Genomic DNA, 72,089 nt, shown 5'->3' on the forward strand with positions numbered 1-72,089 from the left:
GTAACAATCTTTTTTTTCCATTTCTTATTTTAACAATAAAATAAAAAATGTTTATATTTAAGAAATATCTGAAATGTGTTTGAAGGTAATAGATTAAAAGGATACTTCCAGAACTGTGTCATGTATCAAGGAGGGAATTCTGGACTTCATTTCCCAGCAGCCACTGCACCATACTACATCACTGTCACATGACCACCTGCACCTGTATCACATTTTTGTCTATACTCCTATATATAGCCACTGTTTGCACTGCTTCCTCGTCCTACGTGTCATCTAACGATCGTCTTTCTATGCTTTTGTCCACGCGGCTGTGTTTAGTTTTTGCCACAGTATTTTGCCTCGTGTTATTGTGTCTTTGTTTTTTGTTTGTTTGTTTATTAAATGTTTGAAGATCTGCGTTTGCTTCCGTATCCATCTTTGTAACGTGACAAACTGTTGCCTGTTACCAGTTACTTCATCTCCATATAAATATAGCAATGGTATAACTAGTCAGTCCCTTCAGGATTTTGCAATTGCAGAAATTAACACAACCTCAACTCAAAGCAAATGGCACAATATTTAGAGGGACTTTCAATTCAAAATTACTACAGATTTGGGCCAAGATGCATCAGGTGACATCATTACAACACACATTCAGTCAAAGCCCTCTTCGATTCACATGTAGTGAACCTGAGTATAGCTAAAAGATCTCATTTAGGAGCAGACATCACTGTGAAAGACCATACAAAACTAGTTAGTGCAACTCCATGGTCACCTGTTTGATCCTGTTTTACATATTCTCCCTCTGATAGGCTGGGTTTCCTAAGGGGCTCTGGTTTTGTTCCACCTCCTAAAGCATGCCAGTAGGTGGACTGGCTAATCTAAAATGTCCTTCTGTGTGAATGAGTGTTTGAATATGTGCATGCATGGTGCCCTGCGATGAATAGGCATCCCATCAAGGATGCATTCCTGCCTAACGCCCAGTAGTCCTGTGATAGGCTCCGGATCCATTGTGACCCTGTCCAGGATAAAGAGGTCACTATGTATGTTGCTAGTAGCACTGATGTGAGCCATACTTAGATAAAGCACATTCTGTTCCTACAAGTAAACAATACCCATTATAGTCCTCATTTTGTCTGTCAATTTACAGAGAAATGCATCCAAATAAATTTTTGATAAACGTTATAATGCAAGGGCGCATGGTGGCTTAGTGGTTAGCACGTTTGCCTCACACCTCCTGGGTTGGGGGTTCGATTCTCACCGTGGCCCTGTGTGTGCGGAGTTTGCATGTTCTCCCCGTGTCGCAGGGGTACTCCGGTTTCCTCCCTCAATCCAAAGACATGCATGGTAGGCTGATTGGCATGTCCAAAGTGTCCGTAGTGTATGAATGGGTGTGTGAATGTGTGTGTGATTGTGCCCTGCGATGGATTGGCACCCTGTCCAGGGTGTACCCCGCCTTGTGCCCGATGTTCCCTGCGATAGGCTCCAGGTTTCCCCGTGACCCTGAAAAGGATGAAGCAGTATAGAAGATGGATGGATGGGTTATAATGCAGCAAGACAATGATCCAAAACACACTGCCAACTCAACAAAGGACTTTATCAAGTGGGGCAAAGTGGAAGGTTTTAGACTGGCCAAATCAACCACCAGACCTTAACCCAACTGAGAGCATTTAACCTCCTGAAGAGGAAACTGAAAGGAGAAACCCCCAGAAACAACTGAAAGAGGCTGTGGTATATGGTGATACAAAAGGTTTTATGTTTTATGTTGTTTAACACATCTAGATGTAAATATCAGGAAATAAAAGCTGAATTCCTAAACTCTCATCTCATATCCATTTTTTGATCGCAAATCCAATGTATTTGGTGTATAGCATAAAGAAATGAATTGGCCTTGCCATTTTAATAATTTCAGAGGGGACTGTAGGTAACTTACTGACTTAGGTAATTACTGACTGTAGACAACTCCTTTATCCTATCCACCAGTGGTAAGAGATGACCAAAGGATGTGTTATGTTATAAAAATGTTATATGGGCAACTGACCAATCTAACTACAGTTTTGACACTGACATGTTTGTATGTTGTGCTGCACTGGATGTTTTAAACAGTAAAACACTGTGTACACAGTTGTAAGACATGCCTACCATGTCAGTTGACCTTGTATATGTAGAGACTAGAGCTTTCCATGCACAAATTGTATTAATAGTCATATAGACCTTCATATATGATTAGTTTGTGTGATTATAGCAACAACACTGATCAAAAACTGCCAGAAACAACTATGTAGCAGTTGCTAATAACAGGTTAGTTAGCACAGCCTATTCACAAAGGTAACAAGATACAGTTAAGGTGAGATACAGTTTTGGTTATTTGTTACCTGAAACAAGTAAAAACATATCATACTACAACTATAGTGTTATAGCCTTTTACAAGTATAGACCCAACTTTTCCGCTGGTGTGCATCTTTTGAATTTAGAATATGTGCTCTAAATTATAATCTTATGGAGTGTAATTGAATTGAAAGATTTTGGGGGAAAAGAGCTAGTCTCTGGTGCAGAATTGAGCAATAAACCCAGGAACATAAACTCAGCTATTGATCAAATGTGCTAATGAAATGAAATCTTCATCAGCAACCTAAGAATTTCATAATGTAACAATGTCTCTTACAAAAAATATAATTTAGGGGTTTCACAGCAACTGATATTTATGCAATTACAACTTTGATGTTTTTCTTTGTAAATAATTTTGCTAACTACATTGAGGTTACCTTCACTTCAATATTATTGTGCATATTTCTAGCACTGTGTATATATATATATATATATATATATATATATATATATATTATATATATATATATATATATATATATATATATATATATATATATATATATATATATATACAGTGCTGGAAATATGCACATTTTTTTTCAGTAAATATATTTCCAATGAGGCTATTCACATGAAATTTTCACCAGACATCAGTATTAACTCAAATAATCCACAAATAGCATTAAAGTCCCTGAATAAAGTTATGTGTAATAAAGTGGAATAACACAGGAAAAAGTGAACACACAAACTGAAATTTATTTAATACTTACTGGAGAAGCCTTTGTTTGTAATGACAGCTTCAAGATGCTTCCTGAATGAAGAAATTAATCAGCCGCAGTATTCAGGTGTGATTTTTGTCCCATTCTTCTAAACATATTGTCCTTAAATCTTGTTCAATTTGATTGAAGTCAGGTGACTGACTGGGCCATTCTAACGCCTTGATTTTTTTTCTGTGAAACCAATTGAGAGTTTCCTTTGCTGTATGCTTTGGATTGTTGTCATGCTGGAAGGTCCACCCACATCTCTTCATCCTGGTGGATGGCAGCAGATTATTCTCAAGAATCTTCCTGTCTCCCAGTACCATGCGATGAAAAACATCCCCACACCATGATGCTTCCACATCCAAGCTTCACTGTTGGTACACAGCAAAATCGCCAGTGTTGATTTAACACCCAGAGTGTAGAATTTACACCCTACAGTGTTTATATAAGTCCATTGGACTTAAATGAACACTCTGGGTGTTAATTCAACACTAGGGATTTTACTGTGTATAGTGTTTTTAAGGTGATGTGCATAGCCATTTCTTCTCCAAACATGGTTTCTAGTATGACAGCCAAAAAGTTCAATTTTGCTCTCATCTGACAAGGCTACACTTTCCCAGTATTTCATAGGCTTGTCCAAATTACTTGTAGCAAACTTTAAATGAGCTTTGACATGCCTTCTCTTCAGTAATGGAGTCTTGTGGGGTGAGCAGTGTAGTATATTGCATATTGTTTTCTCTGTGACGATGGCACTTGCTGCCTCCAAGTGTTTCTGGAGCGCTTTTGGCTACTTTCTTAGCTCTTGGGCTACTCTTCTGACTATTCTTCTGATTCCCTTGTCAGAAAACTTGCGAGGAGCTCCCGTGCATGGCCGGTTGATGACAGAGTGTTGTTGCTTCCACTTGCGGATAATGGCCACAATGGTGCTTACTGGAGGATTCAGAAGCTTTGAAATACATCTGTATCCGATTCCATCAATATGTTTTGCAACAATAAGGTTCCAAAGGTCTTGGGAGAGCTCTTTGCTTTTACCCATCATGGGATGTTTCTTGTGTGACACCTTGGTAACGAAAAGCCTTTTTATAGACCATCAATTTACTAAACCAGCTGATATTAATATGCACAGACAGGGGGTATAATTACTTACGGATTTCAGCTGGTTCCTTGTCTTACCTTGCAATGAAGAACTGCGTTTCCTTAGCGTGTTCAATACGATTTTCCTGTGTCATTCCACTTTATTACACATAATTTTATTTATGGACTTTAATGTTGTGAATGCTTTATATTTCCAGATTTCTTGAGTTAATACTGATGTCTGGTGAAAATTTCATGTGAATAGTATGTGAATAGAATTGTTGTCATTCCTCCATATAGCTTGTGTAAACTGGAACAAAATGATGTTTCTTCAGGACCATGGTGCAACACAGAACAGTACACAAGACTAAATATAGTGCAAATACACAACAGTGTGAGACGAGTGAAATACAATAAATATACAGGACAGAACAATAAATAAACAGGACATGGGCTGTTATCTGTAAACTGTAACTATTGTGCAATGTAGCAGCACAGGTATAGCAGCAATTTTGGCAACAAATGCGAGCTCCATAATATAAAAATGACTAATGCATCTATGTTTATAATGCAGCTATACATGTTTATAAACAGTCTATAAGCCAACAAGTTTATTTAAGGTGACGATTCAGCGCCATCTACTGTTCAATATAATAGAAACGTGTATATGTTCATTTGATCACAGGGGGCGCTGCCCAAAAACACCAACACAGTTGAACAAGCCAAAAGTAGTGAGGTAATGTCAAAAAGAAATAAAGCACTTGGAAGAAGCTTTAATTATTGCTGACTTAATAAGCTATAAGAGCAATATACAAGCAATAGTAATGCGTGTAATAAGAGTAGTAAAGAAAACATATCGGAGTGAATTCTGTGAAAATATTGAACACATTGAAATCAGTGACATATGGGGGATGATTAGGAAGATGAGTGGGATTCAGAGATATAGCAGCATACCAGTACTAATTAAATAAGGATAAATTCGCAGTTATAGATAGCAAAAAAGCAGAAGTATTTTTGCAGACACATGTATGAAGGTGCATTGTAATGACAATATTTTAGAAGAAATGAGAAAATATAGGGAACAATGCATATATTCCCTATAACAAGAGAAAATCCTAAAATTTTGGGAAAAAGAGATATGAAGGTAGTACAATAGAGGCAGAGTTTACAGTATATGAAATGAAGACAGCACTAGTGGGGGTAAACAGAAACTCTCCAGGAAAACACCAAATCTGTGTTGAGATAATTAAAAATGTATCATTTTTAAATGATAAAACATTATTAAAGACAATACTGGGTTTGTTTAATAAAATATAGGAAACAGGGAAATTACCGTCTGTGTGGAAACATGGGATTATAGTGCTGATAGTTAAGCCAGGGAAAGATCAGTCTCAACCAAGCACTTATAGGCCTATAGCACTGTCCTCAATCCTGTGCAAACTTATGGAATGAATGGTAGTATCAAGACTGATGTATTATATTGAGGAAAAAGGGTTATTCTCCCAATACAAGAGTGGTTTCAAGAAGGATTCAAGAAGGATTCAAGAAGAATACAATGGATTCTGCAATTAGTTTGGAGGTGGCAATAAGAAGGCTCAAGTGAATAAAGAGATAATACTTGGAGTATTTTTCTATAGGGTTAGGGTTAGGGTTAGGCATATGATATGTTGTGGAAGGACGGCTTGTTAATGAAACTTGATAAAATGGTAATTTCAGGAAAGATATTTATTCACAAATAGACATGGGAGTAGGTAGATCACTGTACACAGATGATGGTGCCTTATGGAAGAGGGGAAGAAATGAGAATTATGTCGAAGAGTTTGCTGGGGGCAATAAACAAGGTTGAGAATTGGGCAAATACATGGGGTTTTCGGTTCTCAGTAGCGAAAACGCAGGTAATTTGTTTCACAAAAAAATGGAAAAAACCCTAGAGTGAGTATTAAAATGCATGGACAAGAGCTGGAACAAGTAGCAGTAATAAGATTTTTAGGTATGTGGATGGATGCAAAATTGACGTTTGGTGTACACATTCAAAAGTTAGTAGACAAATGCAAAAAGGAGAATCTATAATGCATTGATTAGATCTGCAATAGACTATGGGAGTCTGATATACAGTTCAGCATCCACAACATGGTTTAAAAAGATTGAAGTAGTTCAAACTCAAGCTCTAAGGATAAGTTGCAGAGCATTTAGAACATCTCCAGTGTTATCAATCCAAGTGGAGATAGGGGAAATGCCTCCAGAAGTTCATAGGAGAAAATTGAGAATGAGATATTGGATCAATATAAAAGGGCATGAAGAAAGTCATCCAGTTAAAAAGGTACCAGAAAACTGTTAGGAAAATGAATATGGAAGATTAATATTAGTTTTGGTTGAATAGTCAATAAGGAGGCACAGGAAATTGGGCTGAATGAGATAGAAGTAGCTCCTTCTTTGATAATTCCTACTATACCGCCATGGCTATACCCAATGCCAGAAACAGACCTATATTTACATAAAGAGATACACAGAAAGGAACAAAATATGCCATTGAAAATAATTGTTCATCAATACATTAATCAAGCATATAACAACATTGCTCAAATATATACATATATATCAAAAGACCCAAAATCAGGTAGAACAGTAGCAGCAGTATATATTCCTCAGCACAAAGTTAAAATAGCAGAAAGAGTAACTAAATATACCTGTATTTATGGCAGAATTGATAGCATCAACCCTGGCATTACAGTGGGTGGAAGATAAGCAGCCTGTAAGTTATGTAATGTATATAGATTCACAATCAGCACTAGTAAGTTTAGCGAGTGGAGTATCTTCAGCAAGTCAAGACAGTTTCTGTGAAATTCTACAGAGTCTATATAATATTGGGAATTGGGGCTAGTTTTTTGTGGGTCCCAGTGCATGTTGTAGTAAAAGGAAATGAGGAAACAGATAAATTGGCCAAGGAGGCATTGAAAGAGCCTGATATTAATATCAGGGTAAAAATGAGTAAGGCAGAAATTAAGGGACTGATTTTTAACAAAAGTAAAGAAGAATTGGCAGAGAATATGGGAAAATGAAGTAAGAGGAAGGCATATGTACAGTATTCAAGGAAATGTAGGGGTGGAAAGAAGAACAATTAATAACAGGAGAAAGGACGTGACAACAACTAGATTGCAAATTGGGCAACCAACACTAAATCAAAGTTTACTATATACAATAGGGAATCATGAAATGGGTGAATGTGAAAAGTGTGGACACCCAGAAAGAGTAAAACATGTACTGCTAGAATGTACAGTATATAACAGGGAAAGATTGTAATTGAAGACCACAATGAAAAAATGATCAGAGTCACAAAACTGTATTTTTGAAGTTGTGCATCCATGGCTGTTGATTGAGCACTGAAGAATGATCTCATAAATGTACTTGGATGATAGAAAGATCAGGGTCACAGAATTTTCCATTTAAAATAAAGCCATGCTATGGAAAAATGATCACAGTCCAGTCACATGACCGAAATCAGCCAATAGGCTTTGAGTAATGGTGGACGCCCAGCTGAGTGAATTTCTTTGTTAACTTACTGTCAAATTTCTTCAACATACTTCATTAGTAATTGGTCTAATATTAATATAATAATATAATAATAATATTAATAATTAATTAATATTAATATTAATATATATATATATATATATATATATATATATATATATATATTCAAGTTGAGATTGATGTATAATGTATATACTGTGGGTTTTCAGTATTTAAGTGATGTTGATGATGCTCATTTGAATAAATTAGTATAAGTTCATCACTGTATTACTGTGAATACCCACGAAAGAAAGATCAGAGTCCGCGCAAGCATTTTTTCATGCTTCAATTAACACAATGTAAACAATAATGGCTGATAACTTTTGGTGTCTTCATAAAGACTGTGAATGGGTCTAGTGAACATATCATCAAGATTTTCTCTGTTCTCAACTATTATGACATAAGAAGGTTCTGAACTTCTAAATTCTAATTCTAGAATTCATGCACAATACAGTCCAGTAGGTGGCGGAAATGCACCTTCTAGTTGGTTTGACATGCGCCATATAAACAACAGAAGACGCAAAAGAGGCAGAACAAGACAGAACAGTTGTCTATTTTGGGGTTTCCTTGGTTGTTTATGTGCAAACACCAGTTAGGTTGAGATTTGTTAGCTCGGGGAACTCTCTGAATTTGTGTATAAAATAGTAAGATCTGTGAGTGAAGATGGGATGTGACGGAGGAACTATTCCTAAAAGACACGAACTGGTCAAAGGACCAAAGAAAGTGGAAAAGGTAAGCGCTAGTTAGCTAACATAAACGCGTGTGCTTTAAAGCTAGCTAGCTAGCTGGCTAACGTTCGAGGGATTTATTATTTAGCCAGTTGGGACTACTTTTTATTAATATTAATAATGATGATAATGTTTTTTTATTCGTGTTCCTCCAAGTTTAACAGTGTGTCATTTGTCATATTTTAATGAGTTAGATTTTCTCCCAGGTGTTTCACATTCAGGCTAAAGCAGCAAGCAGCTCGGTTTTCAGAACAAGCTAAAATGTTCCGTTTGAAACATTGCAGTGTGTTTATAAATTAGTTTTTTATCATTTGGTGTTCTCTGTGCGGCTCTTTGATGGAAATTCACTACTGTTATTTGTCTAAATAGCCATGTTCCCTCACTGACTAGCGAGTTGACAGAGATGTAAAATAATAATAATAATAATAATAATAATAATCGCTTCTTAAAGGCGCAATAGTTATTATTATTATTATTTTTTTCCTTACTTGTACAAATGACCTGGAATATATGTAGAACATGATACAGAGAAACAGTTCATTAAGTTCTGTCCTTAGCAAAAGTGTATTAAATCGTTGAGATTTTGGGAAACTGACTTCTGGTACGATATGCTTGTTTGTAATTGGATGCAGCTCCTGTCAATCGTTTTATAGACTCTATCCTTAATGGGCCACCGTAGCTCTTGGGGGCGGAGCTTCATGAACGTGGGCGGCAATTATTTGAATGTTAGACCTAACTGTTAGAGACCTAATCTTGGAGAAAAAAAATGGCTACTCTTACATAATGCACCTTTTAAGTCCATTTTAAGACATTAACTACATTTACATGTACATCAATATTCCGATATTATTCGGAATTTGGCAGTATTATAATTAGTATTGAGTCGTGTAAACCCTGCAATCGGATTGCCCGATTCAGATTAAGACAATATTGTGAATTGGATTAAGACAATATTCTGATTCCCACCCCTGGAGCGTGTTGCACATCATAAAAGACAATGTTAGCATCCGTTAATTTTAATTGTAGGGTTTCCGGGTTTAAAAGCGACATCGTGCCACGTCAATGTACTATAGTACTTCGATGACGTGTCGGTGTCTCATAATTATTCATGAGACTGCGTGTTCTTATCGTATGAGAAGACACTGTCTCTTAATTATTCATGACAGCTCGTGGTGCTATTCCTGTCTAATGTCTAATTTTAACCATAACAGTTTTACTCGGGCAAATCAGCCAAAGTGACAGGAAGTAGTAGGCGTCGACGCCGAGGATGTAAACAAAGACGGGGCAAACACGGAGACCAGTGGACTAAGCTAAAGGCTAACCCTCATCAACCTGCACTACCTAGCTTATTTCTAGCTAATGTAAGTTCTCTGGCAAACAAAATTGATGAACTACAGCTTTGGATAAATCAGGAAATACTTATGGACTGCAATGTTATGATTCTCACGGAAACTTGGCTCAATGGCTGCACTCCAAAAAGCACGATGGAGCTAGAGGGTCGCAACTTTTTCAGAGCCGACGGAACAGCAGTGGACACTGGTAAAGGCAGAGGAGTAGGTGTTGGCATCTATGTAAACAATTGTTGGTGTACAGACACTGTTGTTACTGAGACACATACCTCACTATTAAGTCTAGACCCTTATATCTACCACGTGAGTTTAAATGTGCCATAATCACTGCTATGTATGTCCCCCTGGAGGCTAATGCTAACCTAGCCATGAAAGAACTTGGGGCTAACATTAGCAAGCTACAAACGGAACATCCAGACGGTGCCTTTTATTATTGCCGGCGATTTCAATCATGCCAACCTAAGGATTGCACTTCCTTAAGGATTTTTTCCCCCCAATATGTCTCCTGTCCCACAAGAGATGACAATATTTTGGATCATGTCTACATTACTGTGACTGAAGCTTATAAAGCCATCACCCTCCCCCACCTTGATCAATCTGATCACCTGTAGCAGAAAGTATGCTTCAATTTTTAAGCGTACACTAGGAACGCTCGGTTTTTCTAACTGAACGTAGGTCGCACATGTGCATTTAATTCTTTTGCACTATTTAGTTGTTCCACAAGGTGGCAACAGTGACCCAGGGCTGTTGATTGTCAAGGTAGTCAAAGAAAAAACTGAATAAATGGAAGAGATGGAAACACACGCAGGTTAGAAAGTACCCACATTTGTCTAATTCTAGCCTTAAAGCGTATAAGGATTTGTATATGGGTGCTAATTGTGGCGAAAGATTGCCAAAGCATTGTTCTTCATGGTGGTGTGATTCTTTTTCGTTGTCGTCCTTCACACCAGAAGATTTGCTTTACTGTTCTGTACTGACTCTAGGCCAGGAGGGGAAGTTCAAGTTGACGTAATGCGCATGCGTCGAACGCCTGTGTACACTTACATGTCAAATGGAGTATACTTTGAAAGCTACACGTATGACTGATTGCACACGCTAGTTTACATGTAAAAAACAAAGTATACCAGAGGCTTATCTCTGCTGCTACTCCTGAAGTATACCCCCATCGTGAAACGTGTTAAAACATCATTTATAGCGTGTATATAAACATGTATATTTTTTATAAATGTATAATAATAATTGTATATGTACATTTATATGTCTAAAATTATACAAAATGATGATTAATCTAATATATGTAATATACGTAACAGGGCATTCAGTTACTTTTAAAGGGAAAAAACAGATGGTAGTCAATGTATATCATTGGATTCTAACTTTGCCAGCTGTAGAAATCTTACAATTCCTCACACTTTACCCCTGATTTTAGTGAGGGTCTGCATGGGACACTTACAGATGACAGTTGCCCGCCCCCTCTTCCTCACCTGCCTTGCCTTGCCAGTCCCACTCCCCACTACCCTTCACACAGCCATCCACACCCATTTAAGTTGCTTTTTTCAAAAGGTGGAGTTGAACTGGAAGAGGGGGGTTTCATGACCCTTTAAAGGTGCATTAGGTAAGATTAGTGAGTTCAAGATTAGGCCTCAACATTCAAATGATTCCTGCCCATGTTCATGAAGCTCTGCCCCCAGGATCTACGATGGCCCATAGAGTAAGGAGGTGCATCTAAATACAGCAAGCATTCCAGACCGGAATTTTCACTTTCCCAAACGGGTTTTCTCAGCTTTTCTCAAAAACTGTTTTTTTTTCAGGTGGACAAAAATGCAGCGCTTGCTGCCAAGTGGAAATACTGTTGCCTGAGCCAAGAGAAGCTGCGCCGTCCTATTGTGGCCTGTGAACTCGGGAGGTAAAAGAATGCAGTTTGCAGTATTTACAGAAGAGACCTACAAATGGATAATTTCTATCCGTTTGACATTGATATGGTTCGAACTTAACTGAATTCTTTTAACAGGCTGTTCAATAAAGATGCCATCATTGAGTATCTGTTGGATAAATCAGCAGAAAGACCAAACACTGAAGTTGTTACACACATACGTGGCATCAAGGTAAGCCCAAGGATGAACACTGATATGAATTTAAGTATGAAAGGTCATGCATCAAGTCCTATTTTAACTATGCATACATTGTTACATGCATACATGTTTGCACAGTCACCGTTATTGTTCTTATTCGTGTTTCAGGGTGAGCAGATTGTGTCCAGGCTATTATTGTTTCGTTTACAGTTGATGGGTAGAAAAGTAGATTCAGTACACTGTTGATATAAGTGCCACTAATTCTATTGTACTTCGCGCATCCACCAACCAGAAATAAGGAAAACTGTACTTCTTAATGACTTTGCCAGAAAAAACCCTTTGAAGTGTTTGTTTGAATGTAACAAGCTCTTGTTAGTTCATGTAGTTCTTGGTGGAACAAAGAACCTCAAAACTGCTTTTTTCTGAATCCTGCCACTTGTTGCACAAAGCAAGGGCGGAGTCTGGCTGTTGGAAGAAACTATTTTGCTTAGGCATATTAATTAGCTGGAGTAGATGGCTCACAGTCTTTCCAAAATGTAGGCTGTGGAAACCAATTAAACTGAGCAAAATGCACTACAATGCAGCACTAAAACTGCATTTAAACATTTAAACATCCTTGCATTTAAACATTTCATTGAGTGTAATGAAGATGCTGGCTAGACTCAAATAACATCTTTATGTGCAGTGAGAGAACCAGCATTAGCCAAAGACTTTGCATTTTTTGCCGAGGGTGCAAACAGGATATGCTTCATCAGCAGCGATGTTATTAGGGGATAATAAAGACTATGATTGCATGAAGTTGCTTCTCCTAAGGATAAAATATTCACATATTTTCTATAGTCTGTGTTAATGCAAGTAATAAGCTTGTAATACCTTTGGTTGTTTTTCTAGTTAATTGGGTCTCTATCAGTCTAAGGAGTTTGGTGAAATATGGGGGAATTTGATGTATTGGTTACACATGCTTAATCTTTGTCTATTGTTTTTCTGTGTTTTTGTACTTATGTTTTGTGTTTTTATATGAAGGATGTGAAAGAGTTGAATCTGACTGATAACCCAGCATGGGAAGGGGAGAGGAGAAATGCTAAGGGTGACTGCTATGAAGACATGCATTGCGCCATGTTTATCTGCCCTGTAGTGGGATTGGAAATGAATGGCAAACACAAGTAAGAGCAACTCCATTTTACTGGCATATCCTCTTAATACTAGATTCAGGAATTCCATACTGTTACAGATCTGGTAACTGGGAAGGCCACTGAAGAACACTGAACCCATTGTCATGTTCATGAAACAAGTTTGAGATGACTTGTGCTTTGTGGCATGGTGCATTATCATGTTGGAACTAGCCATTAGAAGATGGGTAAATTGTGGCTATGAAGGGATGCACATGGTCAACAACAATACTCAAATAGGCTGTGACATTCAAGCAATAATTGATTGCTTGATAATTACTAGGCCCAAGGTGTGCCAAGAAAACATTCCATTACAACACCTCCACCAGCCTGGACTATTGACATAAGGCAGGTTTGGTCTATGGATTCATGCTGTTGGAGCCAAATTCTGACTCAGCTATCTGCCTCAGCAGAAATCAAGATTCATCAGACCAGGCTAAATTTTCTAGTTTTCAGCTGTCCAGTTTTGGTGAGCCTGTGCCCACTGCAGCCTCAGCTTTCTGTTCTTGGCTGACAGGAGTAGAACCTGACTGAATCTGGCTCAAGGTTTGACTTGTGCATTCCGAGATAGTTTTCTGCTCACCACAATTGTACAAAGTGGTTATCTGAGCTGCCGTTGCCCGTCTGTCAGCTTGAACCAGTCTAGCGAATCTCCGTTGACCTCTCCCCTTAACAAGGTGTTTCCGTCTGCAGAAATACAGCTCACTGGAAGTTCTTTATTGCATCATTCTGAGTAAAGAGACGGTTGTGTATGAAAATCCCCGGAGATCATAAATACTCAAACAAGCCCATCTGGCACCGGCAATCATGCCATGATCAAAATCCTAGAGATCTCACTTTTCCCCCATTCTGATGGTTGATGTGAACATTACCCGAAGCTGCTGGCCTGTAACTGCATGATTTTATGCATTGCACTACTGACGCACATTGGCTGATTTAGATAATTGCTGCATGAATGAAAAGGTGTACAGATGTTCCTAATAAAGTGCTAAGTGAGCTTACATCTAATGCAATTGCACTGTTTGAACACCAGATGTCCCAATCTGTGCAAGCCGTACAATTAAAATATAGAAAGAGTGCGTTTCGTTTTTACCTGGCCAATTAATCTGTATTTGCATGCAGCTGGGATTGCACAGGAAAGAAACACATTGTTCAATCTTGCCTGCCAGTTTTCCTTGGATTTTCCTTTGACAAATAATTTTTTAATTCAAATTTAATTCCAGCTTACTGTACTTCGGTAAGTCAGAACCTCCACATGGTGTCCTGGGTATAAGATTTATTTATTTATGTATTGATTTATTTATTTATCCAGAGACCAACTTGAGTGGAGGAAAAATTACAGATTTAAACAGGTTGTCTAAATTTGAAATTTTGAAAGGTGCTTTATGTGAAAGGGAGGTGTTGCTGTCTTCAAAGAGTACAGTATTGGAAGGCACTTCTCAAGTAAGCATGCTGTGTTAGAAATAAGGTATGCTCATAAAGAGCTGGGGTAGTGAAACAGTAATTACAGCAAATTACCTAGAATTAAAAGTTAAATATAGTATGCGGTCCCTATGAAAAACAGTAAGAATCATTTTAGGGGAAGACTGAAAGATATAAAATGTACAATGACCTGGTTGCATAAGTGTGCACATGCCTAAACTAATAACTTGTTTCATCAAATTTGCTGGGCATCTCCTGTGCAGGTCCCTCTTCAGGTCACCCCACAGATTTTCGAGTGGATTTAGATCTGGACTCTGGCTGGGCCATTCCAAAACCTCAGTCTTTTTTTGTTTAAGTCATTCCTTTGTTGATTTTGGAGGTTTGATTTGGGTAATTGTCATGCAGAAGCCTTAAGGTTTTGTTCCAATATTGACTGGTATTTGGAGCTATTCATGGTTCACTCCACCCTGATTAAAGCCCCAGTTCCGACTGAAGAAATGCAGCCACAAAGCATGATGCCTTCACCTTCACTCTTCACTGTGTACATGGTGTTCTTTTGGTGGTGTGGTGTTGTCACATGTAGGGAGCAACCTGTACTTGCCAGAATTTTCTGCAGTTATTTTAATGTTGTGTAGGCCTCTTGACAGCTTCCTATTATGAAATTTATGAATGGATGGAGACATCCTGTTCTTAGGAATGTTCTCCTGGCCCATATCTGCATATTTTGTACCTTGAACTGCTGCCACACATTAGATGTGTAGATTAGCATGAAAGGGTAAGTGTACAGGTGTTCTGGGGGAACAAAATTACTGACGCAGTGGCATTTCAAATCGTGAATTAAACAATGATAATTTACTCTATTGAGAGAGAGAGAGAGAAGGATTCATTAAGTTGTGCAAAAATAGTAACAGCACCATCCATAGAGATTGCTGCACACCTACATTAAAAAAAAATAAATAATAATAATTTTATAAACCTTTGTGTTTGCAATTGTTTGATATCCATGAGAGCAGACTTTTTGTGTGATTTTTTTGAAGAAAATATCAAAAGGTTAAACAGTAGACAAATTTTCACAGCCTTCTTTGCTTATATTTACCAAGGGTGCCAATATTAGTGGAGGGCACTGTACAATAGGGTTCCCGAGGACCTTTGAAGAATGGTTGTTTGTGTGTGTTTGTTATAAATGTTCTTTTAGGGGTGCTTAATTTTGCCACGTACATTTAAAAAAAAACAAAAAAACAACCCTATTACACTTTAAAAAAAAAGATATTAATCTATATACTTTTGAAAATATAAGTGAAAATTTTTAATTATTGTGTGTAATGTTTAATTTATATTCATTGTGTGTGCACATGCCAGGTTTTGCTACTTGCTCTCCTGTGGCTGCGTGTTTTCAGAACGAGCTCTCAGGGAAGTGAAGACCGAGATCTGTCATAAGGTAAGAAGCCATAACATAAAACTTAGAGTATTAAATAAATTAAGTTGTAAGGATATGACTCATGTCATATGAAGTGAGAGAATGTGTCAGAGGTGATAATTATCTGCTGCTACTATTGTTCAACACTATAATTAAAAAAAACCTGTACAGGTTGTTACAGTTAACAAAATGACCAGGTGGAGGGGGTTAGGGTTTGTGTGTGTGTCTTAATAGTGTTCAAGTGTTACTATGAATGCAGACTTTAATACACAAATTATTGAAAAAGACAAATTATTTGCACTATTAGCATTTTCTCTCTCTCTCTCTCTCTCTCTATATATATATATATGCATACATACATACATGCATACATTCTCACATTCTTTTAAAAGTCCGTAGAATAAAATATTAGATGCCATGACTGTAGCTTCTGCCATCATTTACACATTTGAATATGTAATACGAAGCAGTGTGATAAGTTGAAATGAAAAATGACCTTATATGGGCATTGTTTAAACTCAGGACAGCTGTCATTAGCTGCTATTGTCAGGCAGCTGTTTGATGCTGTAAACAACAGTGCTTCACCTTTGAGCATTTGCTGAGAGTAGGCTAATGGTTGAGAGGCAGGAATTTGGTCAATAGTTGCTGCAAGCCTTTTATAATCGACCAATTGCTGTGCAAGAGGGTGGGATTACAGAGAGGGGTTAAAGCAATGCAAATATGCACACACATGATGCAGTATTAGACCATAAGCGTGTCATAATGAGACTAAAGCTGTATCCCAGACATTTTCTCAAATGTAGACATCCTGGCCAGACGCTTTTTAAAGGTCCAAAAAAAATTACATGTCCGGGATAAAATAGGACGTATGATCACCCTAACAAAGGCATTTCAGAGAACAATTTGTGTTAATTTCTACCAAATTAACGCTGTGCTAAATTTATTTGCACATGCACCAGGAAGTTGCTCAAGTGCGTCACGACCGGCAAGAGAGAGCCAGAACTATAAGCATGCAGCTGTCTGTTATGTCAAAATTTTTTATTTCTTTGGGTTTAAATGGAAAAAAATGAATCCTGATAATACTCCCATTGTTTATTTTTTTTTAAATTTTTTTACAAAATGTACCTGTAATCTGGTTGCTTTGTTTTTTGACTGAACTGTGACTGATTACACCAGTTTTTCTGTATCCTGATTACATAACGCCGTTACATGTATTCGGTTCCTTCACATGCTGACACATCTAGTGTGTATTTTATTAGCATCTCTTTTTGTGTTCTTCAGCCTAATGTTGGCTGACTTGCCCACTATCAGTGGCTCTATGTGAAGCTGGGCTTCTTTTTATGGTCGCTCCAGGTTGATAAAGATGATCACTTTTTATGCATAAGCTAGGAACAGCATACAGTATGCGCGATGCAAATTTCGTCATCAGTCACTGACTACGTTTACATGGACAGCAATACGTTCCCATGCCACGCCGTCTGATGTTCCCTCCAGAATTTCTCATATCAACCATACAGTTTGTCTTCGTTATGGTACCATATACAGTTTTGGGTGTTTAATTAAAAATTTTACGAAAGCTTCAAGTGCAGTTAATTATTCGTCATGCTGTACATGCAAATAGACAACTGCTTGAAGCCGTGGGCTGCATCCGAAACCACATACTTACATGTTTTTCAGATACTATATAGTAGGTAAGTACGCAGTTTGGGACCCAGCCGTGCTCTCTTGTTTGCTGTCAAATGTTTGAGCACTGCCGTGTGTGTGCGTGTCCTGTCGCAAAATGTGGTGAAAACTCCCACACGACGTTAATAGCGTGATTAAGGTGTGTACATGTCTATAATGCGCATCGATAATGCGACTAAGATAGGATTACTCCACGTCTTAATTTGATTTGTGTTTACTTCAAGTATGACTTTAGCTGGATTAAGTTAATCAATAATCGTTGTTTACATGCTAGTTTTTTAATCAGAGTATCGTCTTAATCGGGTTAATATCAGATATTGTTGTCCATGTAAATATACTGATTGTGGAATTGGAAGGAAATCTGTAAATGCTATTTTCTCTTTTTAACTTTTGGGGAAACTTTAAAATACTACAGCTTATTTTTGGTTGAGATGCACACAAAAGAGAAACATGTTTCAGATCCAGAAAACCTGTAGTTTTCAGACCTTATATAGTAGAAAATATATAGTTGAACATAACCATCAGCTTAACTGGTAATTTGAATTATGTTCATTGTAAACAAAAGGCCAATGCCAAGTCTGGTCAAGAAACAGGAATAATGCTTTTTACAATATCCAAAGCAAAGCATTTATGAAAGGCAAAATATTAACTCCACCTCTGCTTCTGCTTATCTCTATAGTTTCTGTTGTGATATATGGCAAATTCACAGTTTATAAGTAACACTTGCATAACCATGAGCAGTAAATATTCAGTTGTCAGAATTCTTAATACTCCTTTTGAAGTTCCATAACAATTTAATGATGCCACAATAGAATAAACATAAAACAATTCTAAATAACATTTCTACGAATTGTATCCATAGATTAAATATTTTATGCTGAACTGTATAGATAATAATTTAGTGTAAGAATTTATTGGCAGTCTTTACTGTGACATTATCTCTTGGTTGTTGTTTTTTTATTCCACCTTCTACTGTGGCACTACTAATATTGACTTCTGTTGCAAGTTTCCATGATAACTGAATGGGCACCGTTGCCTGCTGTAGGACTTTGTGCCTTTGCCACTGTTCCAGGCAGTCCAGAGCTTCAGGATAGCTAGTGCTGTCAAGCTTGTTAGCAAACATGCTGTTCCTCTCAATTATCCAGGGTAAATCCTCAACGCTGTAGATGCAGATATCCCTGATGTAACTTCCTGTTGGAACAAATATAGTGTTTTTGAGAAGATATAAATTTTTGGTAGAAATGACACATATACAATAGTTACACAGAGTTCCTTTGGATTAGACCGTTTCAGCCAAGTTTTGTAGCTGTCATACCATTACAGCCTTGATGTACTATTCCTTCTTGGTCTCTCCATTTAATGGCCCGAATGTTACCCTCCCAGCCAGCATTTACATTACTGCCAGGGGCATCTGTGGAAATGTGGAACAGTGTGAATATACTTCATATATTTATATATTTTAATTGATTGTAAAATCAATTAAACTGAGATTTTATACATGCATTCATCCCATTTTCATTGGTTAAGATGCTAGATGTTTGGCTTTTCACACTTTCACCAGCAGTGATTTTTTTATTTATTTATTTGTTTGTTTTTTGATGGGCCCTCACCTGATTATTTGAATGTCTGTGAATCATATTTCATAAGTAGTTTGTGCTTACCTTCCACATGGTTAAGGGTTACCCAGTAATGCTCATCTGGGCTGTAGGTATCCTTGGACCATTCCAACAGGTCTTTGGCCACTGGGCTGGTAAGCACATATTCCACGAATGCTCTTTGTAGACTGTAGTAGGCTGTTCCAAAGTAGATTGTCAGGTTGTGTGGAGGGGAAATCTTCTTGTGCTCTTTACCCAGGGAGGCCACATAGCGACCTGTGACTTCCTTGTGTTGTATTTCAGTCCTGTGTCGTATGTATTTTGGCTGTTTGATTCCTGGAGCCATATTATAATCTCTCCAGTTTGCATCTTGCATATATCGGACCAGCTCCAGGTTGCTCTGGACAGGGAAATCCTGGCCACATAGGTTGATCACCTTTTGCCAATTTACTGGAGACCTCACCAGGTCCTCCATGCAGTTAATGTCAGCCTTCAGACGAGAAAAACCTGCATAGGTTACTTTCTCGCTAACTGAGCTTAGAAAGACATTGGGAAAACACTCTGCCAATTTCTCAACTCTCATTTTGTAGTCTTCTTGAGCTTTGGCATCTACGTGAATGCAGTAGATGTTTTGTGGTGCATAGATGGCTCTGAGAACACGCACAAACATCTCCAGGTCTTTGTGGATAGTGATGATGAAGGCCAGAGGGTAGTCTTCCTCTTCTTTGCTCAGGGTCTCCATAATAAAGTGAAGCTCAGATTGTATATGGGAGCAGTCGAGTGGATTGTTAAAGGTCAGATTCTGGCATTCTGTTCTTTCCCATCTTGTGTAAGAGGAGGTGGGTGGCAAATGTCTACAGTTTTCGGGGAATGGACGGCAGCTCAAGACATGCTGCAGTGCCCTTGGAAAATAACCAAACTTGCCCTGAATATAAATGACTGAGAGAATAATGCTGCTGATAGCAAGGCATAGAAGAAAACTCCACTTGGCATACACGTAGTTGGGCATAATTCAACACCATGCAGACCAGACCATATAAGACCAACCTGAAGGGTGATAAAATTAGTAAGTTAATTGATAGGTACACAGTCTCATTGCTAAATTAACTAGAACTACTATATAAATATTACTGGGTTTGCTTCTGCTAGAAAACAAAATTCTTGCACCATTGCTATAAAACAGTCCCCTCTGAAAGTATTGTAACGATAAGGCAAATTCTTTTGTTTTTGCTATACGCTGAAAATATCAGGGATGCAAACTTGTCACCATATATTTGTCACAATGTATTTATTTATATATATATACATATATATACATATATCCCATCCGCCATGGGAGGGGGGGTGTTCTTCCTCACCGCCACATCATTCTGCACCTCAAACCGAGCGTAGAAGTTGTTCAGTGCATTTGGAAGGGAGCCATCTCTGTCTTGTAGCTTCTGATGGCCGGCCTGAATGCCCTGGCACATGCATTGCTTGTCGCCACTATCCGTGAAGTCATTGTGGATTTTCTGGGCGTGTGTGCGCTTTGCCTGTCTGTTGATCCAGGATATTTTGGTCCTCGCTGTTCTTGGGGCCGCCTTGAAGGTGGAGTCTCGGGTCCTCAGCAGTGCACGCACCTTCGCAGTCATCCACGGCTTCTGGTTGGAGCGTGTAGTGATTGTCTTGGGGACGGTGACATCATCAATGCACTTGCTGATGAGGCTGGTCACTGATGCCATGTATGCACTGTATGCCGGGATTAACATAACAGAGATGTGGTCTGAGTAGCTGAGGTGGGGGCAGGGCTCTGCCTGGTATGCGCCGCGGATGTTTGTGTAAACAAGATCCAGCGTGTTCTCCCCTCTCGTTGCAAAGTCCACATGTTGATGGAATTTAGGGAGCACTGATTTGAGATTTCACTTGATTGAAATCTCCAGCGATGATGCAGTCCATCGGGGTGTGTGTTCTGCAGTTCAGTAACAGCCCCATAAAGTTCACAGAGCGCCTTCTCCGCATTAGCACTGGGGGGAATGTGTACTCCCGAGTATAAGGACAGTGGGGAATTCCCGTGGTAAATAAAATGGTCTACATCTAACAGTGACGAACTCCACTAGCAATGAGCAGTAACTAGAAACTAGCATAGAGTTCTTGCACCATTCCATGTTCATGTAAACATACAAGCCACTACCGTAAGCCTGACTGCACAGAGCTGCATTTCTATCGGCACATAACGCAGCGAACCTGTCTAGCTGAATGGCAGCGTCCGGAACTTGATTGCTGAGCCACGTCTCCATGAAGACAAAGACAACGCAGTCTCTAAACTCATGCCCTGTTGCCTTCTGGAGTTGGATGTAGTCCAGTTTATTGTCCAGAGAGCAAACAAGGGAGAACAGCATGGACGGGAGAGCAGGCCGGCTAGGGTTTGTTTTTAGCCTAGCATGGACTCCCACCCTATTGCCACGCTTCCTCGCACACCACTTGCGACATCCCCTCCCCGGCATCAGGCGACGTCGAAGACTGGAGACCTGGTCTCCGCAGCAAGTCGAGATCGCTTAGCTTCTCATCGTGCAGAACATCATGCAGGAGGGTGTTGTATGACTTCTGTATTTTAGCAATGTCTGTTAATGGTAAACATAAACACCGGTTGCTCTGATGCCCATGTAGTAGTAGTAATAATGATAAACTTTATTTTTAACTTTACACGATAAGAAAATACCAAGAAAATAAAAAAATACACAGATAAAAACACAAAATGTACAAAAACAAAAAACAGACTTGTACTCCAATGTACTATGTGCTGTAAAACATCGGGCTACAAAACAAAAATGGGACCAAATAGCACCGGAGGCTGTTTCGATGTAAATTTTTTCATTCATAATTAAGTGTTGTCTTTGACACGTTTGACTTATGGCCTACTATAAAATGTCGAGTCTAACACAGCACACATATGTTTAACCACAAGCACTTAGTGGTTCCTTTGTTTTGAGAAAGGAATGATTTGAATGTGTACTCCCTTTTTTCACCCAACCCATCACTTCATGGTTCAAAGTGCATTTAAAAAAAAAATTGTTACTATTTAGATCATCAACAGTAGCGTTACCGTTATCATTATTATCTTAATTATAATAATCATCATCAGATCTTGACTGAGCAGCCAGATGACACTCTTGCCCAAGGTTTATTAACAGTTTTCAGATTCCTGCATTCCCATTTACCATTCATTTGCCTGCCTTTCAAAGAATCTGACGCATCTTTCCCATTATCTTCAGGCAAATTACAGAATTATTTTTGAAAGTAGGTGCTCTCTGTTGGTTCTGTGCATTCCGGATCACCTCCAGAGATGGTGCAACAGTAATGGATGATTGCACTGCCAGCCAGATAGGTCAAGAAAATAAATACTAATGAAGTCATGTGGTGATGTGAGCTGGGCAGAGGTGATGTAAGCCACTGCAGCTCAGCACGCCACCTCGGAGCATCTTCTCACACACTCCGAGTGACCGGGAACTCTGGCGGTCATCCGAAATTCAGAGAACCATGGTTATATTCGTAACTAGCGTTCTGTTTCATTCCTCCTGAGCACAGCTGAGCTCACATCCTGGGATAAAGCAATGTTGGCATTATAGAATCTCGAGAAGGTTCAGGGAGAGAAACCTGTCGCCGCAGCACAAACGTTACACCTCTTAAGGCAGCCCATGATGATGAATCAGCCCTGGTGGAATGGCAAGTGATGGGCTGGGTTGCAAGGCCTGCTTGTACACTAAGGCAATAACCTCAGCTACCCACTGTGACAACCTCTGTTTAGACAGAGGGGCACCCTTCTTAACACCACCATAACAGACAAACAATTGTTCCGACTGTCTTAACTGCACCGTAGCCTCTAGCACCTCAAGTCCCGTATGGGGCACTGGAGCAGAGAACACTGCTGAAGGCCCATTCCGGTACAGGAGCAGAGAACAGGAAGGCCCGTCTGCTGGCAGGAACACAGATTGATGGACTAATTAATGAACTGGTTTAGGAGCACTTGAGGAAGGAAAGCTGGATTGGGCAAGAGGACAACTCCCTCCGGTTTCCATCTCATGCATGACTGACTCACAGACAGAGCATGAAGCCCACCGACCCTTTTTGTAGATGCTACAGCCAGAAGAAAAGCCACCTTCAATGACTTCCATCTCAGACCTGCCCCCTCCAATAGTTCAAAGGGGGATAGGCAAAGGGACTCCAAAACCAGGAGTTTTGAACGAACTGGATTGAGGTGCCTCGTACCCTTTAAGAGACTGAAAACCAGGTTATGGGAGCCCAAAGACAAGCTGTCCACAGGCGAATGGTGTGCAGAGATAGCGGCCACATAAAACTTCAAGGTGGAGGCTACGCTACCACTATCCAAAAGACCTTGTAGAAAACTCAAAATCACAGAGACCGTACATCTAGGGCTGCACGATTATGGCCAAAATGATAATCCTTATTATTTTGATCAATATTGAGATCTGTTATTTATCACGATTATTCATTGATTTTAGGGACAACATATTTTTATTGTGCTTTCACATTTAAATAAACAGACCTCTGCTTTCACCTCCATGTTGTGCTACATTCCTGCTAATGTACAAATCTTTGCATCAAATTAGACTGATCCTTAAAGTGCATCATCTCGTAGAAGCAAAATGTAAATAAAATTGTACCCAAAATATAGGATAAGTAAAAATGCCATCAACCAAATGAAAATATGCATCAAATATAACAATATGCAGCTAAATGAAAACAATTCAGGCGTATGCAGAAAAGGCAATAACAGTGTTTACAGGAGGAGAGACGCAAGACAATTTCTTTTAGGAGATTACAAAAATTTAGGAGCACAGTTGAATTTTAGTGTTTTTTTGTTTTTTAGAGATGGTAGCGTTAATGTGCCACAATATAACACACAAGTAGGCATGAGAAAACATGTCAATTATGACAGAATTTAGGAACATAGTGTGAGCCATGACACATTAATTTACCTTCTGATAAACTAGATTTAATATTTTCAGTTAATTTTACAGACAGTATGAAAAAAACAACCGTTAACCTGTTCCACCTTGTAAACAAATACAATAAACTTCAATGTTCAGTCTTTTAAGTCTGCTCATCTTAAATATATTTAAATCTACACTATTATCCATTTCCCACTGTCATGGTTCTGGGCTGGAGTCAGTTCTCGAACTGCTCTGTGTATATTGTGTATATCTGAATAATCTCATGTAGGATGTGATTGGGTGAGTTCATTTACCCATCAGATGCAAAGCGCTTTAGTTTAATGGTGTTCATTAGGGATGCACCGATCAGAATTTTTACGATGGAAACCGATCCAGATACCAATCTTTTTTTATTTAAGCTTTAATCAGGAGGTCTGTCATAAACAGTTAAATGTAAGCGCTCTGCTCACTATTAATTGAGTTAAAATAAAAGCAATGATAAATACTGTTGGTTAATTGGTACAAGTATAAACGAGCATAAAATATTTATTTTTAAATATCTTGAACAATAAAGAGTCTTAATTAAAAGTAGATTAACACAAGCATGATCCATATTAGGAAAAAGGCTAATAGCCTACCAAGCGTAATGTCAGAGAGTTGGGAGAAGCAGATGATGTTCAGTGTTACTCGCCATCATAATGGCGTCTGCAGTGTTTACACACTTGTTCGGTTGACTGAGGTGATGAAAAGCAGTGTGAAAGTAACTGTTGCTTGTTGTAGATGCATTTTGCATTTTTAATCTGATTGTATTATACAACTCTGAACAGGTAACTCGCACCGGTGCGAATAAATATTTATTCACAGTCGCACAAAGTACTTCAGTCGCAAATGCGAGTGAAATGGTCGCACTGTAGAGCCCTGAGTTTATCTGCAAAGTTTTTTCCACGTCAGCCCTGCGCCGCTCTATTGGCTGTAAGTGTAGGAAGCGCTTGATTTGAGTGGAGAAAACAGCGGAGTTTTCTATAAGTGGAGGACGAACTTTAAACGTCAATATCGCAGTCGATCATGTTCATTTGATCGTGGGCAGTCAAAATCGTAATCGCAATCAATATCCGATTAATTGTGCAGCCCTGCCTACATCATACAGGATCAAACCCGTGATTCTTGCACCACATACAAAAAGACTTCCATCAATAGGCATAAAGTGTTCGCGTGGATGCACCCCTCACATTGAGAACAGCGTGAACGACTGAAGGCTCACAATCTGCTAAGACTGAGTCGGCCCCAGAGGCCAGATCCATAACTGTCAGTGGGCTGGGTTCAGATTCCGAATGCGACCATCCAACTGAGACAATAGATCTCTCCAAAGGGTAAGCTGCCTCGGTCTGTCCCTCAGCAAGGTTAGGAACAAGGGAAACCATGGTCTGGACAGCCACCGTGGTGCAATCAGAAGCACCCTGTGTCTGCCTTGAGCAATTCTGTGAAGTGTACCCCACAGCAGAGGAATTGGAGGAAAGGCATACAGGAGACAATCCGGCCAATCGTGTGACAGCACATCCTACCCCAGCGGACTGGAAGTTTCCATCTGGGCAAACCACAAAGGGCAGTGAGTTGTGTTCTCCGAAGCAAATAGATCTGCTTCCGCCACACCGAACTCCAGCCATATGTCCTGACCTACATCCGGGTGGAGTCTCCACTCAATCGGATGAAGCCAATTTCTGGACAGAGCATCTGCAGCCTGATTGGCTAGCCCTGGCAGATAATCAGCCTTCAGTTATGCAAACTGTGGGAGTGACCAGGTGAGGATATTGTGAGTGAGCCGTAGCAAGCTCTCTCTCTCGTGCACCTTTGGTGATTCAGATTTGAAAACCGTCAAAGTGTTGTCCGAGCACACAAGCACATGATGGCCTGTCAGCACCGGGAGAAAGTATCTCAGGGCAAGAAAAACTGCACGCATCTCCAGCAGGTTGATGTGATCCATAGACCGCTCCCTTGACCATTCGCCACAGACACATCTGTGGTTCCAAAGTGCTCCCCAACCATTGAGGGGTGCATTGGTTGTTACCACTTCCCAACGAGAGGGAACATACCCCAACGGAAGGCAAGCTATCAAAAAAGCCGGTGAAGTCCACCGTTGGAGGGCATGCACACAACTGTGAGTCACTATGATCCACCGATGACGGTCTGGGTCCAGCAGAAGGTTGTTGCCCCACACCTGCAGGGGCCGCAAGTGAAGCAGTTCCAGAGGAATTACAGAGGTGGCCAACATCAGCATTCTGATCAGCCTCAATAACATCCTATACTGGAGAGACACCCCCAGACAAAACTGGGCACGAATGTTTAAGATGTCTGTTGTCCGAGACAGAGAGGCTCGCATTGTGGGTGAAGCAATCCTCACCTCAATGAATGTGATGGATTATGTGGAAGACACTGAGCTCTTTGCCCTGTTCATCAAGAGACCCAACTTGGCATCATGGCCTAGTAGCTGCTGGGTATCGTGCATAGCCTGGTCCCTTGTCTGAGCACAAAACAACCGATCGTCTAGGTATGGTAGAATCCGCAACCCCTGGCACCACAGGGGTGACCAGGCAGGCTTCATACATCTCGTAGACACTCGAGTGGCTAGAGAAAGACCAAAGGGTAGGACCCTGAACTGGTAAGTCTGGTTTCTGAAGCTAATGTGTGGGAACTTCCTGTGATGAACAGCAACAGGAACATGAAAGTATGCATCCATCAGGTTGACACTCGTGAACCAATCTCCCTCCATCACTGACTGAAGAATATCGGTCATACGCAACATGTAGAACGGGAGCTTCTTTAAGAACTTGAGTCTCCTCAAATCCAAAATTAGACGAACGCCTTGGAACCAGAAAATATGTAGAGTAGATCCCGTCCCTCTGAACTCGGGGGTGATCCACCTCTATTGCCCTATTCTCTAACAAGGAACAAATTTCTTGCGAGTGAGCTGCTGGATGGTCAGCAGTCGGGATGCATCCTGGAAACGTTGGGGGCCGGCCTCGGAACTACAGAATATATACATTGCCCATGCACCTCAGGCCTTGAGGCTTCGGCTTTTTGAAGTTGTGGGGGGACGCTGACATGGGCCCCCTTGTGCAAGGCAGGGGTTAGGGTGACCATGGGGATGACACGCCTGTACATCCTCGGACCCAAGAAATCGCTGCTGGGCCTGGGGACAGTTAGAGGGCATATGACAAAAGCGTGGCTGCACTGGCATGTATCAATGATGAGCAGGTCCCACTGGTGCCCTAAAATTCGGAGCACACTGCACCTGTGTTAGCTGCTGAGTGGTCATGGACTTTATTACTTTCCATAACGTTTATGATTTTTTAAAATAACTTTTTATGACTTTTATGAAACTATATAATGGACAGGTATGGAACATGAATTATCAAAAATGTTTCTGAACACTGTAACTACTTTGAACAAGAGAACTAGGTTATAATAATGTGTACTATTTTACATGTAAAACATGTTGCATTCCATTCGTCTTGCATTCTAAAAACATTCACATACGAATTATGCAAATTGGGACGAAGGGCTCATCTCATTAGCCATGACATTGTTAATTCAATCAGTGGGAAACCTGAGCTTGCTTCTTTTTACATTCATGTCTATGTCTGCTATCGTACAATCAATGGAATGTGCTGCTCCAGCTCTCAGCCACGTACTGAACAGAGCAGATGCAGAGAGAGGTGTGAGTGCAGTGGGAAAGCAAGACCTCATGCTTGCAGGACAGTACTGGCGACATTTGGAAAGTTGATAAGGTTTGTCCAAAAATTCACTAAAGGGGTCTGAAAAGTGGCTAAGTTGGCAACACTGGTCTGTACTGACAGCTAGATAAAAGGCAGGTTAAGCTCTGCCTCTTCCCAGCAAAAAGAAAATGCAGAGGGAGAGGGAAAATGGGGTTTTTCATTTATGCACATTCTGTTTGAAAAGCAACAAAATACAATGATGACGTAAATGGTGCCCTGTATGTTTTTTTTCTTCTTGAAAACAATTTGCGCCCCCTACCGATCTCTCCCCACCCCCCATGTTGAGAACCTCTGTACTAAAGGTATGGGAAATATCTTGACTTTACTATTACTAATTTTGGATCAGCTGTAGTTTATTTTTCTCTAATGATGCACCCACTTGTTATATGATTTTCTTTTGTCTTTTGTGTTATTACTGGATAAAAATCAGTTTAAAAAAATAGATATGTGATATTATGTTTTTAGGATTCATGCATAATTTTGAGACCTTTTTTCAGGATTAAAAAAAAAAAAACACTATTTACTGAACTCTATTGTGGTGTAATGGAATGCATGCTGTAATGTTTCTCCCGGGTGACTAGTGTAAATTGACCAATACCGCTATCTGTTGGTTTGGATGAGGAAGTTGCTTAGCTACATTTGTGAGAAAATCAAGCCAACACATTTATGAGAAAATTGCTTTGTTTGTTTGACAGTTGAGTTTTCCTTTGCAAAGCAGATTGTGTTTATTTAAATTTTATATTTATTTATGTAGTTTTGGCACAAATTTAGCTCCATATGCATTAGCCTGTAGTTTATTTTTTAATCCAAATGTGATTGCGTATGTACTAGATGTGTTGGGGAATTTAACACGTAACATTTAACCACAAGCACTTGGCTGTTCCTTTGTTTTGAGAAAGGAATGATTTCAATGTGTACTCCGTGTTTTCACCCAACCCATCACTTAATGGTTCAAAGTGCATTTTTTTTTTTTGGTGTGTGTGTGTGTTATTATTTAGATCATCAACAGTAGCATTACCATTATCATTATTATCTTCATTATTATAATTATTGTCATCATCAGATCTTGACTGAGTAGCCAGATGACACTTTTGCCCAAGGTTTTCCTATTAATAGTTTTCAGATTCCTGCATTCCCGTTTACCATTCATTTGTCTGCCTTTCAAAGAATGTGACACATCTTCAGGCAAATAACAGAATTATTTTTGAAAGTAGGTGCTCAGTGTTGGAGACGGATAACTTTTTGTTGTTAATTTGCATATTGCTGGCAGAGTAAAATATGGGCATGCACATTGAATGCGCACACTTCTGCTTCACATAGCTTGATTTCACATATTTTCTGAACACAATTAAACTTATGTTTGCTTCAATAGAGGTAAGAGAAAGGACTACAGCCATTACATTACTCACAGAATGCGTCAGTTTATCCTTTCAGTTTATGAGTGCCTTAGTGCTTCAGTTTAAATGTACCTTAGTGGAAATGAGTAATTTTATGCACACTGGGGGGGCAGCTTAACAAGTGAAAATATCTTGAATATAGTCAGATCTATCTAGTATTTATTGTAAGATACAGTAAGCAAACTGTTTATTAAACCTATTTCTAGTCATTCTTACTCATTTTACACTTTAAATTTTATTTTATTTTCAGATAAGTTTGCTTCTTTCTAGAAAAATGCTTAAAATGAGCAAAATTATGCTTGAAGCTTGAAATGAGTAAAAATGTCTAGAAATACTCTTCAATTGGCTTACTGTAATTTTATAATAGGAACTACTAGATGAAATCGACAATATTCAAGATGTTTTTACTTGTCTTTTTTTGTAGTCTTGATAAGTGGAATAGAGAAATAACTTGTAAAATATTTTACGTGTTCATGAACTGTGATAGTTTTCCACCAAACACTTACACAAATGCAATCTAGTGGGCTTTTCATAGATATCGCTCGTGCACTCTCTCACTCTCTCTCACACACGCACACTCTCACACTAATACATCACCAAAGGCTACTCTTACCTTTTAGGTGTTGTAGATTCCAGTCAAATATTGAAATAAGTTTAAACATTAAAGAATGTTGACATCTCGGTAAGTCTGTGATCTCGGTAAATCTGTGACCTCAGAGTTGAGGAGAGTCGTGCTTGCTGTAGTGCCAATGAGTTAGGTGATGTGTGCAGTAAGAGCAGCTGATGCTGTGTGCATTGTGATTAAAGCTCTTGTTTCTGCCACTGTATGATCAGTTTACTGTACTGTCCTTTCTTCACTCTTAAGACTGGAGAATTGACTGCTCATCTAGAGGGAGGAGGAGGAGACAGTGAGAGAGGGAGGTAAAGAGACAGCATACCTAGCAACTGCTGATGCCTCTTTCTCTCGCTTCCTCTAATTTTCCTCCCTTCTCTTCACGTATGGTTCTTCCCCTAAGACTCACTCACCTTCTCTTGCTTTCTTCTTTCCTGTTTTTCTATCAGCTTTTTTAAACACCTTTTCCAACTGCCTTTCTGTTTTTTTCCCTGTTCATTTGTCTTTTTATAAAATATTTTTTTATTATTATTTATTTATTTATTTTGCTCCCCTCATTCCATCTTCCATGCATATTTTTCTTGATTCAAAGCCCCTGATCAAGTCCAGTGATGTTTAAATATGAAATTAACTCAATACTCCAAGAGGGTGTATGTATGTATGTGTGTGTGTGTGTGTGTATTTGTGTGTGTATATATGTGTATATATAAAATATATAGACACTAGAGCTGCAACAACTAATCGTTAAAATCGATAATAATCGATTTTGAAAAGCATTGTCAATGAATCTCATTATCGATTAGTTGGTCTGCGTGCAGCACGGGGGAGATTTACTGATTACGTTACTTCTGTTCCGAAAACACGCTTCAGAGAGTAAATACTAAAGTTTTGTCCCAAATGAAGTACTGTACGTTTACACTATGCACTATGTACTCTACCGTCTAATGTATGAATTTTAGAATGGTAATATAATCTAAATATAAATCACTAGAGGGCTTTTTTTTTTACTAACCGGAAGTATAAGCCGCTTCCCAATCAATGGTGCATGACATCATACGCACGCTAGCATTAGCTAACTTTCTTCAGTTTACTGTTTGTCAGTGTTGCCTTTTAATCCCAACATGACCTCAGTCCCCATCAGACGGAGGCGAAATCGTCAAGTGACTGAGGAAGAAAGTCCTCTAAGGCAGGAGGCATTTTATATTAAACACCGCGGAGCTCAAACAGTGCTGCATGAGCACAAAGTTATGTTTATATCCAAAATGCTCCACTGTGTGTAAGGGGCAGGGGAAACTGGTGCGAGTTGCTTAAAAGGTTTAGTTTAATTCCAGTTTATTGTCATTATATGCTGTATTTGCACGCTTGCAGTGTAAATTCTGTCGTTTATTATAACGGAAGTGATCTATTAGTAACAAGGCGTTGCTCCTCACGCGCGGTGTAGATGCGCAATAGGAGTGCGAGTAAGATCTGTAATGTCTAATTAAAACATGATCAAAAGTAAACACAAGTAAAATAATGTCTAAAGGCAGCGAGTAAACTACAGAAACTACAAGGTGCAGTGAAAGGGAGTTTTAAAATTAAACTACAGTCCTAAATTAATAATATATATTCTGGTGTGTGTCTGTGTGTATTGGGTCTTTTCTGTTTTGTACAAACAGTTGTGTAAAGTTTTAGTCTTAAGTTTATATTTGTAACACGCAGTTTGTAGATTTTATTTTAAATAAACAAAAAAATGGTACTGAAAGCCACGCCGCCCCATCCAATTAACCGATTAATCGAAAAAAATAATCAGCCAACTAATCAATTATGGAAATAATTGTTAGTTGCAGCCCTAATACACTTACACACACACACACACACACATATACATATATATATATATATATATATATATATATATATATATATATATATATATATATATATATATATATGTTTTCCTCCGTAGTCATGGGCTGGCTAATGGTTCAAATAGATGGGGCAGAGGACATGCAATGCTATCTGTGTTGTCTCCATTTAGCCCTGGGGATTGAGGAGGAGAGAAGTCCTCTGCCTCATCTGCAAACTTTGTCACTATCCATCTTTTTTTTGAGTGTTCCGAAGGAACGCCCCGCTCTTCCTTTCCTGCCTTTCTCTGCCATGCCCACTCCCCCTCCTTTCTTCGCACAGCCATCCATGCCCATTTAAGCTGCATTTTTCAAAAACATTGCGAGGTAGACTTGAGCTGAAAGAGGGAGGTTTCATGACCCTTTAATAAGAAAGAGGTAAAAATGGGGTCAAGCTATTTTAGGTGCCCTTTGCTTCAGGTCAAATGTTGCTTGATTATGCAAGACTTTGAAACACACTGCCTGAAAGAGGTGCATTACAAATAAAATGTTGTTGTTGTTGAACTGTATGTCTATTTGTCTATAATTTACAAGACCATGCAGCACAGACACCACATTCTTCTAATATTAAAAACTAAGATTTCATATCTAAGGGTGCTCATCTGCCGCATTGATTCTGAACTGTCTGTTTCATAGTGTGGAGACCCCTTTCTCGAAGATGATATTGTGGTGCTGAATGGGAGCAAAGAAGAGCAAGAGAAGCTGCAGAAGGCAATGGAGGAGAGAAGGGCCAAAGCTAAAACAGCAAAGGTAGCGCTCTACCTATTTAACAGTTTTGTTAAATTTTAATCTGCTGTACACTGCCACATCTTTAGCTACATCCTTTACCCAAACCACAAATGTGGTTATGCCAGTGTAGAATGTATGTACCATGTTTGTTTGTTTTTCTAAATCAAAACAATTCTAATATTCAACATTTTCCCCCCAGAAGTCAAAGAAAAACAAGACTCTTGAGACCATTTTCAAATCACCAGAATCAAAAGGTAAAGTGTATAAATATTTTTCTATTCATTATGAATGAAAAGGAATTACAAAAAAACATTCATGTAGTGTTTTTCAAATAGAGCTGACTGTCATATGATGAGTAGCTTGTGGCATTGGGGACCTGTGTATTTTGCAAATGTAGGCCTACAGTACATATATTTCCACAAAGATAAAACTTTTGTATAAATCACACTGTGGTCACCACATATTGCTGCGTTTTAATTTACACCTTAAAATAATAAGTGAATGAAGACAGTGCACGAATAGTAACTATTAGAGATGCGCCGATACTAAATTTCTCAGCCGATACGATAACCGATTATTCAGAGTGATATCGGCCGATAACGATAGCTCTGCCTTTTATACATTCTTTTAAATTAATAATTATTAATTTAAAAGAATTCTGAAAGAAATGCAAATAAAAACTTTATTCTGTCCATTTCAAAAAGTTGTTTCATAGTAACTGGCCTCGTAAACAGAAAACACTCAAATTACTCAAATTAACATTAACACATGAACTAAATTCTGAAGATTACAGTAAAATTTCTTAACTTATTGAATGTTATTAATTCATATGAATTCATATTAACATTGACTGACCACAGACTACTGATGCTCATTAATCAATCAGAAGTCTTTTTTTAAAATCATTGTAACTCAATGTTAACTTTCATGAACCATGTTTAATTATGTCTTTTTTTTCTGCATGGGTCACAAATCCACAAGCAAATCTGGCTGTCTTCCAAATACAGCACTTGCATTCTGGAAATTCTTAAAAATGTGTTGACTTGACAAGGCAATTAACACGTAACACTCAAACACAAAGTGTTTGCATAATTACACTGCACATCATGCAATGAAACCTGTTGCTCAAGTAGAATAAAATAGTTACAGTAATTCAATTATTAGATTATTGATTCTAACAGTATCATTTATCAGGTTCATACAGAAATACCTGCTAGAAATGTTGTGTAATTCCACTGTATGCCATATGATGTGACTTAAAGTTGATGTATGTTCAGTGACATGACATAACATCTACATGCCAACATTCGCTTATGAAACAAGCACTGCTGTACCCTTGGTGCTTGGGCCCATTAATCACCGCTTGAAGCTATATCAAATTTTTACACCACCACCATAAGTAAACAAAAATTTCACCAAAATTACAGTAACATTTTTTTAGTTACTTTATGATCATTCCCAGGCTTTCTGAAGAAATCACATTGGATTAAGAGCTAATATGACATGCAGTCTGTCTTAAAAGTTCTAAAACCTTGCTATCTACTGAGCGAGTTCCTCACATAGTGAAAGTCATGATTTGATCATTTCTACACAGTTACGTCTCATAGCAAACGGACATAAGCCTCATCAATTTAATTTGCGATCAGATACCTGCTATGTCTGCAATACACTTGCTCCATCACTTTGTCAAAACAGTGAAACAAGCTCACACACTGTGTACAGAATACATGGTCTGAATGACTAAAAAATAAGGAAAATGTAGCCAACAGAATTAATTTAATCATTCAGTACTTATTTAATCACTGATGTGCAATTGTTTGCATTCCACCTCAGGTGGTAAGACTAGTGAAAATAAGGTGGATAATGCTGATGACCAATGTGATTAGACAATTACCATCATACACATATAATTCTAAATGTGTTTAACACATAAATAAACATATTAATGATTTATTTATTGCATTAATTAATTGAAAATGAACTCTTTTTTTGGGCACGTGTCTCGGTGTTGTCACAATAGGTTATGCAGTGGCAATGCCAGACTTGGGCCTTGTCTGAAGGCCTTGAAGGCACTAAAGATTAAAGGCATTACAATTTGTGCAGGCTAGGTTTGTTTGTTTCTTACATCCTGTAAAATGTTTGATTTGTGCGTTATTTTTAACTGTTTTTTTTCTCACGTGTATTTGTAGTATCTGAGTCTAAATCAGCATCAGCAAATGGAGAGAGCAGCAGCAGCACTGACTCAGGTATAGACTTCACAATAATTCTTCTCTCACATCTAAAACATCTGTTGGACCATGAAGCTTAACCCATAGATAGCACTGAAGAAAAATGGATGCAGGTTGTCAGTACCACACATCAGAAAGTTCATCTAGGGCACCATTAACTTGTCTGTTGGAGGCATGGTACTATTTAGTCTAATTATAGCTGATAGCAAAAAGCTCTCTTTACTGTGAGCATTAGGCAGTGAAGGGCTCTGTAGGTTTGTTCTCATGGGAGATGAGTATGTTCTTGACAGCTGGAGGCTCCATTTTTGGCAAGCAGATGCTACCTTGATCTACTGTCACAAGCCGCCATGTAAGTGAAAGGAAAACAAGCCAACAAGCTACATCTCCACAAATTACAATGAGGGAAATAAGTATTGAACACGTCAACATTTTTTTCCAGTAAATATATTTCCAATGAGACTATTCACATGAAATTTTCACCAGACATCTGTATTAACTCAAGAAATCCGGAAATATAAAGAATTCACAGCATCAATGTCCATAAATAAAGTTATGTGAAATAAAGTGGAATGACACAGGAAAAAAGTATTGAATACGCTAAGAAAAAGCAGTTCTCCAAGGTAAGGCAAGGAACCAGCTGAAATCCGTAAGTAATTATACCTCCTATCGGTGCAAGTTAATATCAGCTGGGTTAGTAAATTGATGGTCTATAAAAAGACTTTTTGTTACCAAGGTGTCACACAAGAAATGTGTTTTACCCATGGTGGTGTATCTCATGATGGGTAAAAGCAACCTTATTGTTGTAAAACATATTGATTGAATCGGATACAGGTGTATTTCAAAACTTCTGAATCCTCCAGTAAGCACCATTGGGGCCATTATCCACAAGTAGAAGCAACATCACTCCACCATCAACTGGCCACGCACAGGAGCTCCTCGCAAGTTTTCTGACCAGGGAGTCAGAAGAATAGTCAGAAGAGTAGACCCAGAGCCAAGGACCACTTGGAAAGTGCTCCAAAAACACTTGGAGTCAATAGGTATCATCGTCACAGAGAAAACAATAGGCTGTGTTCACACCACAAGACTCCATTACTAAAGAAAAGGCATGTCGAAGCTTGTTTAATTTTTACTATTGCGAAACTGATCTTTTTGGCTGTCACACAACACGCCATGTTTGGAGAAGAAATGGCACTGTACATCACTCTAACACACTATACCAGCAGTGAAGTTTGGAGGTGGAAGCATCATGGTCTTGGGCTGTTTTTCATTGCATGGTACTGGTAGACTTCATATAATTGAAGGAACAATGAATGGAGCCCTTTACCGGGAGATTCTTGAGAAGAATCTGCTGCCATCCACCAGGATGATGATGTGATGTGGGTGGAGCTTCCAGCAGGACAACGATTCAAAACATACAGCAAAGGAAAGTCTCAATTGGTTTCAGAGAAAAAAAAATCAAGGTGTTAGAATGGCCCAGTCAGTCACCTGACTTGAATAAAATTGAGCAAGATTTAAAGACGATATGTTTAGAGGAATGGGCCAAAATCACACCTGAATACTGTGACAGATTAATTTCTTCATACGGGAAGCTTCTTGAAGCTGTCATTACAAACAAAGGCTTCTCCATTAAGTATTAAATAAATTTCAGTTAGTGTGTTAAATACTTTTTTTCCTGTGTCATTCTGCTTTTTTACACACAGCTTTATTTGTGGACTTTAATGTTTGGATTTCTTTGTGTGTGAATTTCTTGAGTTAATACTGATGTGTGGTGAAAATTTAATGTAAATAGCCTCATTTGAAATATGTTTACAGAATTTTTTTTTTGACACATTAAATAATTATTTCCCCCACTGTAATTTTTGGGAATAGTGTTGTAATTTTTACATATTCAGTTGACCTGTATACCTCCCCAAACTCCACAGACAGAACGAGCAATCATAAGAGTTCACTTCTTCATTCAGATTGGTAACTTACTGCAGTTGTCAGAGCTAGTTGGAAATCATGGACCACAGCATTTTTAAAAAAATTTTTTTTTTACACGAAACGATAAGTTGTGTTGAGTGTAAATGTTATTTTTAGTTAGGTACTTATTACTTTGATTAAAATGATTGATAATATCATGGGGTTTCCTCCCCCCTAATCCAAAGACATGCGTTGTAGGCTGATTGACATTTCCAAATTGTTTGTAGGGTGTGAATGGGTGTGTGTGTGTGTGTATGATTGTGCCCTGAGATGGGTTGGCACCCCATCTAGAGTGTCCCCTGCCTTGTGCCCAGAGTTCCCTGGGATAGACTCTAGGCTCCCCGTGATCCTGTGTTGCATAAGCGGTACAGAAAATAGATGGATGTTCTGGGATCTGTGGCATATGAGAGCAGATGAATTTTAATTCATTTCAGGCTCCTATTGGCTGTTTCTCAGTGCTGTGCTTGCAGCTAGTCACAGAGCAGCTCACACTACACAATTCACTGCCTTTTCAAACATGCCTGAAAATACCGGAGCCTCTGTGATTGCTTACAGACTGAGAAAATTGCATCGCTCAACCATTCACACTGTGAACAGTTGCTGTAGGAGCACACCTTGAGTATTTGCCGGACGAATGTTAGTTGGTGACTGGGAAATCTTAGCTTTGTGAACCATTAAAGACGTAATTAAATTCTCAATCATTTTCAAGTCTAATACCATGTATATAATGAAATGTGCCTATGTTGTTATTTAGTTCCAATGGTTGTTCCTAATGAAATAGCTGACTTTGTTTTTGTACTTAAATAAATCTTGCAATGTTGTCATTTGTGCTATTTATTATTTACAGTATTGTTGTTGCTGTTATTATTTCTGTTGTTTATACCACTGTCTTTAAATCATTAAAATCCAATATATACATAAAATATATTTAAAAGTATTTTAAAAAAAAAATTCCTTTACATTAAGACACTGGTCAGCTATCGGTTGTTGTATCCAGTCTTCCATTTTCCCTTTAGTCTGAACTTTTTAAATCAGTAAAATACAATGCAATCTGTGGTTTACCTGTGGTTTCTATAATTCAGTACAAATACATTTTCATATTTAATATGAACCTTAGAATGTGTCCAAAACTTTGCCCACCTCTGGTGTAAGAGAAGTGAATTTCTGTGACCGAAACAAGCCTATGCCACTGCCCTTGCCAGGTTCTTATGTGAGAGAAAGCATAGGCAAAGGACAGCAGCTGCTGCTGCTGAATTTTCTGTGGTGCTCCAGCTCTCAGGAAGTGGAGAGGCTAAAGGGAAGTTAAAGTTGAAATGAAATCAGCTTTCTGGATGGCACACTGGCAGTTCTAAAGCCTACATACCACCACTGTTTAGAAATGAGAAAAAAGTGGAGGTAAATGAACAAGAAGCAAACCCCAACAAATATAAATATGCTGTACATACAGTAGGTGAGAAGGTGCACTTCTACCTCACAGTCAACTTTAATGGTGGCTGCTGTGATTTAACAAGAAGTCCCACTTGTATTATCCCAGTTCTTTAGCCATTTCTAGGGGGAAATGAACAAACATGTAGACCTTTCTTACTGACACCAATAACGGTACCCTAAATAGTAAAATATATACACTAGCTGGTAAGTCATACTTGGTCATACCCAAGAGAGTACACCATTTACCACAAACTATTTATTTTATTTACACTTGTTTTTTCCTCCCTTCCACTCATATATAGCTCCAGGACCATCTGGCGCTTCTAAGCCAGTGAAGCCCACTGCTGCAGCAGGGAGTAAAAGGTCCATTCAGGACATGGAGGAGAAGTCTGAGGCTTACAAATCCATCTTCACATCTCACAGCTCTGCCAAGCGTACCAAAGACCAGATGTCCAACTGGGTTACCCACACACCCTACCACTTTTAAGAGCCACATGATTAGTGATTAGTGAAAAAAAGTTAGAAAAATTGCCCTCTTTGTTTGAGAAGGTATTTAAATTCTTTCTTTGAAGACATTTGAAATAATTTAGTAATCATGTTTTATGGTTATAATACATTATACATTTTTTCTAGCATATACATTTTTTCTAGCATGTTTGTATTTTGTCAGACAAAATTTGTCAGGCAAGTCTTATTTTAAAACCCTTTTTGTCTGGTATATTTTCACATTTTTTTCTGTTTCACTTATTTTATCTAAAGTTGTCTTATGGTAAACTGTTTTATTAGAATTAATGGACATTCAGACATCTGGCTCTGTAATGGGGGGGGTTGGGTCCATGACATGGTTTGGGTCTACTTGTCCCCTTACAAGTAGATGGGTCACTGCAATTTAGTATTAAATTATTCTGAGCTGATGCTTCTATCCTGATAGTAGAGGGCTCTTCCAGGCGGTAACAATACCCCATCTACAGAGTGCAAGGAACAATTTGATGAGTCATATGGCATGTCAGTCTCATAGTCATTAGATCTGAACCCATTTGAATTTTTCCAATGCAACAGCTCCAGTGTGCCTTGGCATAGATGAATGTGATCATTCAAAAATAGTTCTGAATTGATTTAAAATGTCCCTTCACTCTAAAATGAAAAAAGTGGACGCAAACCATGGCAACAAAATGCCCCCCCAAACTGCATAACAGAGTCACCAGTTTTTCCTTTAATTTGTCACCCATCTGTATGTCTTGTGTAGCAAATTTGATAAACTTTATAAATACTGGCCTGGAGATGCCAGTGTGATTTGTATTATGTAAAGTCACTGCTTCAACTCTGATGCCTGGTTCACACACTCCGTTTTCAGTACGTATGCAGTGCGTAAGCAGCACTCACCATTTTGCTTTCACATAAGATGCGTTTGCAGTGCGCAGCTGATCCGCAGCAGAACACCTGCAGAAAAGGACATGACGGTGGAGGGTGACAGGACTTTGAATGAAGTTTAGAGCAACACAGTACAATAATACAATCTTTCCTAGACATATTCATGTTTAAACACAAATATGAACAACCTAATATTCCATTTATTACTTCTATATGTATTCCGTTGCTCAGGCAAGTGGCAAAACATTAAACATGGTACTTCTCTTACGTAAAAAGGTAGTACCACATACATTTTAAATGAAAACTTACCATCTACACAAACAGGCGAGGAAACTGCCTCCCATGTCTTTTGCGTTTAAATCTTTATACAAGAAATCCTGTGGGTCATTCACAACTTTCTCTAATAACCAGCCTGTCATGTGCTGAGATGTGAGTGTCTCCCCTCCTCACCCACACAAAATATAACAAGCTGTGCATTGTTTCACATTAAAAATGTATATATACTTTAGATATAATTCTGACCACATTAGATATTTTTGGTATTAGCTAACTCCTGGTAAGTGTTTTGGTTTTCTTTGTTTTACCCCGTGCTTAAAGTAATAAGATGATTGTGGAAAAACAGTAGTATACTTTAATTATGTGTATTTATGTTGAAATTACTACAGTTTCGTGTCAATCCGTGTTCATTTTGACCACGAACCATGCGTTATTGCTTTAATTCAGTGCGTGCAGCACAGCAAAAATATCTGCCGCAACGCTCTTGCAATGCACTGCCCGTGCTGCATCGTGCAGTGTGAATGCTCTGATCTGTTAACATGGGCATGGGGAAAAAAACGCATCACATACACACTGCAAACGGAATATGTGATACCTGAATTAAAAATGCCAGAAAATCCATTATGGTGGTGTAGGTTTTGTGAGGTGGCTAAATCATTATTAATATTAAATTAAGTATTGTTTTTCTATAATAATAACAATAATAACAATTGTTCTGTTACAACAGTCTGGGCAAGAGTCCAATGGACAAATTCATCTCAGATTGAGAATCTCTCAAATAAGAAATGGTAATAATGGATATCTGAAGTGTATTTGATGTACATCAAATTAGCTGATTTCCTTGAGTGTTTGTCAAACTCCGGTAGATAAGATGAAGGTTTCTGAATCTATGAGGACTGCCTTCAATGGGAATCATGCTATGTCCAGACATACCCTTAGTTCAATGAACTTGTCCAGAGATTATGAACAAGGCCTTATGACTCACTGTGCACAATTCTTTCCTGGAGGACCCACTGAAGGGTCAAAGTTCTCATGCGTTTTCATCTTGCAACGGTAGATGCGGACAAGGGTTAATGTGGAATCATCCAGAATAAAAAGCCAAAAGCATGAGTCCGAAGTTGATTATCAGAGTTCAAGGTGTATTGAAATCTAATGCCCAACTCAGATGTTTGAGAGTTTCTGGGATTTATGACTAGTCATAAGGTGGGTCACTGTTCCTGACTCAGTGTGACTGGTCAGTGGTTCAAAGGGAAGTCCTGAGTGGAATTCCAATTCACAGTCCCCCAAGGACTGCACTTTGGGGAGAACTTTTTGATTGTTCATAAAATGCTTAGATTATGAAACTGGAGTGTTGGAGTTTATTCACAGAATTTACTCCAAAGTTCCAAGCATGCATTTGACATTACATGCTTGCTGATGTGGCACATGAACGAGAAAAAATGCAATGGGCAGCTAGGCATTTGACCACCTTTGAACCACGCCAACTGCTTCTCAGCAATGTTCGGGGTGAAAACATCCGTGGGGGTCAGCATGCTGTTCAACTAAACACAGCGGTCGTCAAGTTGAGCTTTAAAGTCATGCTTCAAAGCCTGTAGCAAAACAGCAGCAATTATCCAAGACCACCCTTAAAACATTAAAAATCCCCATGTTACTGGATACCACCAATGAACATGATTCTATGCATGTTATAATAAATATACAATACATACCACATAGTGAGAGATGATTCTCATAAAGCCAGATGGATAGAGGACAAAATTCACTGATCCTGGCACTATAATTAAAATTATATGTATCAAGGGACCACACGCAACATCTGCTATGTAACCCACACTTACCGAATGCAAATAGTAAATTCGCATACAAATGTATGCAGGTACACTTTCCAACCCAACCTGAGCATGCAGCAAACAATAAAGAAAACAGTGGCACCAGTGGATGGAAACAAACAAAACTTTTCCATGGAGCAAACCCTGACGTCTGCATCTCAGAGTTTAAATGTCTCAACATCAGCCACTCTCTGGCCAGAAGGTAACGTGTGCCAACACCCATCTTATCACACTGAGGTGTCTGTGCATTTCAGGAAAATGGAAGGATTACACATCCATTACGCATGCCATTAAACATGCCATTACCACACAAACAGCATAGTACATGATAAAGGAGTGTCATGAGCAATTTTCTGATTAATGTACTTGAAAGGAAGGGTCTTGCAAAATAATACCAGAGGTATGGATAATGTTCTGTCCCATTTTCTTCCTAAGAAGACAGTCTTATATCTCCTGGCTTTTTCACTCACTTAGAGTGGGTCCGAGATATGTATTAGTTGAGGAAAATGTAATTGCTTTTCTCTTGATTACAGCATAAAAAGATGGTTAATTGACATTTAATCTTCATGTTTTCAACAGATTGATTTATGGTGAACGTAACACAAATTGTATTAAAGATCAACTCTTGAAATAATAGTTAGAAAAAGAAGCTTAGAGAGAGCAGATTAACTTGTTAAGAGGATGTCTGTACAATTGAGGCCAAAGGTTTACATACACATAGACTAAAGGCATTCAAACTAAATTTTCATGTTACCATATATTTCCTGTGTTAAAGTCAATTAAAGTGTCTACTTTATTTCCACAAGACGTTATTACAAAATAATAAATAAGAGACACATTTATTTAAGCTTTTATTTACTATTTCAGATTTTCAATTTTCAGTGGGTCAAATGTTTGCATATACTTTGTTAGTATTTGGTGGCATTGCTTTTTAATTGTTTGTACTTGAATCAAATGCTTGTGGTAGCCTTCCATAAGTCTCTCACAGTACTTAACAAGAATTATTACTCCTAACTAACAGAACTGGCATAACTTGGTCAGGCTTATGCACTACTTATGCAACCATGTTACTGTAATTTTTTTTATTATCATTTTGTTTCCCCTTGAAACATTTCTATTTGTTTCTCCACTTGAATTTTGTTAAAGGTAGAAAAAAGATCTTGATGATTTATTGTTTAATTTTTTTTTTTTTACATAGCAAAAACCTGCAATTTTAACATTGGTGTGTAGACTTTTTATATCTACTACACCAGGTCTTCAAAGTGGTGAGAATAACATCATAGTAAATAAAATCAAATTAGTTTGCTTCTAAATCAGTGGTATGGGACAGAGAATTACAGGTACGTGCTGTGTGAGAACATCAGCGTTGCCCTGGTTATGGACACTCAGTTGTACGGTTCTTAAAAAATGCAAGTTCGCCCATGAAAAGCAAGAGGCCATCGAGATGGCATACAGTATGTTTCTGTCCCTGGGAATAAATACAAGGCAAAATGAATAGTTTGCTGTAGAGTTTTTTCTGTCACTTATGGTGGACTGTCCCAGCTGAAACAGCATTCTGGTGGACTGTCCCAGCTGAAACAGCATTCAGCAGGACATAATCATGTCCAAGCAACTAAAGAGCAGAAGATACAAAAGGACACCCAATTACTTTTACCTCAGACTTCCCCTGAGGCAGATGTACAGTCATGTGGAAAAATAAGTACACCCCATGGAAGTTGTTGGGTTTTTTGACATATTTGGACAAGCAAGCATTTGATCCTCTTTAGAAACTTTATTAATAAAGTTGATATACTTGAACAAACCAACAAGGAAAATTAGCTTTTTTCAACAGAAATATAAATAGATGTGATGTTCTTCTGTGGAAAAAGTAGGTACACCCTTGTCCTCAAAAGCTAGTGTCGCCCCCTTTAGCAGAAATAACTTATTGTAGACATTTTGCATAATTGTGCACCAGGCTTACTGGAATTTTTGACCACTCTTCCATGTATGTACTGCCTGTTTCAGATCCCCCCACATTTCAATGTAATTCAAATCTGTGCTTTGTCTAGGCCATTCCATAACCCTCCATTTCTTCTTTTTGAGTGATTCCTTGGTAGATTTGCTAGTGTGCTTAGGATCATTATCCTGTTGAATTTTCCACTTTCAGTTCAGCTTCAACTTTCGGAGAGATGGCTTCACATTGTCTTCAAGCACTCTTTGATATGATTCAGAATTCATAGTTGATTCATGAATGCAAGCTGTCCAGTCCTTGAGGCAGCGAAGCAACCCCAAACCATAACATTTCCACCACCGTGCTTCACAGTTGGTATGAGGTGCTTCTCCTGAAAAGCTGTCTGTGCCAAACATGTCTGCTGTTACTGTGGCCAAACAATTCTATTTTTAATTTGGCTGGCCAGAGTACATTATTCCAAACGACCAAAATGGTCCAAAATGATTCCAAAATGGTCTTTGTCTATATGCTCACTGGCAAACTATAGTCTTGCAAAGGTGTTTTCCTGGCATGCCAGGAAAATTTCTTTCTGATTGTAGAAACATGCATTTTGACATCAACAGTTGCAAGACTTACTAACAGATCCTGTGACGAAATTTTGTGGTTCTTGGAGACATTCTTTCATCAGACAGTGCAATGGCCAGTCCTGAATCTGTGCCATTTGCAGATTACTTTCCTTACAGTGGAATGATGTATTTCAAATAATTGGAAAATCTTTTTAAATCCCTTGCCAGACTCATAGGCATTCACAACCTTTTTTTCTGAAGGCCTTACAGAACCTTAGATCTTGGTATGATGACACCACACATGTGAATAACAAAGAGAACACCAGACACTAGATATGAGATGGTATAAATAACACAGGTTCCACCTGCACTCCCTAAGAAGGTTCTAATCACTGGCACCCAATCTTGAACACCTGATTCTATGGATATTTTATGGATTTGAAGGTATGATAAATGTAGGGGTGTTCTTACTTTTTCAATGTGACTGATCTGTTTTGTTTTGTTTTTTTTAATTGTGAAAAATTACTACAAAATGTCGATTTTATGTGTCATTTGATAGTGTGTCAACTTTAATAATAGGCATGGTTTCAAAGAGGATCAAATATTTGCTTGTCCAAATATGTCAACAAAACCAACAATTTCCATTGAGAGTACATATTTTTTCACGACTGCATGTATGTTCTTTAATACATTTTTATAGTATGTACTGTTTTTAAATATTTGTCACAACATAATGAGGTTCTTAAGCTAACACGTCACAGTGTGTGTGTATATATATATATATATATATATATATATATATATATATAGATATAGATATAGATAGTGTGTGTGTGTGTGTGTGTGTGTGCATAATTCAGTTAGATGATCGTACAGCTTCAGGATAATTGGGAGGATAGACATTATCAATATCATAATTACTATCCCTGTTTTTCATTAGTTTTTGCATGTTGTTTCTAAAGTTACTTTCCATATTTTGCTTAATCTCCTGATGATCATAAACATCTCCAGTGATGGTGGTCTGATCAGACACACACTCTTCTGCTTTGAAGAGATTACCGATTGCCTCTGTCTTAGCACAGTTACCAGGGGGATTTGGATTGTGTGTGACCAGGAAGAGAATAAAGCTTATTGCAGGTCTCACAAGGTGGTTTCAGCTGCCTCAGGCCCTCTATTGCATACGCTCTACACTTTACTCTATCTGGGTGTTCTATTCTGTGTGGTTCTCCATCGCCGTCAGGAAACACAGACATCACAGAAGAGGAAACTTTGGGATGCCAAACATTCACACAGGACACAGCAGTCATGAGCTCTCTCTGTGGGACACTTTCACAGGACAGAGACGCTCCATAGTATCTGGACCATACGTTCTTACAGACACATATGACGGTGGAAATCAGAGGGAATAGAACACCTGATTTTTTACAACCATCTAATATTTCAGACAGCATATCCTTCACTATGAATTCATCGTATTGGCCATAGCATTTTGTGACCTGGGAGAAAAGAGTAAACATTACAAACTGCACTGAAATATTGAGGGAAATAAAAGTATAATTTTATTATTATAACTTTCACTTACCAGTTCCAGGAGGAAGGAGAAAGGTTTCTGTAGAGCCACGTGGGTTTGGTATTGCTCGAATGGTATTGGGAAATATGTCTTTGTTCTGTTTAATATTTCCATCTGAGCAAAGATTACTTCTGCGCGGTAACTTGAATGAATGTAACATAAGAACAGGATGCTGTGCAGCATCTTGAGGAAAAAGTAAAGAATATTATATGAGACAAGTAAAGTTTCCGACATCTTCAGGACAGAGGAGTTTACGCTTCTTTGCGGTTTCTCAGTAACACAACAACCTGCTTTTTTTTTCTTATTAACTTCAAGAGAGAATAAAGAGAGAGAACAAAGAGAGAGAATGGAAATGAAATAGTATAATGAAAGTGTAAATTGTGTAAGTTATTATTTGACCTCACAGTGAAGGAGTGTAGTCAGTATTACAGCTGAATATTAATATCATCAGTTTATTATCACTGTCTATTTCCAGTTCTCGAATTTTCTGATCACTCTAAACACTGAGATTAAAAGCCCCTTTACACCTGTATGTTAAAGCAGTTCCACTCACCTGATCCAGTTTCTGCTTCACATCCATTGGTGGGTCAGTGCCAAAACATTCAGCGACTATTTCAGTGGCTTTCAGAGGATGAAAGCATTGTGTGACAAATTGAAGTTATTCTCCAACTCCTTCGCCCTGTTGTAAGTACACAGAGAAAAGAGAGTACAGTTTTCTGCTCAAACATGAGAGCATTTTTTCATTTACTAGAAGGATAAGAAAGGAATTCAGGAAGGGATAAGAATTAATCTTTGCTGTTTGGGGTTGTATTTTTGACTAGAACTAGAACTCTTGGACAGATTACCTAAACATGAGAGTAGAAGACCCCTTTATGAGAGGTGTTATTCCTTTGATTAGAGAAGTACATTATACTAAGATTAAAAAAGTGAATGGATGCAAGATTAAATCAAGTATTACAAGAAACGCAGGGAATTAGCGATCACCAGTGGAAAGAGCAATTTTATATTATATTTATTTATTTAACCTTTACTTATCCCGAATAGCCTCTCTGGGATTACTTAAATAATTTTTCAAATGATTTGATAGACCAACTCTCTAATCTATGCAGCAATATTTCATGATCCACTGTGTCGAAAGCCTTTGATAAATCGATAAAAATGGAAGTGCAGTAATCACCTTTATCTAGAGATTACGCGATGTTGTTTAAGACTTTCAAAACGGCTGTTGTGGTGCAATGTTTTTTATGAAACTCTGATTGATTAGTAGAAAATACTTTTTTTGCAATCTGATAACATGTCAATGTTCACTGATAAGGCTTTCTAAAATTTTTGATAAGACACAAAGCTTTGGGATTGGACTGTAATGATCTAATATAGTGGGATTTCCCTCTTTTAATAAAGGGACAACAAAAGCTGATTTCCAAATTTCTGGTATAACACCAGTGTCTAATGAAAGATTAAAAAGATAAGTTAAAGGCGACAAAATAATATCAGCTGCTAATTTCAAAAACACAGATTCCACACAATCAGGGCCTGGTGATTTGTTTATATCGAGCAATTTGAGTGCTCTGTAAACATCAGAACTCTTAATATGTTTAAAACTGTACTCCTCATTTTGAATGGCTTTCTGCATTATTAAGATCAGCGTACAGTAAATCAAATGATAATTATTCACCTTTTAAGTTACCAGGCCTTGATCTGATGCATAAATTGAACATTTAATGACGGGTTTTGCAGTTGTGTGTTCCCAGTTGTCTGTCTCCAGTTTTCAAATCGGACAGTGATGGTGGCATCCCTCATCCTGAACTCGCTAACATACCTGCCACATTATGGGCTACATAAGGTCAAAGCAGGACAGGTAACATGTACACCGTTATCAAGCTAAAGTGAACCTGCTCCTGAGAAGTTACATTAACCTTTTCATGCAGTTTATTTTACTTGTTTTAATTGCAGAAATTATATTTGCCTGTCATGTTAGTCCAAGTAAAAACATGTAGTGATATTGTTTATGTTAAAAATATATATGGCCCGAGACTGTTGCTTGATGCAGCTGGTTAAGGAGGTAAAAAAAAACAAACAAACAAACAAAAAAAAAACCCTTTAAAAAAAAAAAAATTCTTCAATAAAACAGAAACTAGTTTCAGAAAAGACATTAATTAGAGTCTGCACCAAAATGTTTTTTTATTAAACAAAATTTAATTATATAATTTTATACTAAGTTATTTACAATTCAGTATTATTGCTAACATAAAATGGTTAAATTAATTATAATAATAAAAAAGAAAAGCAAATAGTCTCTGAATTATGTTAAATTACACTAACAGCCAAGTGATTTGCATCTTATATTTTCTTAAAAACAGCCTCAAAGTGTAGACACTTTACATGAAAGAGTTCATTTACTGTGAATTTAAATTATCAACAGTGATGAACTCACCAGGTCCTCAAAGCTTTCCCACAGTAATACTGTTCGATTCCTGGTAACTGGAGGCCATTCTTAAACAGCTCTTCCAGGTTGTTAGAAACAAGATGCAGCCTGTTACCTTCAAAAGCAAACACCTTCCCGTCCTCACACAGCATCAGCACCAGCTCATCATTGGGGGAGTTACAGTGGAACTTCTCAACAACACCAACCACCTCCATGAACATGTGCTCTGAGAGGTAGAACTGCTCCCACTCCTCAAACATCTCGGGCTCATCTTTGTATGATGTTTCTTTCACAGTTCCGACCTTGAAACTGTATTTTTCCACCTTTTTCAGTTTAATCTGAAGCAACTTTTCTGATCTTCTGGAGATAAAGCTTCACCCCATCTAAACAAGCATATAATTAATCACAACCACACATCACACAAACGCTTATTTATACTATTTAACATCAGAGTTTGGTCGTAGACATGTTTATAAACATTTACCTTTTTTGAGATCCGGAAGAAGCAAGTCCTTCAGAATTTTATCTTATTTACTAAATAGGCAGAGAGAAGAATCCATATAGTCATCGAATTTTATTATTATTACTATTATTATTATTGTTAAAGAGTCACAGCTAGGAGTAAGAAAACCTGCTCATCTCATTTCTGATGGTGAGCTGGTGATCACATGAAGATACTGAGAGAAGAACCGCACTCCCTAAATTGCGTAATATCAGACGGAGAAGAACAACAACGCGCATGCGCACATCAGCCAGAGGGCGGACTTTCAGTTTCGGTCATTTAAGAAGGGCAAATCCCCAGAAAAGCCTTCAGTCTGTCCGTAAACATTATTTATGTTATTTGTTTAGTCACTATATCCAACAGTGTGTGTGTGTGAGAGCGAAAGAGAGAGAGAGAGAGAGAGAGAGAGAGAGAGAGAGAGAGACTTCCTCCTGACATAATACCGTGTAGAAGCGCTGTCCTCTAGCGGACAACCCGAGACATAACACCTGTCCGTGTTGCCATGTCCTCTGTTTTTACACTATCACTGGTGCAAACCACTGCTGAAAAAAACATTACACTCTATTTGGAAAATCTCTAATGGCCTGGTTCCTGGATATGTACCTTCCTGAAGACTTCCCACCTGACCATCTAATCACTGCATTAAGAAGTTCTTGATCAACTAATGCAGATGTGTTAGATTTTGGTTCCAGCAGGAAGGTAGAGCTCAAAGAACAGGGTTGGTGACCACTGCCCTATAGCATAGCCACCTACTACTGTAGCACAGGTGTTCTCGGGGGGAACTCAAGTATACATGATATATTTTCTTCAATGCCAAACCCTGAAAAAAATAAAGAAAACTGTGGAACTAGATTAACTAAATCTCACCTCTCCATCCTCTGTTCTTCGTTTCCTGTTCCTGGCACCGCATACATTCCACATCCAATTAATATTTATAATGTAAAAATGACACATTGACCAGTCTTTAATTCATTTTTGTACACACGGACACGATGTTGAGTGAGAACTTTGTGGATTTCTCACATCCTTCTAGCTTCACATACAGACAAGACACGTTCTTATAAGGAGGGTGATAATGTAACGCTGCTGTTACAGTAAAATACTGAGCGATGGGGTGATGTGATGAAGTGGAGTTGATTATTTTCCTCTAACAGCACATCCTCATGTGCTTTATTCCTCTTATACCACAGTAACATGTGGAACTCACCCTGCTGCTGATGGAGCTTCGGCTGAAACAAAGTTCTACGTCTGGTTTAAATTTAAATGGCTGCCATGTTCAAATTTACAGACTAAAACATTTACAGTTGCACCAAGTGATGAACACTTTACAGTTGGATGTGTGACTGTACATCATTCCCTTCAAATGCTATTGAGCTTTAAATAATGGTCTATTTTGTGTATGGGCCCATTCTGTAGTGAAATACATGGCAATATGTACATATGATTTAATAGTTTATTTTAATAAATATCAAAAATCTAAAAGGTGTGCGTCATACTTGACACCTACTTGAACACTTTACAGTTGGCTTCATGACTGTAAGTCATTCCCTTCAAATGCTATTGAAGTTAGAAACGTGTATAACAATGTCGTATGTAACTTTAGAGATGGTCCCTTAGTTTCCGCATATTCTGCGAATATCGAACATCCAACGTCAAACCAACTTTATGCCAGTAAAAAGGGGTTATAGACCATGTGATATTTGTGTATCCTCTCCTATTAGCTAGACTGAGTGTTACAGTTTATAGATGGTAAATGCCCAGTATGTAGTGTAATATTTAAACGGCAACTAATTATTGCACACTACATCCTAATCAAGATGTGTACTATTATAAGGTAATAAGCCTAATGAAATAGTCTGAAATTGCAGTACAGTTAAAAGCACAGCAATAATTGCAATTACTGGATATAGAATTGTTAGCGTTACCATTTTAAACAGTCATCACACAATAAGGCAGTGGGAGGGTGGCCAGTGCATTTATTTTCTGCTAGTAAGTTGCATAGGACTGATGAGCAAGTTTATTTTGTGGATGTTCATGATAACTGAAACTCAATCTCTCTTTTTTTGGTTCTTTTATGGTAGGATTTGTAAACTATGTTTACTAGTTCTCTATATGTGCAATGTGGCATTTCATGAATAAGGTGCTTGGTATTGACCCTAACGAAGGAGTAAGCGGTAGAAGATGGATGGATGGATGGTGCTTGGTATTTGTTGCCAACTAAAATTATGATGTGTAATCGATTCTCGACCATTTCTTTTTTCTTTTTTTTCTGCCATTGATGTATGTAGACATCTACTAAACTGCTACTACAAGGTTACTAACTGCACCTTGACTACCTGTGCAAAGATCACCTCAGATAAGCAGTCAGTTTAACAAATGCAGCTGTAATTGTATTCAGTCTGCCTGAAGATGTCTAAAACCTTATTACATACGTATGCTTTTCACAACAGTTGAACAGGTTTTGGATAGTGAACATGAACTTGAGCCTAAATAATTAATACTTATTGGACACTGATGGTCAATGTCAATGATTCATGTTAATGAATGGTCAGTGTAAACTCTTATTGTCTTTGTTGTCAAAACAGAGATTATGGCTTGCACACTCTGTACAGATGACAATGGACAAAGTGTTCAAACGATCGACCTAGAAATTGACTAATGCTTTTTATTATTATTCAGAGCCTCTCATGAGTTAAAAAGTAACAAGTGTTGCATTTTAACTCCTCCTGATATGGTTTGTTCATTTTAAATGATAAGAGCAGACATTCTAAAAAATTATTCTACTGATCTTATATAGGTGCTGTAACTCTAGTCTCCATAATATATGTAAATTAATAGTTTTAAATCACACATTTTAATACATACATACATACATACATACATGCATAACCATGAGTAGTAAAATAAATAAATAAATAAATAAATAAATAAATAAATATGTAAAAAAACAAAACAAACATGTAACTGGTCTGTACTCGGTATCCGTAGCTCATGTTTCCTGGATTAATCATTCCAGGTTGAATTGTGTGACTAACAATTTAGTTTAAGAATTAACTGGCAATTTTAACTGTGACTTAATCTCTTCATTCCACCTGCTACTGTGGCACTACTAATATTGACTTCTGTTGCAAGTTTCCATGACAACTGAATGGGCACTGTTGCCTGCTGTAGGACTTTGTGCCTGTGCCACTGTTCCAGGCAGTCCAGAGCTTCAGGATAACTAGTGCTCTCAAACTTGTTAGCAAACATGCTGTTCCTCTCAATTATCCAGGGTAAATCCTCAACATTGTAGATGCAGATATCCCTGATGTAACTTCCTGTGGGGAAAAATAGAGTGTTTTTGATAAGATTAGTAGCATGGATGTTTTATACCTTGTGAAAATTCTTGACAGAAACATCTCACATATATAATGGTTGCATAGAGATCCTTTTGTTATTAGACAGAGTTTCAGCCAAGTTTTGTAGCTGTCATACCATTGCAGCCTTGATGTGCTGTTCCTTCTTGGTCTCTCCATTTAATGGCTCGAATGTTACCCCCCCAGCCAGCATTTACATTACTGCCAGGGGCATCTGTGGAAATGTTGAACAGTGGGAAAGTAGTTAATATATTCATCATAATCCATTTTTGCTAATTGCCTGCATGTTCTGGCTTTTTCACCAGCTGTTATTGTTTTTGCAAATGCTGGGACCTCACCTGATTATTTGAATGTCTGTGAATAATATTTTATGAGTAGTTTGTGCTTACCTTCCACGTGGTTAAGGGTTACCCAGTAATGCTCATCTGGGCTGTAGGTATCCTTGGACCACTCCAACAGGTCTTTGGCCACTTGGCTAGTGAGCACATATTCCACAAATGCTCTTTGCAGACTGTAGTAGGCTGTTCCAAAGTAGATTGTCAGGTTGTGTGGAGGAGGGGTCTTTTGGTGACCTGGACCCATGGAGGCCACATATTCACCTTTAACTTCTATATGCTGTATTTGAGTCCTGTGTTGCATGTTCTCTGGCTGTTTTACACCTGGAGTCATATTATTGTCTCTCCATTCTGCATCTTGCATATTTCGGACCAGCTCCAGGTTGCTCTGGACAGGGAAATCTTGGCCACAAAGGTTAATCACTTTTTGCCATTTGACTGGAGACTTCACCAGGTCCTCCATGCAGTTAATGTCAGCCTTCAGACGTGAAAAACCTGCATAGGTCACTATCTCGCTAACTGAGGCTAGAAAGACATTGGGAAAACACTCTGCCAATCTCTCAACACTCACTTTGTAGTCTTCTTGAGCTTTGGCATCTACGTGAATGCAGTAGATGTTTTGTGGTGCATAGATGGCTCTGAGCACACGCACAAACATCTCCAGGTCTTTGTGGATAGTGATGATGAAGGCCAGAGGGTAGTCCTCCTCTTCTTTGCTCAGTGTCTCCATAATAAAGTGAAGCTCAGATTGTATACGAGAGCAGTTTAGTGGATTGTTAAAGTAGCTCAGCTCCTGACATACTGTTCTTTCCCATCTTGTGTTAGAGGTGGTAGGAAGCAAAACTTTACAGTTTTCAGGAAATGGACGGCAGTTCAAGGTACGGGGCAGAGGCCTTGGAGCGTAAGAAGGCTTGCCCTTAATATATATGACTGAGCAGATCAAGATGCTGATTCCAAGGCATAGAAGAAAACTCCACTTGGCACTCTCAAGCTGAAGCATAATCCAGCATCAAGCAGACCAGGCTATGTATGACCACATGAAATGTGTAGACAGAGTAAAATAAAAATTAATAGATTAACTGAATGCAAGTTCATGGCTAAATATACAGTAACTGAATTTTTGCCTTTAACAAGATTTTTTTTGCTCCTCTCTTAATGTTAGTGCTTTTGCTTTTTCCAGAAAACAAAATTCTTTCACACTTGCTACTATACAATTTATAGACCTCCTACACCATACACTGACAAGACAAGATTTCTATCTAGTCTGTTGTTTTCCTGGAAAACATTCATATTGTGAAAGAAGATACCCCATTCACCATAGCTTTTATGCCCATTCTTCCAGATTCTAATCACGAGTTTAATCACATCCTAAATGTAAATCTGACTGACCTCAATGTTTGCATCAAAGTCAGTCCCCTGAATAAAGCAATAAATCTACTCAGCAGTATACCATGTGACAGCTCTTAGCTTAATAAAAAATTGGATGAAATAAAGAGGAGAAATTCAACTCGATGTAGGTCTACAGCAATACAGTTTACCTGCATCTAACAGGTACAGGCATCTAGCATCATCTCTCAGTACTATGCAAGTTGGTACTGTTTGACTGCACCATTTGACTTTATTGAACATGACCACATTATTAGTAATGATATTTATATTTTCATGACACTAATACATGTTTATACTGTATGTTTCATGACTTGGAAAACAATTCCTGGATTTGTAGTTAATTCATTATTGTAGATTGCTTCATTAATGTGCTATATTATATTTTAAAAAAAAAACAAAAAAACACTTTGTTTAAAGTTTTTATATGTAAATCATTTAGTACTGTTTGACTTTATTATTATTATTATTAATAATAATAATAATAATAATAGTAGTAGCAGTAGTAGTAGTAGTAGAATCAGACCTACCAACCTTGTAGGAATGGTACATTTTAACACCAGAATACACTGTTCTAGTTAACCCTAAGTGCTTAGTGGTTACTGTAAACCCTTGTACATATGTGCACTAAACTTTCTACCCCAGACATATGATTTGTGTAAAGTTTCAACCAAATCATATTGAAAATGTACAGTGTTTTTATCTCTCCCCCTACCACGACGGAGAATATGCATTATTGGTCTTCGGGGTTGGCAGGTCTTTATTGAGAAGGCTGATGTCCCATTTTCCTACAGGTTGACTACTAAAATATGACTGTTGGGAAACTTTCTATTCTCTAGTCCCTCAGATATGTATAAGTATGTTTAGGTTATAGTTTAATTTCTGTGTCATGAACTTTTCTAGACCTGTCTGTTGTGTACGTGCCAATAAACATGTCACCATAGGATCTTCCTATTTTCTGTTAAGTGAACAGATACCATATATATTCAGAAACCTGTACATTCTTGTATTGTCTAAGATGTTTTTCAAGTATGTGGCCAGACAGTTCAACTGCCATATTATTTCCACACAGTTGTGTGCCTACCCCGACTATTTGTACCTCTGTATATGTCTATATAAACCTCTGTGAAATCTGCATTAATCCAGACATCACTCTGAACTGCGCTGGTTGCCAGTGTGTTCATTTAGACTCTCCAGGCCTGCAACTCTCCGTGGTAAACCACATGCGCTAGTTTTTCTTTTGAGTAAATGAACCAAGAGGCAAGAAAGGCTGACGGAGGAAAAGGGGATAATAGAAGCTGTTATTTGCTTTACCCTAACAATGACCATGTTCTAGCATTCTCACTTGTCATCCCTTTTTGTTTAGCAGCCTTTCAAAGACCATAGCAAATATTTTCCAATAACCCCATGCAAATTCCAATTTTGTTCTTTTTGAAGGCAGGTGACCAGTGCTGTATACAAATAAGCTTCTCTGTTTCCATTTGCATATCGCTGTCAGAGTAACACATGTATGTGCAATATGAATGCACATGCTCATGCTTTATAGAGATTGATAAAACTTGTTTTTTTTTTTTTTTAACTGATTTGTTCGTTCCTTAGACATAAGACAAATGACTTAACTACAGCCCTTACATTCCTCACAAAATACTAAGTGCAGTGTACCTTAGTGAAAACAAATAATCTTTAACTGGTCATTTGAACCCTTTTATACTAAGGTCCTTTCATTTCAGTCAAGTTGGAATTTAGAAAAGAGTAATCATTTATAAAATGTTCGCAGCAATGTTCTTGACCTGTGAAAAATTTCCACCAAGCAAGTACACATTAAATCTAGTGATCTAGTGGAGGTTTTCAGAAATCCCCCATCGCACACACAACTTAATACATCAACCAAAGAGGGCTCCTACCTTTTAGCTGCAGTAGAGTCCAGACCTGTCAAATAAGGTTAACCATTAAATAACTCTGATGTCCAGAAAAGTCTGCTCCACTGTGACCTCAGCTAAATGCATGCTGCCTGAGGCAGAGGAGAGTCATGCCTGCTGTAGTTCCATTTAGTTAGCTGGTATGTGCTGTAAGAGCCACCAACACAAGCTGCATACAGATAGTGGTGTTATTGAAGCTGTCGATGTGCTATCCTCTCTTCTCTTTGTGACTGGCTGCTTGGCTGCTCAGCTACATTCCCCATGTGATACAACAAGAGAGAGCTCACCAGAGAGTGGCGTAACAATTTAGAGGCTGAACTTGCCTAGCAACTACTCATGCCCACCCCCCTCTCTCTCATTCTCCTCCCTTCTCTTACCTAATGTATTAGACTGATACTCATACCCACTCACTTTAACTTACTGTTTGTTTGTTTTTTCATAGTTTACACATTTTCCTCCTTGCTTTCTCTTTTTTTTCCATTTACTTTCCAGTTGTGTCTTTCCTTTGCACCCATTGTTCCTTCTTGTACCCTACATAATAGGTTTTTAAATTTTTATTTTTATTTTTGCTTTTGCCTAAGTCAAATCCCCCAGTTGAGTCCAGTGGTGTGCAGTGTTTTAAATATGAGGTTGGCTCCCTAGTGTTGCGGATGTTCTAAGCCCTAGGGGCAGGTTGTTTGTGAGCTCTGCCTGGTCAGCTCAGGAGATTAGTACTCTCATGATGACCTAGATTATAGATAGACCACTCTGGGAGACAATTAATTTTTTTTTTTTTTTTCAGAATGCCAGATGAATTAGCTTTTATTTTGTTCACTTTCTCTAGCAGAATTGGAAGAATAGCCTTTAAATTAATCTTCCATAAAATATTTTCTTGAAAAGTATGAGGACAGGAAAATATCAGATATGATGAGTTGGACACACACTATAGGCTTTAGAGTGAGTTTAGTGTAATTCAAGGGTTGAGTCAATGTCCTCTGAGACTCACTAACTAATCACTGGCTCCTAGGTAAGCACTTATGCCAGGCTTTGGCATGTTCTGCCTGACAATTTGTCTGGTGCTTGACAAATAAACTGTATTATTAACTGTCTGCTTTTGTCAGCAATTTTCAGGCCACGCAACACACAGCATATTAATACTTCTAATGTTAATCTAAAAGTTCATGTCCAAGGGTCCTTTGGTTCTAAACTTCTGAACTGTCTAATGTTTCACAGTGTGGAGACCCCTTTCATGAAGATGATATTCTGGTGCTGAATGGGAGCAAAGAAAAACGAAAAAGCTCAGAAAGCAATGAGAAGGGAAGGCCAAAGCTAAACATCATTACATGTGAAGCCAAATTCATTGAGGGGATTCGTTGTGTGGTGCGTAACATCAAAACTCATGAAACACTGAGACCTTAGAAAGTGACTTTCTCACTGCGGTTGAACCAGCCGCTGTTCCTGAAAGTGCAGTTAATCTAGCCGCACATAAATAGAGCACATGAAGACAAGGCTCTAGCATTACAGCCAAAGAATAGCGAGTCTGAGACAGGCAGTAGGGTTCATCCTCTCTCTCTGTCTCTCTCTCTGTCTCTCTGTGTCTGTCTGTGTGTCTGTCATCTATGTGTGTGTATATATGGCTACATATATATACATAGCATGAACATTTGAATAATTATTTGTCACATTAGGCTACATTTTGCTGACAGGACACAGGCTGGATTGCATTGCATGGTGGCCCATTAGGAGGTAGTTTATAACCTTGCAATACGTTAGCATCGTTAACAAATATCTGGCTATCGCAAACATTACATGGAACATAACGTTAGCTGGTTTCACGGCCACAATGCAAGCTGGCTCAAACAAACATAATATAGGACCGTCTTTCAGGTGCTTCGCCAGCTTCAAGGTGTTTCCTCGCTTTGTTTGAAGCGAACAATATCATCGGTTGCACACCGGCTTCAGAGCATCAATTATATGTTTGTTGTCATCCGCTTTGAATGCGAAGTATTTCCATATTCCATACCACATTTCCTCTCAACGAGTCGGGGCGGAGCTAAACTTGTCGCCATCTACTGTAGTTTTTCCTGTGTGCTTGTAGGCGTTCTTCATCTTCTTCACCACTTGTGGACCGACAAACACTTACGCGTATTTGCTGCCCCCTTCAGTTCTGGAAGAATTGCAACCTCAGTACCTTCATTACCCATGGTACCAACGGTATCTATGCTACTCCAGGAAAAACAAATACCGTCACATTTTAAGAATGTTGGTATCGACTTGGTACCAACGTATCGGTTCTCGTGACATCCCTAATATAAATATCTATATACACACACACTATATATGCTTATTTATGTATATAATAATTAGTGTATATCTTGTGTGTGTATCTATATAATGTGTGTATATATTATGTTTTGTGGGAGTGTAATTTATTTATATATATATATATATATATATATATATATATATATATATATATATATATATATGTGTGTGTGTGTGTGTGTGTGTGTGTGTGTGTGGGTGGATGGGTGGGTGGGTGGGTGGGTGTATTTTTTTTTATAGTACAAACTTTGTTATATGTATTTTTGTTGTTTCATGACTTTCACATTTACCAAGTCAGTACAAAAATTTTTTTAGCATTAGTTTTCCAGCACAAAATTAAATGTTGCAGAAAAATGTTTGTATTTCAGTGAAGAAAGTAACATATTACATAAGATAGCACTTTTCAGACAAATAAAAACCCACAGTTAAGGCTGCTGGGTTTTGCTGCAAAAATAAGGAGCAAGTGTGAAAGTCAGTCTCCAGAAGAACTGTGGCTGGTTCGGCAACATGCTCAATAAAACCTACCAGTTAATTTCCTTATAGAGTACTATTTTTTATTTTTTTTGTCACACCAAATATTGACTTTGCTTCATTTACTACTGTTTACTGCTATTTATGGCATTTATAATGTATAAACATATAATTTCTTATTCATTACATTTCATTATATTGAAGGCATGCTTGCTCTACAGCATTTCTTTGCATGTGCCTAAAACTTGCACAGTACTGTATATGTATATTGCTAAGAAGAAATATGTATAAAAACCCATGCAAGTCTCTAAACTGGAGACACATTACAGCATGGGTGAGCATTCTGCTGATTTTGGATGCATTTCACATTGTGTGCATATAGTACGGAAGTTTCCTTACAAGAACTAACCATTCATTTTTTTCCCTACTTAGAATTGATGTCTGTACAGACCTGTATAGACCACTGAAGTGGAATGATGTCATATTTCTAAAAATTCTACAGTAAAATTAATTGATCTTTATTGTGACCATAGCATAGGTCACTGTGAACTTTCAGTGGGATTTCAGTGGGATTGATCATCTAGCAATTTGAAATGTCCATTTTATAATCAGTTTTAAAGTGCCTCCTAGTTCAAACATAACAGATCCAGGGATTTGAAGAGCAATTAGACTAATATAAAATTCTACAGTAAAATTAAGTGATCGTTATTGTAAGCATAGTGTAGATCATTCTGAACTAATGACTTGCTTTGATTGTCGACCAATTTGAAATGTCCATTTTATAATTGATTAAAAAGTGCCTCCTGTCTCAAACATATTGACAGATCCATTGACTCTGAAGAGTAATTAATTTAAATTCTACAGTAAAATTAAGTGATTTTTATTGTGAGCATAGAGTAGGTCCCTATGAACTGGTTTTGAATGTCTACCAATTTGAAATGTCCCTTTTACTTCAGCCTTAAGATGAAGTAAAATATTAATATTTTATTGTCAGACTTCCTCTGTGAAATGAACCATCTACACGTTTAAAAATGTATTTATGGTTAGATTTATAACAGCAGTAGCAACAACAAAGCATAAAAAAAAACATTTTGGCCTGTAAACTCAAATACAGTATATTTTTTTGGTTTTGTTACTTATTGATAAAATGATCATTGTTAATTTGCTTTTCTTGTGTAATAACTCGCGAGCGCTCGTTTTCCGTTTTCGGTGCTGTTACCGCAAAGTTTGTAAAAGCCGCGCCCCTAAAATTTATGTGTGGCTAGATTAACTGCGCTTTCAGGAAGAGCGGCTGGTTTAACCGCAGTTTTATTTCGACGAGGGACGTGAAAAAGTTTGAGTTCTTGATCTTCAATTTGAAAGAGACTTTGATTTCATGGAAGAGGTGACCGAGCGAGAGAAAGAGAGTTCACGAGAGACCATTGGCTGAGTGAATGCTAATTGAGGGTTTCATTTCAAAGCACCGGTGATTCTGGAAGTTCATCGCGTGTGAGTTGCTTTGAGAGCTTACATGAACTTGAATGTAAGTAGTTTTATTCACTTATTGGCAAGAAGTACAGAATAACTTTGGAAATTCACCATTTATTGAATGCGCACCAATGAAAGATGGGCCCCAACGTTAAGAACTGGTTCAGTGTTTTACATTAAGATTGAAATTTGAGTGAAATGTGTTTTTGAAATCTGAATATTGTGATATTTCATATCTTGTGAATTTATTTCATATTGCATTGCCTTTGTTAGTTGTTTTGTTTTCTTTTATTATTTTTCAGAAACAAATGGTCATTTGAATTTTGTTAAATTCAATTAAATTTGTTTATATTTTCTCTACTATATTGTGATTTTGCGTATTTGATGATAATTGATTACCTGTGATTAATTTCTAAAGAAACTTTGGGAAAGACCATATTTAATTTCTTTAGCTGTGTGAGGTTAATTATTTTCTTTAATTATATCGGGGATAGAGAAATTTAACTGGACAGTTCACCATTCAAAATCCAGGAACTTGGGCTCTTGTTTTAAATTTCAGAAATATATAACCCGTAGCTCTGAAAAAGGGGTTTACAAATAGTCTTCTGTTATGTAGTTGGCTATAGACCACTATTCATGAAAAAAGAATCACACAACATTAATATAGTGTTTTATAATGCAGTGTATCTCAACTAGAGACAGTGGTAGAGACAGTGAGTAGCTTATGGCATTTTGCAAATGCAGGCCAGTATTTTTCCAGAAAAATATATATTTGTGTAAATTGCATTGTGAACATCAAAGTTTTAATATCCATATTAAAATTAAAAGTGAATAAAAATAGTGCATAAATAGTCAATAATGAAAACAATAACGAGAAACCACCAATTCTTAGTACTATATCAGGCTAGTTAAAAGCTGTGATGAGAGATCAGCTGCAAAATCAGCCGCAAAATCAGCCGCAAATATCAGCCCCCCCCCCCCAATTTTGGTCACAAATTCACAATCAAATCTGGCTGTCCTTCCACTGTAGTACTTGCATTTCAGCTTTAGTGGCCACAAATGTTAATACTCATTGGAAACTACAATATGATTTGTTGATTCCACTATCAGGTTTCTCCTCTTACTTTTTGGGATGACCAGACTTGGGCCTTGTCTGAAGGCCTTAAAAGCACTAAAGGTTCCCCTCCAATGCCTACTAGTTTGCCTAAAACATGGTGATGGAGGCACAGTATGTGAAAGCTATATGCATATGAGTACAGGTGCATTTAAAAAAATTTGATTATTGTTGTCACGATTTCCCCTTGCTCAAAGCGCTAGAGTTCGCAGCACGCTCTTAAACCTGAAGCGCAAGCTTGAAGCACGAGTGCGCACTTATGGGTTTTTCAGTGACATTGACTTTGTTTACATACTACACATGCGTCTGTTATGACTTCTGTCTTTCTCCGCCCCTGTATTGTCACTGGTGGTTTCCCGTATGTGTCATCATTGTTCTCAGTTGTTTTGTGTTTCATGCCTGACTATGTTTGGTATTTAAACTCCTCGTGTCTCATTGTTTGGCATGAAGTATTGAGTGTTATCACCGTTCCAAGCCTTTGTTCCTCATTTACGTGCCATAGTTTTGATCCTATTTTTGTCTTCGTTATTTGATTCTCGTTTATGCCCGTTTGCCGATCGCCTGACCCTTTGCCTGTTTTTGACTACGATGTTGATTCACAATTTGGATTTGTCTGCCTTTATCTAACAAAGCTCTTATCTGCATTTGCAGCTGTCTCAGCCTCCCATCCATGACAATCATGGAAAAGTTCATTTTTTCCCTGTAATTTCATTCAAAAAGTGGAACATTCATATATTCTAGATTCATTACACATGAAGTGAAATATTTCAAGACTTTTTTTTTTTTGTTTTTTTTAAATCTTGATTACGGCTTATAGCTCATGGACATCAAAAATCAGGTATCTCAAGATATTCGAATAAAGAATTTGTAATACAGAAATGTCGACCGGAGAAGAGCTCTAATCAGCTAATTAACTCAAAACACCTGCAAAGGTTTTCTGAGCCTTTGGTCTCTGTCTGGTTCAGTCCACACAACCACAACTTCTATTCAGATGAAAGTAAATGTTGTGTTTCATTTGGAAATCAAGGAACCATAAGTCTGGAGGAAGAGTGGAGAGGCACAGAATCCAAGTTGCTTGAAGTCCAGTGTGAAGTTTCCACAGTCAGTGATGATTTGAGGTGCCATGTCATCTGCTGGTCTTGATCCACTGTGGTTTCTCAAATCGAGAGTCAATGCAGCATCTACCAGGAGATTTTAAAACACTTCATGCTACCATCTGCTTACAAGCTTTATGAAGATGCTGATTTCCTTTTCCAGCAGGACTTGGCACCTGCCCACAGTGCCAAGACTATTAGTAACTGGTTTGCTGACCATGGTATTACTGTGCTTGATTGGCCAGCCAACTCGCCTGACCTGAACCCTATAGAGAATCTATGAGAGACAACAGACCCAACAATACAGACAAGCTGAAGGCCGCTATCAAAGCAGCCTGGGCTTCCAGAACACCTCAGCAGTGCCACAGGCTTATTGCCTCCATGCCATACCGCACTGATGCAGTAATCCGTGCAAAAGGAGCCCTGACCAAATATTGATTGTATAAATTAACATACTTTTCAGAAGGTCAACATTTCTGTATGATAAATTCTTTATTCTAATATTTTGAGATACTGGATTTTTGTTGTCCATGAGCTGTAAGCAATAATCAAGGTTATAACAAAAAAAAGGCTTTAAATATTTCACTTTGTGTAATGAGTCTAGAATATATGAATTCCACTCTTTTATAACGAATATATATTTTATATATAACTTTTCCACGATATAAATTTTTTGAGATGCACCTGTATATGAGATCATACATATAGTAAACATCAAGATTTTATGCTGTTACCCTTTCTGCTGCCATAAAAGTTTGATTTGTGCATTGTTGTCAGTTTTTTTATCTTATTTTTTTACAGTGTCTGAGTCAAAATTAGCATCAGCAAATGGAGGTAGTTTCTTACCTTTTGTAGTAGTGTATTCATGGGGAAGCATAGAGTTGCAGTTGCCTCGCACTAGCATGCTATAAAGGGCTTTGCAACTATTCTGGCATATCTGATGAAAGTTATTCACATTTATCTCTTGTAATGGCTGCAAATATCGCACCACTGGACCACTGGAGTGATTTAACGAGAAATGCAGTAATTATGGTATATATATGCCCACCACTAAATACTAGCATCCTTGGAAATATGAGCAAAAAAAGCTGTGAAAAATTGCCTTTTTTGTTTGATCTTTTGTTCGAATAATTCACAAAATGGATGTGCTCTCATGGATATCAAACAATTGCAAACACAACACCGGTTTATAAAAAAAAAAAAAAAAAAAAAAAAAAAAAAACTTTGTTAAATATAGCTGTGCAACAGTTATTGGCACCCTTTTAGTCAATACTTTGTGCTACCTCCCTCAAGTCAGGAGACTGGGATGGGCATGGCAGGAGTTGATTTTGTCGTCACTAAACCATTTTTGTGTTGATTTTGATGTATGTTTTGGATCATTAGCCTGCTGGATGATCCAACCATGGCCCATTTTTAGCTTTCTGGTAGAGGCAGTCAGGTTTTCATGAGTCCATGATGCCATGTATCCTAACAAAATGTCCAGGTCCTCTGGGAGAAAAACAGCCCCAAAACATTAAAGAGTCACCACCATATTTAACCGTGGGCATGAGGTACTTTTCCATATGGCTGCCCTTTATGTGTGCGACAAAACCACCTCTGGTGTTTATTGCCAAAAAGCTCTATGTTTGTTTCATCTGACCATAGAACCCGATCCCCTTTGAAGTTCTAGTAGTGTCTGGCAAACTGAAGACACTTGAGTTTGTTTTTGGATGAGAGTAGAGGCTTTTTTCTTGAAACCCTTCCAGACAACTTGTAGTGATGTAGGTGACTTCAGATTGTAGTTTTGGAGACTTTCTGACCGCAAGATGCAACACACTTCTGCAATTCTCCAGCTGTGATCCTTGGAGGATTTTTGGCCACTCGGAATTATCCTCTTCACAATGCGTTGAGACAATATAGACACACGTCCTCTTCCAGGTTGAGTCATAACATTGTTATGAATGACTAAGGGAATTTGGCCTATGTGTAGATTTATCAATTGTGGCAGTAATTTCATTAAGGTTAAAATGATCAGGAATGTGTTTCAGAGATGCCAGGTGAACTAATTTTGGTAATCCAAATGGTCTTTAATTACAATATTCCTCAGGGCATGTTTGGTATCATTTTTATCCATATTTCACGGTGAATGATGTGGGGGATATAGGTTTAGGAGACAACATTTACAATATATGTTGCAATATGTGCTCTCTCTCTCTCTCTCTCTCTCTCTCTCTCTCTCTCTCTCTCTCTCACATACACACACACACACAGAGGTTTTCATGGGAGAAATTCTTCCTTTGTTCCCACTGACTCATTCTCAGGGACTTAATTAACATATAGTTCTTAATCAGTTGGGGTTCTATCTTGCAATAAAACACATTGTTTTATTTCCCATTTGATATCCTGTTCACTATGCATTTCAAAGAGGTTCAGGGTGCAAGGGTGTAGGTTTGCATATGGACGGTAGGGACATGTCTCTACCAATATTTTGGGAGGGCAGAATTGTCCCTACCAATATTAGCGCGAACTCATTCACATTATCTTTGGAGTGAAGTCATGTAAATTCCATAGCATACTCTCCCAGAAGCTCCAGGATTTAGGCATGCTAGCAGTTGACTGGCTGAAAGGGAGGGGCTATCTGAAGGCTCACCTTACATGCAAATATCAAACTGCCAGTGTACAGTACAGACACGGAGGCGAGGGCTGATCGGCTGACAATGGTAACTAAGTTATCAAGGCTGTCAGTCCATACCTCAAGCGTGGGTGAAAAATTTAGACTTTCAGATGACTTTACTCCCTTTCCTCTATTGCCTGCACGGCACAGCATACATAACGTATTTTTTTCCCATGCCAACACGTTTTGTACTTTGTACATATGCCACCAAAAAAACGATGAGACATCAGGAGCTTTTTCCCCACCCAAAGCGTAAGTAATAGGTAGTAAACTAACTGTCCAGTAGCCACATTGATTTAAAATGAAAACCTGTTCGCAACCAAACGTCACCAGCTTTGCACTGCGGAAAGTAATGTCAACTGATGTTAGTTAACCGTGTTCACTAGCGTTAACTAGCAAGCTAACCCTGTCTTCTGTCATCTGCAGGCTAGCAGTCAGGTTGCTAGCTGGAACATAAAATAGGTGCATATATGAAATTATGTTGAGTTGAATTTTAGTCTAGAAATCCCATGAAAATGTCATCATTTAATGAATTAGTTTGTATGCAGGAAACACAGCAACAGGCTGAAGTAGAGCAGGATGAAACAGCTGTGTCTTCAGGGTTTCAGGTGAAGTCCTAATTAGGAATTATATTTTGGAACTGTAGGGAGGCATCAGCATTAAAGTCAGTAAGGATGTTCGGCAAACATACACTATAACCTTTGAAAGTCAACATATTGGTCATGAGTTTGTTTTGAAAATAATCTCAAAACAACATAAGATCCTATTCACTCAATATTAACATTTCCCTCAAAAATAAATGGGATCCAAAGTTTAACTATATGTTTCTATCTTCATCAGTGCATAATTTTATTACACATAGGAAACTCAGAAATCAAGTAGGCCTAAAGATGCTGTAGGGCAGGTTGAGGGAGAACTGTAGTTGGGTTGTTTTAATTAAGTGAAAATAAATGTAATCAAAACAATCCAATTGCAGCTTGATTTGTATTACCTGGAATGCACAATTTAAAAAATGATTTATGGAAATGAATTAAAATGGTAGATGTCTGTTTTTGCAGATGAACTCTTCATAAGCTATTATGGATTAATTGCAAATGACCAATTTACATGTCTTGTAAGTACCATAGTCTATCTATTTAAATGTTAACTTAGTTGCAAATTATTATAACAGGATGCAAAAGAATAATTTGCAAATGTTGATACAGACCAGGTTAAGTTTAGCTTTCTCTTCAGGAGACAGTCAGTGTGAGTGAGGATGATCCTGAAGCAAGTCAGTGTAGCAGTGTCATGGACATGGGGAGTAAACCATACCAGCCTGATCCAAAATTCATCGAAGTACAGCAACTTCCAAACAAGATTTTGCAGTTTCAGGCGAACTGGTACAGTCAGTATTCATGGCTTCACTACAGTCCAACACTGAAAAAGGTTCTTTGTTTTGAGTGTGTCAAAGCATACACCATAAAAAAGACCACTCTGGAAAAAAGAATGACCCTGCCTTCTGCACAAAGGGTTTCAATAATTGGAAGAATGCTGCAGGTAGCTTTAGTTGCCACCAAGCTGTATGCCATGTACATCAAGAGGCCCTTGACCAAGTAGATTTTAAAGCTATTTGCCAACAGTTTGTATCTGTCAATGACTGATGTAGGCATCTGTTTGGATTGTTTAAATAGACACCAAGGACTATCATGAAGAATGTTGATGTTGGATGCAAAACATTTTTTTTTCTCTTTTCCATTAACAAGTAATTTCATAGTTTACTTTCTTTTAGTCTTTGATCTGTTGCTTTGTATAATTTGTATTTAAATGTAAATACAGATCTTAATGTAAATATAGATGTTATATTTTAATAAACCAGTTGGTTGTCAACATTAAACAGTCCTTTTTTTTCCGGGGGGGGGGGGGGGGGGGGGGGTTTGGTGTCCATATCAATATTGAGACCAAACCTTGGTTATAAGAGAGTATGCTTGGCAGAACCCAAGGTTGGCTTGTAACATCAGTGCACTGGTAACATCAAGGAAGGGGCTTATAACATCAGAGGATGCCTTTTTGCAATTAATGCTATTACTATCATGCATGTGTCCGTGACACAGATAAACATTTTTGTAAGTTACATTTGTTTCTATTTCATGTATATATTAATTTATGATTGTGTAATAAATTAATTTGTTATTCTTATCTCTAAATACTCAGTGGTTCTTCTGAAAAAGTATGATTCACGTGTTATATGTCTCTCGTATAGTTACTATAAATAGTTTCTTAAGCTAAAGTTATAGTATGTTATACACGTTTAAAATCAACCTCTGACAAGTTAAAAGAAAAGGCAAGTTTAAACAGAACCCCTGACAAGTAAAATAGGAAAGGCTTAGGCTTGCACGGTGATGGAAACCTCTGAGCTAATGACTTAAGAGTTTAACAAAGAAGCTATATATAAGCCTCTGATGTAGAAACGTCATTTTAATGAACGCATTGCTTGAAGCTGCTTTAGAGTAATTACTATTAGAACACAGATTTTACTCTTCTAGCACTAACTAGATTATTCTATGGAATCAGATAAATAAGTTAACAGATAATTAATTAAACGGAGTCCGATATATAAAGCATAAATTAAAACATGCATTCAACCTTCGGCCGCACCTATCTTTGGTTAAAGGAGAGCAGTTGGTTAAGTAATACTCTCTATATTTTAGTCCTACAATGTTTCCTCATATTTATAGTCCTGTGAAACAGGAAGTCATGTTTGTACAATTTCCTGCTCCTAAAAAAAATGTAAAATAACAATTGGACTATACTACAAATCTATTTTTCTCATATGAATTCATAGGGGTGCCAGTAAATGTTGCGCACCTATATTTAACAAATATATTTTTTTGGATAGGTGGAGGGGAAGTTTTTGTCAGTGAGTGCAATGTACATTCCAGGCAACCAGAATGTGGGGGAAGGCCCAGGAATTGGAGGCTGAGGCCGAGGGATTGGAGGCTCCATCCACAAGTGGTATGGAGGATGTTTGGCCAAGCTGAAGTGGATGTGTTCGCCTTTGAGGAGACAACACACTGCTCGCTGTGGTTCGCCCTCACTCCTCTTGCACCATTAGGGTTGGACGCCATGTGTCCGATGGTGGGTGGCCTGCCTGTTGCCACTTCTGTCCGGTTGGGCTGTGTGCTGGACCTCACAGCTACCAGTCACCAACATGCTGGAGTACCCAGGCCTGAAACGGGCGATTTTGCATCAGGTCGGCTGAACCCCAGAACTGCATCATCAGCACTTCCGGTCGCTGCCCTTCCGCAAGCTCGGCCGTCTGTTTGCCTCGACCCAGATGTTCCGGGACACCTGCCGGAGCTGGTTGCTAGCCGAGTGACATGGTGCAGAGGATGCGATTGACCTTGTGGTGCTGGAGCAGTTCGTCACCTGACTTCTGGAAGGGATGGCGGAGTGGGTCCAGTGCCACTATCGAATGTTGCTCAAGGAGTTGATCCAGCTGGCCGAGGAGCACTTGCTGGTGTATCTGGGGGCAGGTGAGTCCCTCCTTTCTTCCTCTCTCTTGCCCTCGTCTCTCCCCCTCCATCTCCATCCTTTCTCTGTCCCTGTGCCACACTGTCTGTTCTTTCCCTCCCCCTCCCTCTCCCCTTGTGTCAGTTTCCCCAGGTGGGTGCATCTGGGGCCGCAGGTGTAGGAGTAATGCCTGGGTTGGCGTGCTGGCGTTGTGGGAAACCTGGGCATTTCCAGGACCAGTGCCATGTAATGGAGGTGGGAGCGATGGTCTGGCTCCCCGATGTGCTGCAGGCGTATCACAATCCAGTGGATTCAGGCTGTAACCAAACCTTAATTCACCAATGCTCGGTTCAAGGGGAAGTATTGGGAAATGCACAGTTGGTGAAGGTGAGGTGTGTGCACGGGGATGTTCATGTATACCCTATAGTGCCCATTGCCATCAAATTTCTGGGGTAAAAATATGTAGTGGAGGCGGCAGGTAGTCCTCGCCTCCACCATCCACTAATTCTGGGGACAAATTGGTGGGGGTTTCAAGCGTTAGCCAAGGAAATGTTTATGGATGGGTCTAGCAGTAGGGGAAACCAGTGTAGAATGTGCATAGCATTGGCAGGAGAAGTGGTGCCAGGGCCATCTGCATCAGCTCCAGGTCAGGGAGACTGCAAGAGCAGGGGGACCTTCGCCCTTCCCCTCTTGGCAGGAATTCCCCTCGGGGATTTTCCCTTAGAGCAGTCATGCGATGAAACCCTTAACAATCGATGGTCAGCCAATCCAGCCCAGTGTTGTGCTCTCCCACCCCTATTTTTTGATTATTAAGGAAAAGTTATATCGAGTGATGCAGAACACTCAGAAAGAAATAACCCAGTTGTTGATTCCAAGAAGCTGTGGGGTATTGGTATTCCAGGCAGCTCACCACAATCCAATGGCAGGGCACTTAGGGCAGGGGAAAACATGGGACTGGCTCATGTCCCGCTTTTATTGGCTGGGCATTAGCGGCGATGTTCGCAGGTGGTGTGAGGCATGTCATGAATGCCAGCTGGTGAATCCACTGGCCACCCCAAAAGCTCCATTGTGTCCAGTCCCATTAATCAAAGTCCCCTCTGAAAGGATTGGTATGGACCTCATCAGGCCATTAGATCAATCTGCATGAGGGCATCGCTTTGTGTTAGTTTTAGTGGACTACGTAACTTGATACCCGGAAGCGTTGCCTCTCTGCAATATTTCCTCATGGAATGTTGTGGAGGCACTCTTTCGAGATATCTGCAGAGTCAGGATCCTGAAAGAGATCCTGGTGGATCAGGGCACATCATTTGTCATAAACACTATGCAAGCTATACGGATTGTTTGGGATTAAATCGATTCGCACCAGCGTTCATCATCTGCACACTGATGGGCTGGTAGAATGGTTTAATCAAATACTTAAAAACATGATTCATAAGTTCGTTCACAATGATGCATGAAATTGGGATAAGTGGTTAGAGCCCCTGTTATTTGCAGTACGAGAGGTCCCACAAGCCTCAACAGGGTTTTCTCCATTTGAATTATTGTACAGACTCAAACTGCATGGCGTGCCCGACGTTGTTCTGGAAAATTGTGAGGCGGGACCTTTAAACAGTAAAAATGAAATTCAGTACGTTCTTGACCTATGAGCAAAACTCCACACCTTAAGCCACATAACACAGAAGAATTTGCTACTGGTGCAATAATGTCAGTCCCGGCTGTATAACAGGGGTGCTTGGCAAAAGAATTCATGTTTGTTATGCTACCTATGTCAAGCTCTAAATTACTTGCAAGTCGGGGACGTTGACAATAAAGTAAAGGCTAGTTCACACTACACGATTTTCGATGTCGGCAGATTGCTGTGCTGTTCAGACTACACTACTTGCTGTCTTGTACTCGGCAGTCTTGAAGTTGTTGTGTTCACACTACGTGATTACTCGTCGACAAGGGGTCACACACTACACGATCTGACAATGACTCTGTCACCCAACTCTATCTGGTGTCCAAATAACGTTTTGTCACGAAAACATGCGAGAAGTGACACGGATATATGATGTGAAAACCACGCATGAAACAGGAGTTGTTTATTTGAAGATGGATGTAGTACAGAAACAAGTGATGTGAGCTGTTTGTGTGATGACTTGTGCTGAAGAAACCACAAAAAAAGACAAAGTTGTCGAACTTCTCCCCTTTATACTTCTGCCATAGGTTTTGCGAGTTTCCCTTCCTCGCGGTGACTTCACCCCATTCCTTGCTCTCTCATTGACTGTAGCTCATCACTGCAATCACTCCCAGTGACGACACTTTTCACACCACAAGATGTGGAGTCGCTTGACAGCTTCAGATATTTAGTATGTGTCAGCGAGCCTCTTTGATGCATCATTGAGTAATTCCCACATAATGATCGACTGCTGATTGACAAGCGCCGATTGCTCACCAATTTGTCTCATTTACATTTATTCCTTTAGCAGACACTTTTATCTAAAGCTACATACAAATGAGAAAATACAAGCAAAGCAATATCAAGCAGAGAACAATACAAGTAATGCTACCATACAAGATCCATTAATTGAGTTCTAGAAGAAGCAAAGTGAGCAGAGTAGAGGTGTAAGAGGCAGAGTAAGTTTTTTTTTTGTTAGGGGCTGGTTAGGTGTTCACGGAAGAGGTGGGTCTTTAGCTGTTTTTTGAAGATAGTGACAGATTCTGTGGTCCGGATTGAGGTCGGAAGTTCATTCCACCACTGAGGAACAGTTCGTTTGAAAATCCGTGAAAGGGACCTTGAGCCACGCTGAGTAGGTACTACTAAGCGTCGGTCGTTGATTGATCACAGATTGTGTGAGGGAACGTAAACCTCAGGAGAGAGTTGGGGTAGGAGGGTGCTGTTCCAGACAAGGTCTTGTACGTGAGCATCAAGGCCTTGAATTTGATACGGGAGGCTACAGGAAGCCAGTGGAGAGAGATGAAGAGGGGTGTGACATGGGTTCTCTTGGGCTGGTTGAATACGAGGCGTGCTGCTGCATTCTGAATCATCTGAAGGGGTTTGATGGAGCTGGCCTCCAATCAAAGGGTTTTTGTCGGCAAGCTTGGCTACTTGTAAAAAGGGCTTAAAATTGTGTAATGTGAACTAGGCTAAAGGAGAAAGAATAGAGGCAGGGTATGACAAATTTATCATCTTATCCTCCTAAAACCATGGAGGGAGACGGTCGTTCCCGAGGGGGAGGTACAAGGACCAGAGGTGAATCTAAAAAATGGCACTCCAATACCCCCAGTCCCATATGGAGATCACCGCTCTCCGTCCCAAATCATGGACATTACTAAATTACAGGCAGAATTTTCCAATGTGTTCTTGCCTCTTCCTGGTTGTGCTAATGTCATAGAAGACCACATTGAGACAACTCCAGCGGTGGTGGTGTGCAGCTGCCCCTATCCGCTGACCAAACACAAAAAAAATGTAGTCCAGGACAAACTCATGTCTATGCTCAACATGGAGATAAGAGAGAGGTGCCAAAGTGACTGGAGCAGCCCGGTGATTTTGGTTCCCAATACAGACGGGGCGGTCTGGATTTATGTGGACTTTAGGAAAGTCAAAGACAATGCATACCCAATGTCTCACCTTGACAAACTGCTCGATCAGTTAGGTATGGCTCGCCTTTTATTTGACACAAGATTTAACAAAGGGATATTGGCAGATCCTCTCGACTCCAATGTCTCATCAAAAAACAGCCTTTTCATGGTCATGATGATGATGATGATGATGATGAGCGTGATCATGATTGTTATGAGGAGAATGATGACAATACCACCGACCACACATTACAAAGTGTTTCAGAGAGAGCATCGATAAGGGATTGCTTTGCTAACTTACATTTTGGGTGAGTAAAACTGGTTGACAATAAATAACAATGCATAAATTTCTCATCACACCATTTTATTTATAG

The 72,089-nt window shown here is 38.6% G+C and overlaps 4 protein-coding genes across 6 annotated transcripts; 1 reads left to right on the top strand and 3 right to left on the bottom strand.

The window, feature by feature from the left end:
* The first annotated feature begins 8,204 nt into the window (after positions 1-8,204).
* rtf2 (replication termination factor 2) lies at positions 8,205-39,370 on the top strand. Its single transcript, XM_053636037.1, has 9 exons — positions 8,205-8,447; positions 11,604-11,698; positions 11,804-11,897; positions 12,888-13,027; positions 15,815-15,893; positions 32,387-32,500; positions 32,679-32,733; positions 34,669-34,725; positions 38,400-39,370. The coding sequence occupies exons 1-9, from the start codon at positions 8,379-8,381 to the stop codon at positions 38,582-38,584; spliced, it is 888 nt and encodes a 295-aa protein (XP_053492012.1). The 5' UTR covers positions 8,205-8,378; the 3' UTR covers positions 38,585-39,370.
* LOC128614658 (beta-1,3-galactosyl-O-glycosyl-glycoprotein beta-1,6-N-acetylglucosaminyltransferase 7-like) lies at positions 17,400-21,633 on the bottom strand. The gene is made up of 5 exons (XM_053636185.1): positions 21,374-21,633; positions 20,509-20,878; positions 19,217-20,075; positions 18,871-18,966; positions 17,400-18,746 (listed from the first exon to the last, which is right to left on the bottom strand). The coding sequence occupies exons 1-5, from the start codon at positions 21,631-21,633 to the stop codon at positions 18,454-18,456; spliced, it is 1,878 nt and encodes a 625-aa protein (XP_053492160.1). The 3' UTR covers positions 17,400-18,453.
* An 82-nt stretch (positions 39,371-39,452) lies between the features above and the next one.
* On the bottom strand, positions 39,453-49,078 carry LOC128614599 (uncharacterized). Of its 3 annotated transcripts, none has more exons than XR_008387073.1 (5): positions 48,549-49,072; positions 48,074-48,447; positions 46,193-46,318; positions 45,652-45,822; positions 39,453-39,537 (listed from the first exon to the last, which is right to left on the bottom strand). XR_008387073.1 is itself a non-coding variant. In XM_053636040.1 (5 exons), exons 3-5 carry the CDS (start codon positions 46,217-46,219, stop codon positions 45,152-45,154), a joined length of 612 nt encoding a protein of 203 aa, XP_053492015.1. In that variant the 5' UTR covers positions 46,220-46,318; positions 48,180-48,447; positions 48,549-49,078; the 3' UTR covers positions 44,902-45,151. The 3 variants fall into 3 exon arrangements, 2 of the variants coding, with proteins under 2 accessions (XP_053492015.1, XP_053492014.1); XM_053636040.1 differs by lacking the exon at positions 39,453-39,537 and adding an exon at positions 44,902-45,565 and having other exon boundaries at positions 48,180-48,447; positions 48,549-49,078; XM_053636039.1 differs by lacking the exon at positions 39,453-39,537 and adding an exon at positions 44,902-45,565 and having other exon boundaries at positions 48,549-49,078.
* Positions 49,079-50,748: 1,670 nt separating this feature from the next.
* On the bottom strand, positions 50,749-55,744 carry LOC128615169 (beta-1,3-galactosyl-O-glycosyl-glycoprotein beta-1,6-N-acetylglucosaminyltransferase 7-like). The gene is made up of 4 exons (XM_053637025.1): positions 55,548-55,744; positions 52,312-53,280; positions 52,041-52,136; positions 50,749-51,883 (listed from the first exon to the last, which is right to left on the bottom strand). The coding sequence occupies exons 2-4, from the start codon at positions 53,255-53,257 to the stop codon at positions 51,630-51,632; spliced, it is 1,296 nt and encodes a 431-aa protein (XP_053493000.1). The 5' UTR covers positions 53,258-53,280; positions 55,548-55,744; the 3' UTR covers positions 50,749-51,629.
* Positions 55,745-72,089: the final 16,345 nt, after the last annotated feature.

Source organism: Ictalurus furcatus, chromosome 11, assembly GCF_023375685.1.
Source record: "Ictalurus furcatus strain D&B chromosome 11, Billie_1.0, whole genome shotgun sequence".
Classification (NCBI taxonomy): domain Eukaryota; kingdom Metazoa; phylum Chordata; class Actinopteri; order Siluriformes; family Ictaluridae; genus Ictalurus; species Ictalurus furcatus.

What these genes read in the sequence shown, in the direction of transcription:
- LOC128614658 (XM_053636185.1), bottom strand. Translation starts at nt 21,633, where the DNA reads ATGCCGGGGAGGGGATGTCGCAAGTGGTGTGCGAGGAAGCGTGGCAAT. An exon ending in GCTGCCATTCAGCTAGACAG is followed by an intron (nt 20,879 to 21,373) that starts GTTCGCTGCGTT and finishes CCCGGCATACAG; the next exon opens with TGCATACATGGCATCAGTGA. An exon ending in AACCCTTAACCATGTGGAAG is followed by an intron (nt 18,967 to 19,216) that starts GTAAGCACAAAC and finishes ACATTTCCACAG; the next exon opens with ATGCCCCTGGCAGTAATGTA.
- rtf2 (XM_053636037.1), top strand. Translation starts at nt 8,379, where the DNA reads ATGGGATGTGACGGAGGAACTATTCCTAAAAGACACGAACTGGTCAAA. An exon ending in CACACATACGTGGCATCAAG is followed by an intron (nt 11,898 to 12,887) that starts GTAAGCCCAAGG and finishes TTTTATATGAAG; the next exon opens with GATGTGAAAGAGTTGAATCT. An exon ending in CAGCAGCAGCACTGACTCAG is followed by an intron (nt 34,726 to 38,399) that starts GTATAGACTTCA and finishes ACTCATATATAG; the next exon opens with CTCCAGGACCATCTGGCGCT.
- LOC128614599 (XM_053636040.1), bottom strand. Translation starts at nt 46,219, where the DNA reads ATGGATGTGAAGCAGAAACTGGATCAG. An exon ending in TGAAGCAGAAACTGGATCAG is followed by an intron (nt 45,823 to 46,192) that starts GTGAGTGGAACT and finishes TTTTTCCTCAAG; the next exon opens with ATGCTGCACAGCATCCTGTT. An exon ending in TCTCCTTCCTCCTGGAACTG is followed by an intron (nt 45,566 to 45,651) that starts GTAAGTGAAAGT and finishes CTTTTCTCCCAG; the next exon opens with GTCACAAAATGCTATGGCCA.
- LOC128615169 (XM_053637025.1), bottom strand. Translation starts at nt 53,257, where the DNA reads ATGCTTCAGCTTGAGAGTGCCAAGTGGAGTTTTCTTCTATGCCTTGGA. An exon ending in AACCCTTAACCACGTGGAAG is followed by an intron (nt 52,137 to 52,311) that starts GTAAGCACAAAC and finishes ACATTTCCACAG; the next exon opens with ATGCCCCTGGCAGTAATGTA. An exon ending in AGCACATCAAGGCTGCAATG is followed by an intron (nt 51,884 to 52,040) that starts GTATGACAGCTA and finishes TTTTCCCCACAG; the next exon opens with GAAGTTACATCAGGGATATC.